Source organism: Mizuhopecten yessoensis, unplaced genomic scaffold (assembly GCF_002113885.1).
Source record: "Mizuhopecten yessoensis strain PY_sf001 unplaced genomic scaffold, ASM211388v2 scaffold2329, whole genome shotgun sequence".
NCBI classification, from domain to species: domain Eukaryota; kingdom Metazoa; phylum Mollusca; class Bivalvia; order Pectinida; family Pectinidae; genus Mizuhopecten; species Mizuhopecten yessoensis.
In genome coordinates, this window is record NW_018404492.1 from 1,309,407 (window position 1) to 1,381,495 (window position 72,089).

At 36.2% G+C, this 72,089-nt stretch overlaps 3 protein-coding genes across 4 annotated transcripts; 2 read left to right on the plus strand and 1 right to left on the minus strand.

Moving 5' to 3' along the window:
- The first annotated feature begins 1,061 nt into the window (after positions 1 to 1,061).
- LOC110445716 lies at positions 1,062 to 23,787 on the plus strand. Its single transcript, XM_021490495.1, has 17 exons — positions 1,062 to 1,293; positions 5,148 to 5,242; positions 5,903 to 6,110; positions 6,657 to 6,830; positions 7,098 to 7,205; positions 7,880 to 7,968; positions 8,533 to 8,749; positions 9,034 to 9,135; positions 14,497 to 14,574; positions 15,586 to 15,747; positions 16,078 to 16,163; positions 17,260 to 17,461; positions 18,681 to 18,797; positions 19,576 to 20,298; positions 21,975 to 22,063; positions 22,653 to 22,869; positions 23,218 to 23,787. The coding sequence occupies exons 1-17, from the start codon at positions 1,270 to 1,272 to the stop codon at positions 23,332 to 23,334; spliced, it is 2,808 nt and encodes a 935-aa protein (XP_021346170.1). The 5' UTR covers positions 1,062 to 1,269; the 3' UTR covers positions 23,335 to 23,787.
- Positions 23,788 to 23,820: 33 nt separating this feature from the next.
- Positions 23,821 to 44,115, minus strand: LOC110445587 (ATP-dependent Clp protease ATP-binding subunit ClpX-like). Of its 2 annotated transcripts, none has more exons than XM_021490264.1 (10): positions 43,960 to 44,115; positions 39,119 to 39,280; positions 38,210 to 38,322; positions 36,572 to 36,764; positions 35,317 to 35,451; positions 34,897 to 35,061; positions 31,520 to 31,761; positions 30,416 to 30,691; positions 29,585 to 29,677; positions 23,821 to 28,331 (listed from the first exon to the last, which is right to left on the minus strand). In XM_021490264.1, the coding sequence occupies exons 1-10, from the start codon at positions 44,033 to 44,035 to the stop codon at positions 28,179 to 28,181; spliced, it is 1,608 nt and encodes a 535-aa protein (XP_021345939.1). In that variant the 5' UTR covers positions 44,036 to 44,115; the 3' UTR covers positions 23,821 to 28,178. The 2 variants fall into 2 exon arrangements, with proteins under 2 accessions (XP_021345939.1, XP_021345938.1); XM_021490263.1 differs by having other exon boundaries at positions 35,317 to 35,472.
- A 3,855-nt stretch (positions 44,116 to 47,970) lies between these two features.
- Positions 47,971 to 53,606, plus strand: LOC110445588 (armadillo repeat-containing protein 6-like). Its single transcript, XM_021490265.1, has 6 exons — positions 47,971 to 48,116; positions 49,591 to 49,707; positions 49,943 to 50,600; positions 51,176 to 51,321; positions 51,719 to 51,988; positions 52,557 to 53,606. The coding sequence occupies exons 2-6, from the start codon at positions 49,591 to 49,593 to the stop codon at positions 52,770 to 52,772; spliced, it is 1,407 nt and encodes a 468-aa protein (XP_021345940.1). The 5' UTR covers positions 47,971 to 48,116; the 3' UTR covers positions 52,773 to 53,606.
- The last annotated feature ends 18,483 nt before the right edge of the window (positions 53,607 to 72,089 follow it).

The following is a 72,089-nucleotide window of genomic DNA, read 5'->3' on the forward strand; positions in this document are numbered from 1 at the left end:
ATCCATCTTATGATGTGTATATACAATTATTTATCTTATAAGGAAAGGGCGTTAATAATGTTCATGTAACTTGTGCCCAATCCTCTTGCATTTTTTGGCAATAAAATATGTTTAAACAAATAATATCGGTAAGATTGATTATATTCATGATAAAAGGCATGACCGATATAATGCAGGATACACCACAGAGACCTGCGAATTTGATACAGCTATATTTGGACCTAAACTAAGGTGTTCAGAGTTATTTTACATGTTTTAGGGGTTTAGATATAACCGAGATCATTGGGGGTGTCATTTTTACTAAAAAAAACAACTCGTAAAACGTGTAAAAGTACTCCGAACACCTTAGTTTAGGTCCAACTATAGCTGTAACAAATTATCAGATCCCTGTGTGATACACATGCAAACTACCTATTCAAACTGGGATGGATACGGAAACCTCAAGTGACCCACAGGGTCACGCTCCGTGAGTGACCCACAGGGTCACGCTCCGTGAGTGACCCACAGGGTCACGCTCCGTGAGTGACCCACAGGCATAACCTACACTTTAGTTACAATCTGAACCCTAGTTTTGCTGACATTAGATGTCCGTGGAGGTCTAAAACGCTGGCTATCTAAAGCGTTTATCACTTGTGTAAACAAACAAGGTCTGGACAGGTATGGCAGTGCAGCGTCAGCATGTGGTGACAACACCTGAGTAAGGGATATGATGCGCAGGCAAAATTTTACACCGAGCACGAAGCTGTCTCCTCTACAATGTAACTTTAACGTTTAGATTCTCGTCTTCATATGACTAGCTGTTCCGAGGTTATTATTAGGTTATCATACATACACCCAACACACTATTCTATACTATCTGAATAGCTAACCCAACCTGTTATATAACTCTACAATAGTAAGTGAAAGATGACCAAGTATGAATTCTGAGTAATTGTAAATGAAACGTCAAATCGTACTCAACGTTCCAATGGCCCCTAATATTTCCTTCTTCCTAAGTAGAATCGATTCATAATAAATCGACAGAAATAAACTGGATTTTCCTTTTTTTTCTTCCCTCATATGACAAATATATAATGATAACACACAGTTTTAATCCCAGACACTTAACCATCGGTTTCATATACAAGCCGTAATTCTCGTTTGTCAATATCGTATACGTCAGTCGCGTGACTATTTATCAGTGGATCACGCGACGTCGGATCAGTGGGCGGATTTCTCACCTAAATAACGACAGTGAGGAGAGAAGAAGAGGAGACACATTTCCACAGGATGGCTGGTACAGTATACAACCCTGTAAGTTCTATTGTTAAGTCTCTAAGAGACGTTGGGCATGCCATTTCCGACGCTATACATTCACGGGATTCTCATATTGTTAACCCTGTAAGTTCAACTATATATATACTAACCACTGCCTGTATATACATACATGTGTACACTGTTGGAATTACTTCTTTGCCCCATATACATGTGTACCATATATATATATACCTGTATACCACTGCCTATATATATAAAAACATGTATACCACTGCCTATATATATTACATACATATATACTACTGCCTATACATATACATGTATACCACTGCCTATATATATATATACATGTATACCACTGTCTATATATATATATACATGTATACCTGTTTATTTATTATCTACCATGTATACATGTATATAAATACCACTGCCGCCGCATACCTTTATATCAACAAAATGAAAAATTGTAATTTAGCACATTGTAAAATATTATTCCGATTTTCATCCCAATTAAGCATTCAACCTGAGCATGCTCCACAAGCTGTTTCTTTATTTCAATGTTTGATATACATTGTTTACCATTGATTTTGTATTATATATAGTGACACGTATGCAAGTCGTTAATCGACGACAGACCGGTATGAAAAAAGTTGATAAAACGTCAGAATTATTCGGACTAAATAAGAGAATGTATTTTAATGTATCCTATTCTTGAATTCTATAACATTTGATCCTTAGTGTATTGTTATCACAAAGGAATGACTTCTACTCTAGTATTTACATATTTCAATATTAACATATTTTAAGTTGTCGTTTTAGGAGGCTATTGAGGAATACTTCCTCGTACGTCTTGAACTTTGTATTTTTTTATGTTTTTACTTGCTCTAGTCTTACTTGTCCCACGAGCGATCTATATGAATCACGTAATTGTAAACTAACGCTACACATATACAGTAAAGCCTTGTTACTCAAGTCGTGTATTATTGTCCGGCCAGTGTTTAGGTGTCAGATTGACACTATCCCATTCAAACTTCCAGTACAAACGGTAACTGGATTACCGAGTCTCCCCTATAGATGGAGTCCGTGAGCTTCCGCATGCACGTTCTGTCTGTGATATTTATGTGCTAAGACAAACTTCCTTCTGGTGAAACATGTAGTTTCATAACAATCCATCGATTTTACAATCCCCTATACAAAGGCGGTCGCTAGGTACCTCGATATTAAGTCAGTCGCTGGGTACCTCGATATTAAGTCAGTCGCTGGGTACCTCGATATTAAGTCAGTCGCTGGGTACCTCGATATTAAGTCAGTCGCTATGTACCTCGATATTAAGTCAGTCGCTAGGTACCTCGATATTAAGTCAGTCGCTATGTACCTCGATATCAAGGCGGTGGCTAGGTACCTCGATATTAACTCAGTCGCTAAGTACCCCGATAGTAAGACGGTGGCTGGGGAACCTCGATATTAAGTCAGTCGCTAGGTACCCGATAGTCAGGTGATGGCTAGGTACCTCGATATTAAGTCAGTTGTTAGGTACCTCGATAGTAAGGCGGTCGCTAGGTACCTCGATAGTAAGGCGGTGGCTGGGTACCTCGATATTAAGTCAGTTGTTAGGTACCCCGATAGTAAGGCTGTTGTTAGGTACCTCGGTATTAAGTCAGTTGTTAGGTACCTCGATGGTAAGGCGGTGACTAGGTACATCGATAATAAGGCGGTGGCTAGGTTCCTCGATATTAAGTAAGTCTTTAGGTGCCTCGATGGTAAGACGGTGGCTAGGTACCTCGATATTAAGTCAGTTGTTAGATACCTAGATGGTAAGGCGGTGGCTAGGTACCTCGATAGTAAGGCGGTCGCTAGGTACCTCGATAGTAAGGCGGTGGCTGGGTACCTCGATATTAAGTCAGTTGTTAGGTACCCCGATAGTAAGGCTGCTGTTAGGTACCTCGATATTTAGTCAGTTGTTATGTACCTCGATGGTAAGGCGGTGGCTAGGTACCTCGATGATAAGGCGGTGGCTAGGTACCTCGATATTAAGTAAGTCTTTAGGTGCCTCGATGGTAAGGCAGTGGCTAGGTACCTCGATAGTAAGGCGTTGGCTAGGTACCTCGATAGGAAGGCGGTCGCTAGGTACCCCGATGTTAAGTCAGTTGTTAGGTACCTCGATAGTAAGGCGGTGGCTAGGTACTTCGATATTAAGGTGGTTGCTAGATACCCCGATAGTAAGGCAGTTGCTACATTCTTGTAGCTACCTCGATATTAAGGTGGTCGCTAGGTACCCATATATCAATACGGTCGCGAGGTACCTCGATAGTAAGGCGGTCGCTAGGTACCCAGATAGTAAGGCTGTTGGTAGGTACCCCGATAGTAAGGCGGTCGCTAGGTACCTCGATATTAAGGCGGTCGCAAGGTACCTCGATAGTAAGGCGGTCGCTAGGAACATCGATATTAAGGCGGTCGCTAGGTACTCCGATAGTAAGGTGGTCGCTAGGTAACCATAATTCAATACGGTCGCGAGGTACCTCGATAGTAAGGCGGTCGCTAGGTACCCAGATAGTAAGGCTGTTGGAAGGTACCCCGATAGTAAGGCGGTCGCTAGGTACCTCGATATTAAGGAGGTCGCTAGGAACATCGATATTAAGGCGGTCGCTATGTACTCCGATAGTAAGGTGGTCGCTAGCTTCCCCAATAACTCGCATAACATTCCTATTATTTTCGAGCGCGCCCTTGAATTCCTGTCGAAGATATATAATATAAACGGTCTCGAATACACATCTAATTGATGTTCTTGTTCACTTCATAACGATTTCACGGTATCAAATTTTACATGGTTTAATTCTTGTACATAGATATTAAATAATCTGGTTATTAACCATTGGTAATTAGTGTTTCGGCCAGGTTCGCGCTGATAACTACAATAATTGTATAAAAGGAAGTTTGCCGTCCTTCGATAAGATGCCGAAACACGTTTTGACCGTAAGTTGTGGTTAAAGCAAAATGCTGTTGGGATTGGTTTGGTTTTATTTTGTTTAACGTCCTATTAACATCGATGTGCCTCCATGTGTTTTGTGTAAGAGTGCAAGCGTATAATATTATGTATGCTGGAGACAGGGTATAGCGCGGATCTGATGCCGACTTATTATAATGCTATCTCACTGAAGCACCATGCCGAAGGCATCCAGTACAGTATTCCGCCCGGTCACATTATAATGACAACGGGTGAACCATTTGTTTAGTAGGAAATAACAACTACCATTTTTAAGGACTTTGGTATGTCCCGACATAGGGCCAGAGCCCATTGCCTACCTCACCTGGGCGAACGCTCAACATGAAAGCCGGACTTGGGATATTGCCAAGCTTAGGAAATAAAAGGTAGTTAGAAGTAGAAAGAAAGATAAAGATCAGGTAATTGAGACACCCCTTACCTCATCGGTGACTAACAACAATGTAAAAATAGACAAATTTGGAAGCTAGAGGCGAGAAAATGATTTGATTAATAGGTTAGACACCATATTTTATACATGAATGAGTCGGGTTACGTATGTGGTGATTTCCAGACCAGAAGCTACGTCACAGTCATACTGAGAGACCTATGAAGTATCTCTAGGAGGGAAGACAAAGGATCATCAATAAACTCAACTACCTACCTGCGTATATGTTTGAGGAGGGTTGGAATAATTTTATGTTCGAAAATTTCGTAAACAAAAAGATATTCAAAATAATGTATAGACATTTTGATCATTTTGGAATAAATCGAATATTTATACCGGCTACAGTCTTGTTTTCATATATATATATATATAACTATACTTAAATAACATATGACAAGCTTACACAACACATTTACATGTAGTTCCATGTATGTTATAGCATGATATTTCTGTTAACAGCAAGTGCCGTACATCGGCGGGATACCAGGGGGAGTCCATGATGGCACTCAGATCAATATCCAAGGCACACCATCTCATCACCACCATCAGAACATGTACGTTGGATAATGTCAACGAAAGTTAAGGAAAAGAGGAAATATTTAATGCACCAATGTTATGTAATAAAGGACCCTATTTAAGCTTATATATATATATATATAGATGTTGCCAGCGAAAACACTACACATTACTAATAGTACATTGAATTATAAAATATGAACATTGTATAATGTTACCTTACTGCATACATTGTTTAGAGTTATACATTCTTATTAATTCAAAGTAATTTTGTTATATTCTAGTTTTCTAAGAGGAAGTTTAAGAAACGCACTCATTGTAGTATCAGGAGTGCATTTCATTGTTTGTCTATAAGTGAGTAGTCAAAGGCTTTGTCAGACAAAGGTAAATAAAAAGAATTGGAAAGGTTGGAAAAAGCATTACATCAAATCTTTGTTACATGTATGCTTACTTTCCGATACATATTTCGAATGTTCACTTATTACTGTATAACACGAAATATTCGTGGGTACTTTCCTTCGTGGTTTGAAGCCTTTTAGATCGTTTCGTGGATATCCTATATTAACAAACGGTAGACACGTATATCATTCAAATTTGTTGTATTTATTTTCGTGGTTCAATAGCAACCACGAAAACCACGAATGTTTACACACAACGAACATTTCATGTGATACAGTATATATTTTATTTTCTGTCAGGTTTACTATTAACTTAAAGTGTGGAGCAAGCCTTGATCCTACTGTGAACACTGCCCTGCATTTCAACGTTCGTTTCAACGAGGGTTGCGTTGTACGAAACACCTGCCAACATGGGTCTTGGGGCGCCGAGGAAAAGCACGGCGGGAACCCCTTCCAGCATGGCGTCCCATTCGACATATCACTTCACATTAAGCACAACCATATCAAGGTTATCAGCGTGTTAATTCAGGACATCTGTATCAAACATTTATTATCAAAATTCAAACAAGACAGACACCGTTGTTTAAGATTATGATATCTACAACAAACTTTATACTATACGAAGGCGGTCATCGATGTAGTATCATTTGATAAATAGTTTAACCCTTTAACCCCTATGTAACTTTAGTAGACTCTACCATGCGTTGATCTGGATGCGTCCATTAGGGACTACTGTGGTGAAAGGGTTAAAACGTATGACTGCAGGTCTTAAATGTTAAATAATAAATTGCATGGTGCTGTCTTTTATTAAAGTAGTTATATATGTGGTAAATCAAAAGATAGACTTGCTACAAGCCCGTAAGTTTGGTAAAAAATTGTCCAGTTGTATATTTCTAGCTTATCTCTCCCTAGTTTGAAACATGGAATTAGAAATCCAAGTGATCAAAATGATCAGAGGCTATTGTTTCCTGAACAATTCAGTATCGTAGAGACGGCCGGAGGCCTTATTAATCAGGTGTATACGAGTATACTTGAGTGTTACCTCTTTCTTCAGATATCTGTGAACGGACGCCATTTTTGTGACTTTAACCACCGGATCCAGATGCGCCATATCAACACGCTCCACCTTGACGGGGGTGTGGGAATATCGTCCATCAGTTTCGGGGGTCATGGAGGTCATGGGGGTCATGGGGGTCACGGGGGTCACGGCCAGCACCATGGACACGGGGTAAGTATATCCACTGCACTTAATTATTTGTGTTAGGGCGAGTAAACAAATTTTCACTCAATCTTATTGTGTATAATGAATGTGATGAACTACCTTTATAAATATCTTGTATACTATATCAATATTCGACAACGCGAGTATGAGCTAATAAAATGAACTTGTTTGTTTTGAAACCGGGCTTTGGGATGTTTAGTAATTATCAAAACGTCCTACCAGTCATGTATTATCAAAAGATGAGTACATTTTCTTAATATCTTTATCATCCAGGGTGGTTTCCCGCAGCCGGGTTTCCCGCAGCCGGGCTACCCGCCAGCAGGCGCCTCTTTCGCCCCTCAAGGCAGTGTAGTTGCCCCAGGACAACCCCTGTATAATCCAGTAAGCTACTTCATGTTGACCATTTTAAAACCTTTCCGGTTGTGTTCACATAGACCTGAGAATTTGTTACAGCTATACAGTATATTTGAACCTAAACTGAGGTGTTCAGAGTAATTTTATAATTTTAAGGGTTGAGAGTAATTTGCTGTAAAAATGACATTTTCAATGACACCCCAATGATGGTATATACCAACACTTGGTGTCATTGAAGTGACATTTTTGTACCGAAAATTGATTTTTGTTTTGTTTTGGTAGGTTGGAACAGGTTATTATTTTGCACACATATAAAGACATTGCGATTTAACATGTTCTTGTCATAATTATGTTATCAATAATAGGATGCAGATAGTTTTTCCCCCATTTTCTCACCCATTTACACGTGTCACACACCGTACTTGCATGCTATTTTGCGTGTGAGTTGACTGATTGTAAGCATGTCACTCACAAGTAGATATTGAATCATTGCAAACCATATTATTTAAGAGATTGCCGTTTTGAGCTTGAAACGTATGTATTTATTTAGGTAAAGATTTGTTTTCTCTCATTTCTCTCTATCCTATATATATTCATGAGTCGAACCTGGTAAATTTGATGTCATCAAGAAAGTAAAATGATCGTGATAAAGAAATTGCATGAACTATCGATAAATCCTAGATGGACCATTTCTTTTGCAGCCTGTCCCCTTGACGACATCGATTCCTGGTGGAATGAAACCTGGACACATGGTGTGCATCAGTGGTATCCCACATAGTGTCTGTCAGAGGTAAACAACTCGTAATAAACAGACAGAACTAGTAAATAATGTTGTTATACATGTGATGTTTTATTGGACACATGTCAGTGCCGGGTCCAGAGACGAATTCGAGGATTAATAAATGGAGAGATGATATGTTTTTTAAAGAAAAGTCCCACACGTGTTTTTTTTCCTGATTACTACTCTAGATCGGCCATTGAGTTGTATCTTTACGCAAAGTCACTACTAATTGGCTAACTGTTGATCCGATGAAAGTATATATACTGTAAACGATATGTACCTATTTTAGCGCATTAACAAATTTTAACAGAATAGCGCATTGATGAATTGGCGCAACAATAATATATTCAATAGAGAACAAGTTACATTTAAGTTCAATTGGCGCATGCATTTTTAGCCCAATTTCCAAAGCGTGCAAAGCGTTAAGATAAGAATACTGCTAAAAAATGTAAGTTTACAATATCTGCTGAAATAAATGATTTCATCATACAAAAATATGGCGTTTTGAATATTTTCTTTTCTGCCCCTAAAAATTTAATCCTTCACCCGTCCCTGAATTTCTTGCGTTCCCAGATTCACCATCAACCTCCAGTGCGGCCCAATGACTGGCGAGGACATTGCCCTTCACTTTGACGTTAGGATGCAGCTTCCAGGAAATACCAACCAGATCGTCCGGAACTCGTGCATCAATGGAGGATGGGGTGGGGAGGAGCGACAAGTTCCATACTTTCCTTTCCAGCCTAATGCAAACTTCGACGTCATGATACTCTCCGAGCAGGGCAAGTTCAAGGTAGGTTGTAAATAGTTTTATTACATACATGTACCTAGTGAATCTTACAAATGTATGTCCTTAAATGACCTTAGCTGTAAACCAAACCTTACAGATACAAGGTCCTGTATTTTACAATAATTTGCGCTAATGTTTTACTGCGCTAATGCTAGTATGTTTACAACAATATAGCTTTATATAGTCGTAATGCAAAATATATATGCAATATATTAAGTTCACAGCTTAATACTAACAATATTTTTTTTGTTAATGAATATACGTCATTTTCTTTCCATTTGTTATAGGTTGCCGTAAATAATCAACACCTCGCGGAGTTCCACCATCGCCTGCGACCATTGAACCGTGTCAATACCCTCAACATTTCCGGTGACGTCAGACTCACCCAAGTGCGCTTCCAGTAAACCATGTGATAAAGGACTCACGCCATTGGTTGATCCACCACATGTGGCAGCACGGTTACTCTTTAGTGATTTGAACTGAGTGGTGGCATAATTAAACAGTACACCAAATGAAAACTGTTATTTTCATTTATTATATGAAACGATTCTATTCATAATGCATGCAATTTGTAAATTAAAATTTTTGCACAATTATTTTTTATGTTTTTTAATTATGTTTTGTCGGTTGAAGTACCAATAAAATTGCTATACGTGTCGTAGTATGCCTCTTCTACTTCATCTGAATGGGCCTTGCTCACAAATTTATTGATTTAGCAACTTATACTGGCAATGACTGAGCTTATCTACTAAAGTATGGTGTGGCAAATGATGCAATATTTGAACATCTTGTGATTTTTATTCGAAATCTTGTGATTTTTGTTCTAAATCTTGTGATTTTTATTCGAAATCTTGTGATTTTTGTTCTAAATCTTGTGACTTATGTTGTAAAACTTGTGATTGATATTCCAAATCATACTGTTGTTATACTTAATCTTATATTTATATTAAAATGAATACATGTATCAGAAAACTCGTAATACACACTGCAATGTGTATCAGGGTAATCTTACGTAATTTGTCACCTTAGTATGTGTAGTATAAATGGAGATAGAATCGATGTTGCATTACACATTGAGTCGGAAAAGATGTTGTGCATTATCGAAAAGTTATATATCACAACCAGTAATTGTTTATGTGTGACGTTTTGATGACTATTGCGGTACGTACCCTGAGCAGTCTATAGACATTCCTATGGGAACAAATAGTTTCCCTCCTCTGGCCGACCTGTTCCTATCCTATCTAAGGCCTCGATTTCACATTAACAGAGATCGACAATACACTGTCATAACAATCATAACAAGCAATGTATTAACCATTGTAATTACCCCCCCCCCCCCCCCCCCTGAACTTTAAATCAAGGAAACCACAGACTGCCCTACATCAGCCGCTTTCCTCCATCTTTATTTACATCATGTTCGACTTTCCTATCGTGATTTGTCCTTTTCTTGTCATAACACCCCTGCTTCTCCAACCTACGGTGGTTACATGTCGCAGTCAATTTGTTACGAACAAGTTTCAGGATCTCATAGGGAAATGTCTTATGTCTTGTGTGTGATATAAAGGTCGATGGCTTTGATTATGTTTCTTGATGTGTCTTGCTGTTTTGATGTCACTACAAAGTTTTCGGTACCTGGATTAGACCTACATTTACATGACAGATGTCTCCGTTGACAAAATACGCTTATGCTTCCGGACCACTTCGTCTCATTATTTTTTCAATCTGTCCCTTGTTTTGGAGTAATTGCCCTTTGTTGAAAAATAATTGTCCAAACAACTCCTCCAGGATTATGCGTCCAATTTCAACGAAAGTTTTCAGATATCATAACTACCCACTGATGTTGTGCATCCAGGTACCTGTATTTTTTTCAACCCTTTATTTTGGAGTTATGACCCTTTGTTGAAAAATTCTTGTCCTGACAAGTTCTCGTAATCTACTGGACCAATTTCAAAGACAGTTTATAGGTATGGTAACTGCCCCCTGACGTTGTGCATCCAAGTAGTAGTTTTTCATTCCAACCATTTTAAAAGGAGTTATGGCCCTTTGTTGAATAAATCTTTGTCTGCTTCATAAACTACTGGGCCGATTTCGATGAAAGTTTACAGATATGGTAATTACCCCCTGATGTCGTGCATCAGGCTAGTATTTTTTTCATTTCGAGCCTTTTTAAGGAGTTATGTCTCTTTGATAAAAATCTTTGTCCTGACATCTTTTCCTTAACTAATAGGACAATTTCAGCAAAATTGGTTCATCTCAGCTAATAACATTTGGTATGTAATTATGTTTGGCATGAGGAGGGAGAACAGGAAGTATGCCAGTGACCTGTATACTTAAATAGATGTACAGCTCAGTCAATAAAGAAATCATTACTGGTGGGAGACTATGGATTGCTTTGCAATGCTTTGCCCTAGTTAGCCTTCAGCTTACAGTTCTAGTGTATATAGGAGCGGGGGTATAAGTTAGCCTCCGGCTTCAATTCAATTCAATTTATTACCAAATGCACATTGCATATAGGCGTACAGAAATATACATATAGATAAACACTTTACAAACATCTTATACAATGGCGGAGAACATATGCAATAGATTCAATTCCATACATAATATTTACAAATTATGAAATTGGCATAAGTTTGGGAAAACTTTAAGGTTTTCCTAAGGTAACTTAGCGGACTCTTATGAAGCATAATTTAGTTGCATAATTTAGTCGTTTAGGAAATAATACAAATAAAGCCTTAATCTAACCAAATTTTCTAGGAAATAACAAAACTTCAAAGTCAATCATACAACCTCAACATGAAGGTAGAACGAGTACTATATATTATATAATGAAATGAGATTATAATTTATTGTGAAATAAAAGACATAGATCTCAATCGCATTATACAGTAACAAAACTTTTATAGCAAGAATTTGATACAGCTTATATTTCATAATATACGACTTCTCTTAACAGTTGCCTGAATCAAGTACTTACTTAAATTTCTAATAAGTTTAAAAATTTTGCTAGACAGTAGCTCTATAAATTTAAACACAGAAGGACGAATACGATAATATGGCTTGATATACGATACTCTTAATTCTAAAAACACAGGACACATAAGAATGAAATGAAACTCATCCTCGACATCTCCAAGATCACATAAAGTACACAATCTCTGGTTTCGAGGCACTGCATTATATCTACCTCTCTCTATATTAAGGTTATGTGCTTGCAATCTATATTTCGCAAGAATACATTTATTTTTTCTAAATAGCGGTTTTGTAAAATACCATTGTAGATCAAAACGGTCAACAATGTGTTTATACAACAAACATTTTGAAGATGTCTCGAATATGTTTCTCATTTCCTGAATAAAAGTATCCTTTATGCGTTGTATATATAATAATAAAAAAGATTTCTCATTTGGTACACATTGTGCCAACCACACATCTCCAAAACCCAACGTACACAAATCACGTCTCAGATGATAAACCCAATTTGCTTTACAATTTGGTTTCCTGTTATAAAGCTCTAAAAGTTCATCGTAACAGGCCCTCAAAATACAGTTATTAGTCTTTAATATTTGCAGCCAGTACTTTACAATAGCAATCCTACGCTGTATATGCAAAGGGTAACGACCAAGTTCAAAATACACCATGGCATTATTTACTGTTTTCCTGACACCCAATACGGTTTTCAAAAATAATAAATGTATATTTTCAATCTGCGGTGCAGGACTATAACCCCATACTTCACACCCGTAATTTACAATACATGATATATAAGTATCAAATAAAGATAACTTGGTCTTTTCATTCAACAAAAATCTTTTCGCTTTCCGATTAAGAAGAAAATAAGCTTTCCTTCCTTGTACAGCAATTTTATTCAATGCAATGGTAAATTTACCATTATAATTAAAAACCAAACCTAAATAGCAAAATTGATCTACCACTTCTATAGCTTTACCATCAAAAATCCACTGCTCGTTTGGATACAATCGTTTACTTTTCCTAAAAACAACTATTTTTGTTTTGTCTACATTTACAGATAAATTCCAACGTCGAGAATAAGTGATTAAAAAATCCAACATATTTTGTAGGTCAACTACATCCTCAGAAAAAAATACCGTGTCATCGGCATACATAATTAAAAACAAATTAAGTAATTGCAAGTGATAACTTTGGCAATTTGACTTAATCAATTCGGATTCCATGTCGTTGACAAATAAAGAAAACATTATTGGAGATAAAGATTCTCCTTGTAATAATCCGACCTGTAAGTCGTACATAGGAGATAATTTACCATGAAGCTTTACAAATGACTTAACACTCTCGTATATAGATTTGATAACATTAAGCATCCGTCCTCTTACACCCGATTTCCACAATTTACACCACAATTTATCATGTGATACACTATCAAACGCTTTTCTATAGTCTACGAAAACACAATAAAGCCTTTTATTACTCTGTAAAGTTTTAGTAATCAAGGTATGAAGTACAAAGATTGCATCTCTGGTACCACTCCCGGGCTTAAAACCAAACTGAGCATCTGTTATTACATTCTCGCTTTCGCTCCACTTTAACATTCGTTTATTCAAGAGTGAGGTAAATAACTTGGCCATATGACTTACTAACGTGATTCCCCTATAGTTATTTACGTCGTTTTTATCACCTTTTTATGCAAAGGTATAACAACTCCTTCTGACCAAGCTTTGGGAAAGTATCCTACCTGTAACATAGTATTAGACAATTTCTGGAAAACTGGTGCAAAAACATCAATGTACTCAATGAAATATTCATTAATGACATTGTCTAAACCGGCGGATTTACCTTTGGATGACCCTTTCATTGAAACTAACAATTTATCAAGACTGAACTCGTCATCAAGCTCAGGGTAAATACATTCGTTATCAACTTCAACTTGCTCAACATTGACGGGAGAAAAGTCAACTGAATTGTTGGCAATATCTTTAAAATATTGGTAAAAATCATTTAAAACCAGATTTCCGGAATCACAAGTCTTACGTCTAGAAAAATAACTATAAAAAACTTTTGGATCATTTTTTCTCAAAATGTCTAACATATCGCCTTCATTCCAAAGATAAGATCTCTTCACCCTCGCCTCGTAGGTCTTGTATTTCTTCTTTTCACGAACTAAGTTTTCTCTATTGCTAACAGTTCTACATATATTAAAATATCTGAAAGCGTTTCTATATATTCTACGTAAACGTTTACATTCGTTATCAAACCATGGTTTGTCATGTTCCTTAACATTACGTCTAGACTTCTGATGACAAGAACAATTACAAGTTCTAGTTTATATAGGAGCGGGGGTATAAGTAAGCCTCTGGCTTACAGTTCTAGTTCTCTTTGTAATATTTCAGAATTTCTTTAGTTCATATATTACTTTAATTTGATCGATTTTGAGCTTGAATTACGGTTTTGTTGACGCTTCGATATTTTCTTGGTTTTAGCAAATAAAACAAGCATTTTGACAACAAATATTCACATGTTTTATACATAAATTCGAGCGACACCACATTTACCCGGAATCTGTCAAAAAATCCTTTTTAGATCTTGTTTTCTTCGACGTGATTTAAGAAAACATTTCTTCTACTTTTAGCATAGTTTCATAGTTTAATTTAGGGCAAAAAAAATGGTTACATTCAAAACAAAAAGGTATCATACGGGAAAATGACTTCAGACAGAATCTTCCATGACTAGAGATATGAATTATCTATGTTATCTTTTATTTTATTTTAAAGTTACAAGTAAGCAGTATCAACATACGAAGACAGCAATTCACAAGACAAAAACAGAAACCTGTCATACTTCAAGACAAGGTAAAAGAATACATGGGCCGAAATTGAGCGTTCAAGAAAGAAAGTTTTCAATATCACGCAGCACCGCTCATACTATTTCCTATCAATTTAACTCTGTCAGTAAGGAACCGTTTTATTTCAAATCGCTAATACGACATAAAAGGTCTATCAAATGCGTACTAGTATGCGACTAGGCATGCCTTGTTCATAAGTAAGTTTATCAACTCGGCTTGAAATATCTCAATAGTAAGGGTTGTCATATTCATATCGTGTTATAAGGAAGTTAAAATGTGTAACAGAATAATCAAGATGTAGGATGTTTACACTGTGTGTTATAGACGTATCATATTACAGGGTTGTTAAGGATCCCTGTCGCACTGCAGGCAACACACCAGAGAGCTCCACTCTGATCATATGCAGTACATCACAATCATGTCGAATTTGATATAACTGTAGTACAATAGAGCCAGGGAACTGCTGTTGGTGGTAGCTCAATTAGTAATAACGACAGCCTAATAATCGGAGGTCTAGGGTTCAAATCATGGTTAAGTCGCGCTGTATTAGTATACTCGGAACACTGTTATTATTGTTTGTTTTTTGCTTATTTCATCTTTATTGTTTTTTTCATAAAAATCCCACAAAGAATAGTTTTGTTTTTAGAAAAGATTTATTAAAGCTATTGGCATGCCGAAAAAATCAGTCTGCAATATTTAGTAACAGGTTTTATAATAAAAAGTGTGTTATTACAGACTATCGCTAACATTTGCAATAATCACTTGAAATGCGAAGTAAGGAAGGATCTTTTTGAAACTTGACACTATGACAAAGATGCACCTGGTGGACATTGACATCTAAAAGGAAACGGAAACCTTAAATTTGTACACTTACAAAGGATATCTTCCGTGTATCCAATTAGTCTGTTTATAAAATGAGTGACTCTTAACTCGAAAGTATGCGGAAATATATTGAGTATCTATAAACGAAAAGAATATTTCCGCGTCAAGGGATTACAAATAACCTTCGCTAATCTGGTATTACTGCAGTCAAGTTCTGATTATCAGACTCGCAACCATGCATTTCAGTGTGGACGGGTTCTCTTTTGATTCAGTTTTGAAAAGTGTTTCTAAGGTAACAGATAAAATCGTTAAATCTGCAACCAATGCCTCTGGATCATTCTGTCACGTGACTAATCCTGTGAGTTATTCTAACATATTGTGTAATTCAACGTATATCTAGACTCAACAATTTTGCTTAGGAATAAGATAATATATGTATATCAATGATTTTTAAATAACAATAACATATCAATGCAATTAACGAAACTGGTTTTGTTTCCATTGCTTTCATTCTCAGAACACGAGCATTATACCAATATATTATACATATAATACATTGTATACTATTTCAGTTTTCACTGTAATCAACTCTCTTATAACTGATATTGACATATTTCAACAGTAATGTGTTTACATGTCTAATCAATCAATAGGTCATTATCTGTTCCAAATGTATTTATTTTCTCAGAAACTCCCGTACGTCGGCGCCCTGCCAAACAAATCGTGCTCAGGTACATGTATTGTGGTGCGAGGTATGACCAAGATAAATGGAGAGTAAGTTTCTTCATATGTTAATATTGTCGCGTTCATGTCTAACCAAGTATCATTACAGATATAACGGCTTAAATGCAACACTGGGCGAAGGTGATTACTAAAGGGTCATCCCCTGTACGGATACTTTTCATTAGCGTCAGCCCCAGCTTAGAGTGTAAACATATAAAGCTAGCATGGCTATAAGAGTTTTTGTTATCAAATATTCTTGGAGTTTGAAAACCCAATGCATGACAAATCGGACAGCATCGCCAATAAACTGTCAGTGTTAAAAATGAACTTACTTCATGAAATGACAGGTCATTATGCTGTTTCCATAGTGAAAAGTAAATTCCAGCCATTATTTTGTTACAAGATATGACTTTCTTTATGGCATATATAGTTTTATTGAAGTGTTAATTCGATAAAAATGATAAAATTTCTATGAAAATGAGAGAATTCTCATTAAGAGCAGGTTACTCTACACAGTTTTAAAGACTGTCTGTTTTCCAGGCTTCCTTAAACGTTGGCACCCAACAGAATCTTAAACCGTGGTTGATCATCATGTCTATCTAATCTAACTCGAGTTAGTATTTAATTTCCATTTTTTTTTTTTTTAACAATTTGAAAATTACCTAATGAGAGTTAGATAAACATGAATATCAGCTAGAACGAGCTTTCAGCCTCTTTTTTTTTTATCCCATAACGATCATAGCATATCTAGAAAGGCATATGTTTCCCTTGGAAGTGCACTAATACAGTGAATCATGACGTCATAAAATTTAAGCGCAAATCGTTGTTACATGACGTCATAGTTCAAAGATTGACCAGTGAAATTAAGTCCAGTAGTGGGTAACCAGAAATGTTTACCTGCAGGTTTTTCCAACGAGCTGGCCACGAGGAAGTCTAAAATGGTAGGGGGAGAAAGGAAATACATATGGCTTTCTTTTAAGCAATATATGTTCGTTGGTAATACTAATTATCTAAAGCGCTCGGAATTAAAATGTATGAATAATAATAAATTCTTAACATATCAGAACACATTAATGATAATGTGTACAGTAAAACTATCGTATTAATTTGTTTTTTCAGTAATTAAATATTTCCTATTTCCAACCAGTTTTTCAATAAATCTTCAATGTGGATCAGCTGGTACGGATGACATTGCATTTCATTTCAACGTGCGATCCAGTCAAAAAAGTGTTGTTCGGAATAGCCGGCTGAGCAGAGACTGGGGAAATGAAGAAAGACAGGGCGGATACCCGTTTAAAGCAAATGACATGTTTGAATTGGATTTCATTATCAGCAGGACACATATTAAGGTAACTATTATTGTTATTGAGGGAATTATAATTGGTAATCAATATAAATGTATGTTATTGGTATTCGTTATCAATAGGAGTCAAAAAAAAAATCAATGATACTTTATGTGATTACTATTCATTAAACTAAACAGAAACAGGATGGTAGATATAATTGGTACCGTACATACGACGAAAGGGTAAACATCAGGATAACAAATTAGTATTTATTATCTATAATAAAAATCAGAGTCAAACATCACTTTAACTATAAATTGTAATATTAAAACTACATCACATACTAATATTCTTATCATATTATTCAGTATCAATGTTAGAATATAATACATTAGTCACTTTGTATACATTATTTAAGGATTAACTTGAATATATTTTTCATGTTATGGAGATATAACACAAAAAAACGGAGTGAACTCTAAATAAACCGCGAAGCGGTTTATGATGAAAGTACACTCCGGTTTTTTGTGTAATAGCTCCATAACATGAAAAATATATTCAAGTTAATCCTTATAATTTAATCTACTATACACAATCCCTGTGGAAATCCACTTGTATTGATGGACTCTTGTCTCTTAGAAATTATTGCGCTGCTGTATCAGCCAATCAAAAGCGACGTTACAAATGGTGACGTCATTTTTTATGTTATGGGCTGATTACATAAATTTTTAAGACAATGAAAATACTTGTTACAAGCAAGATTAAATCATAACGGGATAATATATAATATGTCATGAATACATTTTCTCCCACCCTTCACAGGTATGTCTCCCGTTTTAGCCGGGAAAGATCAGCTTGTCACCCCCTAGGGGGAGATAGCCTCGTGCCGATTAGCACGTGTTCAATTGTGACGTCATGAAAATGCGTCATCGGTAATTGTGACGTCTTCAAAAGTGAATGACGATATTCATACCCCACATGTGTTTTTGTTTACAAACTTGGTAGATTATTGTTGATGGAGTTTTGACTGAAATAATAGGATGGGAGAATATTCATACCCTACCTTGAGGTGATTTTTGTTGGTTGTCTATCCCTCGACAGAGCCTCGGGTTAGACAATCAAAAAAATCACCCCTCGGTTAGGAGATTTCTCTGTTACACCCTCAAGGTAGAGGAGGATTCTATTAATCAATGTAACAATTACACGTGGTACAGTTGTATTGGATTACTGCACTAAGTAACATTTCCTGTTGAATGTTCTACATTGACTTTATACGTGTCAGGTAAAACTAGACCAGTCCAGTTTCTGTGACTTCATACACCGTATTGACCTGGAGAAGATCACCACATTGGCGATCACAGGAGAGGTGGCTATCCATTATGTCGGATTTCACCATAGAGTAAGTAAACAATGTCAGGCAAAGTATATACGGAAACCCTTATGAAACTTCCTTATTTGCGAGTAGAGTAGGTGTCGTTATTGATAAGGATATGTAATGGTTTCTTCATGGACCTGGTTTAAGAGCATAACGAACACACTTGATTATTCATCAGGTACTGTGTTTAATGTAAAGGCGGTGTCACTTCTCATTGGATGGGGAAGTTAAGAAAAACTTCCTTATAAGGTGATAAAGCAACCCGTCTGAAGGAAATCATAGATCTGCGTCACATACACCGATCTACACATTTTCGTCAAAATAAAGCAAGTTATAGCGTATTTTTGTTTAAAACTAGAGGGGTTTTCCTTAAATTGCTTAAAAAAGACAATGGTATAATTATGCGAGTTTCTAAATAACCGTTAGTGTATGAGCCAAAATAGCAAAACTAATTTTATCGTAACGTTTCACATTTTGCTTAAAGCATCATGGAGAATGTAGTTTTAAGGGAAAGCATTAAACAGAATACCTAGGATTGAGAATATACTTCTCAACAAGAGATGCCTCTACCAAAATAAAACAAAAGGAAGGACAAATTATAACGTTTCTGTTTGTCATCCGCATATTAGCACTTCAAATATAAAATCAGATCTTAATAATAAAAAAAAAAAGGCCATGCAGATACAAAGATCATCTTCGCTAGCCAAGTGTTCGCTTCGCATACACTCCAAGTGGTGTGTATACGAAGCGAACACTTGGCTAGCGAAGATGATGCAAAATAAGTTCGACTGTTGTCTTTCAGCCTACGTTTGATGGCAGTAACTCCGACCACGATATAGAAGTGTCGGACTCCAACTTCATGAAATCAGAGCCATCGATTGCTGGAGAACTGTCGTGTCAACAGCAACCAAAGGGAGGCTATCCACAACCAGTCGGAAGCCAACAGCAACCAAAGGGAGGCTATCCACAACCAGTCGGAAGCCAACAGCAACAAAAGGGAGGCTATCCACAATCAGTCGGAAGCCAACAGCAATCTCCAGGTGGCTTTCCTCAACCAACAGGAAGTCAACCATTTCCTGAAGGTGCCTATCCACAATCCGCCGGAAGTCCCCCACATCCAGCAGGTGGTTATCCACAAGCCATATATCCTGCTGGTGCTTATTCTCAACCCATTGGAAATCCTCAACAGCCTGCTGGTGGTTATCCACAAGCGCTCGGAAATCAACCATATCCGGCAGGTGTTTATCCTCAACCCGCCGGCAATCCTCAACAGCCTGCCGGTGCTTATCCTCAACCCATTGGCAATCCTCAACAGCCTGCCGGTGCTTATCCTCAACCCATTGACAATCCTCAACAGCCTGCCGGTGCTTATCCTCAACCTATTGGCAATCCCCAACAGTCTGCTGGTGGTTTTCCACCAGCAGCCGGAAGTCAGCGATACCCGGCAGGTGGTTATCCGCAACCAGTTGGCGGTCATGATCAGCAACGAACAGGTCCGAGTCCTCAAAGTGGGAATCAACAGCTGGTAAGAAATCTTACAATTATCATACAGTAAGTCATATCAGCATTGGACTTGAGTGTATGTCGAAAGCTAAATGAACAAGAGGCCCAATGGGCCTGCATCGCTCACCTGGTATAAATCTCACACTTGTAACCTTAAAAGTGATCTAAAATAAAGCTACAGGCAAAATATCAGTATTTATGATTAAAATTCATTCAAAAGAACCTGTTATTTTTTTTTAAAACATTTCATCCCTGTGATTGAAAGTCGAACAAAGTCATTATGTTGAACAAATGTTATAGCCTTTCATCCCAGGATGCAACTTGCAATGTATCAACATCCTGGGACCAATGGTTATTCAGAAGAGGTCGTTTAAAGATTAAAAACAATTTTGACCCATGTGACCTTGAATATGAGTCAAAGTCATTCACTTTAAGAAACATAGTAGTCTTTGATCCCAGCATGCTACTGACTAAATATCAACATCCTGAGCCTTTTGGTTATTCAGAACAAGTTGTTTAAATATTTTTAACATATTTGACCCCTGTGACCTTGAATATGGGTGAAGGTCATTCATTTGAACAAACTTTGTAGCCCTTCATCTCAGCATGCTACTGGTCAAATACCATCACCCTGTGCATTTTGGTTATTCAGAAGAAGTTGTTTAATGTTTTTAACATATTTGCCCCCTGTGACCTTGAATATAGGTGAATGTCATTCATTTTAACAAACTTGATAGCCCTTTACCCCAGCATGCTACTGGCCAAATATCATCACCCTGGCCATTTTGGTTATTGATAAGAAGTTGTTTAAAGGTTTTTTAAGACAATTGACCCCTGTGACCTTGAATATAATTGAAGGTCATTCATTTGAACAAACTTTGCAGCCCTTCACCCAAGCATGCTACTGGCCAAATAACATCTCCCTGGACAGTTTGGTAATCGAGTAGAAGATGTTAAAAAAGTTTTTAACATATTTGACCGCAGTGACCTTGAAAATGGGTGAAGGTCATTAATTTTAACAAACTTTGTAGCCCTTCATCCCAGTTTGCTTCTGGTCAAATATCATCACCCTAGGCCTTTCTGTTATTAAGAAGAAGTCGTTTAAAGTAAAATATTGACGCCGGACAACGGACGGACGACAGATGCCGAGCCACGGCATAAGCTCACTTGGCACTTCGTGCCAGGTGAGCTAAAAACCTTCTGTAAAAGTAATATTAGAAATCCACCTTTTCTTTCCTTCTCATGTAATAAAGGAGGAAATAAATTCACTGGAAAACACATCCTAGTCTACACGTTTTCTCTTTTTCTTTTTCGAAATCTATATTCTTTGTAATTTTGACAAAATTTGGTCTCGTGACAAAGTCGAAGGCTTGCAATTAACTATTTTATTGGTTACAGATCAGACAAAAATACAGAATACATGTATCAAAGTGCGATGTCAAAAACAGTAAATTTTACCGCTACGAAGCCGCACAATTCACTTTAATCTTTTATCAAATCATCACAGGTATGCAGTTTTCCGTTACTGATTATTCTGGGCCACGTGTGGTTAAACAAACGTTGACCATTCTGGAACACATTTTACCTCCGGGCCTTTTCGAAGTTCTATCATGTCTTTATATGGTTTTGACGAATCTTCGGTTGTTGTTGTCTATATATCAACTTTGAGTATTTAGTCTGAGTATTCTTTACCTTAAGCCAAATCCGTTGAATATGCCCATCCCTGGGGATATGACTGCAGGAAGGATAGTGACCATCAGCGGGACCCCTCGTACGGGATGTAAGAGGTAATACACTGCAACTAATTATCTTAGCGTTATGGTAATCCCGTCAATTCAACATAACAGTGAAACATTTGGACAAATAATACGTTTTATTATGTAACTGATTTTTAAACAGATTCTGATTGGCCGAGAGCCTTCCACAAACCCGCTCGATAAAAAAAAATGATATTCACCGGTTTTCGTGAAATCGGCTCGGTCACTATTTATTCGTTGGTAAATATCAAAGCATGTTCACCAAGTATTAAGTCCATAATCGTATAACTGATATTAGTATACCGATAAAGACTCTTCATGAATCCAAATAAGCACGAATATTACACAGAAATCAAAGCTCTATCTATTACAATAAACATGATACTAGAAACATGTTAACACCACATAACACTGAAACCACGGCCGTGCACTTTACATCAAACATTTAACACGGTAAGTCAGCCTTAGGTGTTGAAAATAACAGTAGATGTACTGTATTCATTCTTTTGTCATTTCATGTCAGTGATCTTTTGAACGACTACATAGTATAAAGTCTCTTCAGTTTTGACCCCCTAAAGATAAATCATTGATCCGCCCCCGGTTTTCACTTTGTTCTCAGATTCACCATAAACTTAGAGTGTGTCAAAACGGCAATAAAGGACATCGCTTTCCACATAGATGTCAGGATGCAGCGCCTGGGACACTCCCATCAGGTGATTCGGAACTCCTGCATTAGAGGAAGATGGGGTGATGAGGAGAAACATGTTCCTTACTTCCCTTTCCAAGCTAATGCAAGCTTCGACATCACGATTTTGTCTGAACACGACATGTTCAAGGTATGGTAATAAGTTACAGTGGGAATTTGAAATGAAAGTACTACGTTTAACTGTTAATATGTTCGGTTTTGCTGTCCTTGAGAAAATCGGTATGTACATGGATGTACAATGCAATTACCACATTTCTAATGAGAGAATATGAACTAAAATATAAGTTTGTATTCCCACTTTATATAATTCATACATGTTACCTTTTGACGCCGTGTTGTAGGTTGTCGTCAAATCGGTATGTACATGGATGTACAAGGCAATTACCACATTTCTAATGAGAGAATATGAACTAAAATATAAGTTTGTATTCCCACTTTATATAATTCATACATGTAACCTTTTGATGCCGTGTTGTAGGTTGCCGTCAATAACCAGCATTTCACGGAATTCTACCATCGAATGCTGAAATTGGACCGTATCAATGTAATCAACATTTCCGGTGACGTGCAGCTCACTAAAATTAGCTTCCAGTGAGTGGAGGACAATGGCAGATTGTTTCTACTATGTAATGATGGATCGAGAGGCCGCATTTTCAGGAAGTGTGCTTTGAGACGGACGTGTAACAAGCCCATTTTAAAAGCCAAAGTATGCACTCCATTCATACTTGGAGAATCTTCCTGTATCTCTTTTTCCCAACCTACCTCGGCAGTTGTCAAGCACGCTAGATTGAATTGTATCCCATGCATATCTGGTGCAACATACGAGTATGAAATTCTGTCCATAACTAATATATAGTAATATGAAAAATCCCAAGCATATGCCTCCGTTTTGTAAGTATATATTACTATCATTATTGATTATTGACAAGACTCCATTGAGTGCACAGTCTCGTGTCGTCCTAGCGTTCAGGTCTCTATTTGATGAGCATGGTACACAATATATTACGCACTTTATTGAAATTGGTTTCCTGCTTTATTATTTTTCTAATTGATATTAAAAACAAAACTTGAACAATTTGTCTCCAATGAATGTTATAAAATGTGCTCATTTTATTTACAAAACAGCCTAGTATAACGTATACAGCAGTCACTGCAAGTACGAGAACAATACACTTGTACCTAACACTCAATATTCCCCGACCATACCATTCATACACAGACTTCTAGATGATTCATTCTTTCAGTCTCGCAAAAAATATACTCTATTCACTATAAAGAGTTAAAATATAAAACCCTACACAACAACAGCAATAGTATATATAACGTAGTGAGCTAACACAAGTGCATTGATGCATTGACCGATAATCACCTACTAAGATATAAAATAAAACCAATGGAAAGAATTTGTTATCCATTACAAGAAGTCTGCATAAATATAATATCCGTATTTATAACTCAAAAAACTTTCCGAGCTAAAATGAAAGCGAAATAAATAAAACAAATATAATACAGGAGTAGGAGAGAGGGAAAAGCAATGACGAAAATTTGATACTGAATACATATTGTTATACATACAACCTTTGTCACCAGCTAGCCCTAATTCTTAAATCAGAACCACAGTCAACCATGGTGAAGAATTCTGATTTAGCTTTTGCATGTATGACGCTGGAACATACTGTAATTTAAAAGGATTATTAAGAAACATAAAGCTATTTAAATATGAAAATGATTCTACAAAATATAAATTCATTTTTTTCCTTACCGTTTTGTCCATTGTACAAAATTATCATAATCGTATACAAAACAAAACCTGCAGATACATCGTATGAATTGTTACCTAGTTGTCCTGGAATATTTTGGCAGCATTCTGCACTCCATGATCAACATCAAAAAACTGCTCACGCCGATATAACATCAACAGAAACATACTCCCTTAAAGATCAACAATATACAATTAAATATGGCATTAATGTATCGGTATACAAATTTTGATGATTATCTGATTGTCAAATAGTTCCAAGATGATGAAAATGCAGATGTTCAACAAGTTTGCCATGCTTCTTTCCAAATGTTTAAATTTGTGCTTTAAATAAACAGAAACTATGCACATAATTACACTAATGGAAAACATTTACAAAAAATAAATTAATTCCAATACACCTTAGTAATAAAGGCACAGGAAACCCTTCTGTTCCACATCCACTGCCCACATCGTCCAATGCTCAACAGATACTCCACTTCCGAAAGTTTCAACCAATGAAACAGCTATCTTGAAAGGAATAACGAATTAAATGGAAGTATCCAAACCAAAATAAATTCAAATATGTGGATTTAATTTTTTTCTATAGGGTGGTGCATATGTTTCAGATACAAAATCAGAAACCGGTTGGCATGCCCATAAAAGCAAACCAAATTGTGGCTTAAAATAAAGAAAACATCTTAAACTAGGGGCTGGGAATTGTCTAGATGACGGGACTAACAACCTTGTTTCTTCAACATATTTACATTTTTGGTTCATTCTGCCTCAATGAACTTGAGCATTGTACATTACACCAAGAGCAGGAAAAAAAAGCTGTAAATTGTAAACCATAAGTCTCACTAAGTGAAGGTAATCAATATCTGTATTGATCCAGTTAAACAAACAAGTCTGCATATTCAATATTCTAACAATGCCACTATTCATCACTTTTAAAAATGTGTCTACCTGAATTAATGCCTCCGTGTCAAAGAAACATTATCTATCAGTCTTTATTTCAATGTTTGTGCTAAAGTAGATATACAAATCATTAGTCAATCCATTATTCTTTTCTATCACACTCTCAAACTATATCTTACAAAAACAAATACACCCAGAAATATTTTGAAATGGTATAATACACTGTTAAAAAGGTGCTTGAAGTGTAACTATTTATAAAATTATGTGATAATTGCTCATTTTTATTTTATTTTTTATTTTTTACATTTTATGTAAACTTAGAACTGTAAATATTACAAGAATCTTTCGTATCCATGGGTTGTGAGTAGGAAGTTTATGCCCATATTCAAATATCATAGGTGTGATTAATGTATCACCCCTTGGGGAAGAAATAGGAGATTCCAACCCAAGGGGAAGATATTTAAGTTGTCAAACATAAGGCTTGCCGAGTGTTTAATATCCAAATCTCACATCCAAGGGGGAATTAAATTATTCATTTTCTACTCTCTGTTTGCCTGGTCATATACGACACTGGTGTAATGTAAAAGCACAGTTGATGTGATGTCATAAAATTGTTATAAACGGGAAGTCACCTTCTCTCAACCCTACATCACAAAGGGATAAGAGTGGATACCCCTGTTTATGGTAAAAGAATTTAAATCTTAACCTACGCCTGTGGGCATGAAATAGTAATTTTCTCTCGTTCCAATCGTCATTACTAGTTCAGAAATTATAAAAGGTGTTTAAAAAGGCTAAAAATTTGTCACTGATGTTGATTTATCTTGCCAAATTTCACAAAATAAGTTTGCTGAAAAAAAGACACATATTTCTGACTTGTATATGGTTAATAATGGTAAATCATTTAAGTTTTCACTTTCATCACATAGGCAGTTTCTTCATCACCATATCCAATTTTTCCTGATTTTGGGATCACACATCAATCATTGTTGCCTCATTGTGGCACCAGGCATTTGATATGGGGTGCAAGATGGAAATTTCTTGCACCCTTCTTTTTACCCTGGACCTGTATTCGTGAAATCGTTCTCCTACTCAAACACAGATTTTGTGCTGAATACCATTTTCATTGTCCAGATTAACTTCTTGACCATGTCACATGATTTTTGCAAGTTACACAAATGATCGTTTGTGCACAGAATCTTTCCTTGAGCCTGGACAGCTCAATCATACATGCTCAGGAATGAGAGAAAAACGACTTTTGAAATTCTCAGCTTTAAAAGTAATACAATATTTGACAATACAGGTAAACTAGATTTTTTGTAACATAACAATGATATCAGCTATACATTCATAAACCATGTACCACTTTATATCATACAACAGTTCAGTCAGAGCAGACTTACAACAATCAAAACACACTCATCTTCCAAATCTTACACAACATACCACCATTATGAAATATTCTTAAATTGCAACAAATATCACATTTTAAAATAAGAAAAACAAATATAACTATGACATTTTCAGATTCTTCATCACTAAAAATCAAAGTGTATAATAACAGGATGCTTGCTCATGTTTTTGTGAACCACTGCAATAGGGAATATTCCATTAATTTTATATGTAATATGAGCTTAAGCCAAAGCAATCACTTTGCTTTTTTATATCCTGATGAACAAATAATATATACAATTTGGTGCTCAAAGAAATATTCATAAAAACTTCTTAACAATCTTCAACTTTGTAATCTCAACCTTTGACCTTCAGCCTCAGTAGCCCTAGCAATCTTTGACCTTCAGCCTCAGTAGCCCTAGCAATATGTAAACAACTGTTGGAAGGTTGATAACATTTAGCTGAATGATGTTGAGATTTCAAAAAGTTATCAGTATGATGGATTGACAAATAGAAAGACAAATGCTTATTATAATGTCAAATACATATATCAAAGGACTATGTTACTACAGTCAGTATAGGGAAATCTTCAGTTGTTACTGTTGAAAAGTGAAAATTCTCGTGTGTGGAAATGTAACTTTTTGAACGGATTGTGATGTGGAAATGTTCACATTGGCAATCTTACTGAAATCTATTTCTTCTATATACTTTATACAGAGTATATATTTACAATATTTATATAAATATTTGTGTGTCGATATTTTCACGCTTACTTGATCCAAAAAATCTTGAGCATTTCCAAACCACAAAAAAATACTTTTACAGTATCTAACACAAAAAAAGCATGTCTTGACTGAGCACCATATATATAGCCTCAACATAGCATCATGGAACTGTTTTGCATTTAAGTAGACAGTACTCGATTACATCAATTTGCAATATATATGATAGAAATGAAGCTACCTGAAGTTTTCATTGCCATTCTGAGTTGTTTGGACTGTACTTTGTTATAAACCTTTAATTATGTATTACAGGAGTATATATAACACATTACAGTTACTGGATGAATAATAACTTTGGGCGTGCTAGAACATTTTATCTCAAGTGATGCTTTCATGGTATTTCGAAAAATTCTAAACTTTCAATAGACTTTCCTCAACTAATTTTGCACATTCTTTATCTATTTAGATAACCAGCATGTTACAAGCCTTGGATTTTAGAGTCTGCTGTGATGTTATCAAAATTGATATCTTTATCTGTTATTAAAACTACAGTAGCTGAATTTCAGACTTATATGAGCAAAACGTTGGTAGTTATCATACAGTTCCGTGAGAAAACCAGTCTACCAGCTTTGTGTAGACTGCCTTAAGATATGACCGGATGGTTAACCAACACTAGGCAGTTGTGTTGACCCGTTCATACTCCTCCTCCTCATCTGCTAAGGTATACATAACAGGAGTGCCCTTTTTAACAGAGTCCTCTGTTAACGTCACCTTCACTATCTTGGACCCTGGTACTTCATACATAGCTTCATTTAGTACGTTCTCCTGAAATAGTTAAAAGTGACAATGAAGTAAAACGGACATGAAACAAGGTTACCATGAAGCAGTACAAATATTTCATTTGTGAGTCATTGATATCAGAGAAGAAATAATTCAACATACCTTGTAGATCAATGAGTGCAATAAATATAAAACATCATGGAATTCATGAAGCATTGATTTATGAAACCAAGGGGAACAAGTCATTTAATTATGGTCAGATAATTGTATTACACTCACTCCACTGGTTAAGGGGACATAACTCCATAAACTAAGGTTGGATAATGGTGGTTATCCAATATTGATAAAGAAAATTCAAATTAGGAAGCACTATAAATGAACACAATGTACCATACTAAAATATAGAAGAAAAGAAACAAGAGGCCTAAGAGACCCTCAGCTCTCAATGGGACAGATATTAGTTGCTCCTTCTTCATACTTATTGCAAACAAGATCAGCTCAACTTCTGAACTATTTTTGTGACCTGTAAGTTGGATGTGGATCAAGTTTGTTTTTTATGCCAACACAACAACAGATGTTACTCTCAGCAGCAAAATATCAAAAGGGACTTGAAACATCTAGATTTTAAAAAGCTGCTGATTCTTTTAACATGTTTGACCCCTAGCTGTGACAGTGAAAGTAGGTAAAGTCAATTTATCTTGGGAAATGTTTTAGTATTTCATTCTAGTTAAATGTAGCTACTGACCATATATCATGACCCTAGGCGTTCTCCATATGGAACAAAAGATTTAAAAGCTGTGTAATCTAACAACTATTGTCCACATTTGACTCCAGTCAGATCTTAAGATGACTTTGGACCTCAACAAAATACATAGAAAAAAAAAGTATGCGCCCAGTTTTCATCACATAATAACTAATTCCCTTTACTCTCTTTCCAACTGTTACCCAATAAGCTAATTTAAGAACTATGCAATAGTTCGGTTATTCAAGTTTCATCAAGATTAATACATCTTAGAACATGTTACTTTTCGTAAACCTTAAATAAATCAGAGCACACTAAGTTGGTCATGTGAACATTTTGCTCCAGTTTGAGCTCAGCCTTAGTCTTTGATATCGATTGTACTTATCATGCTGACCAACCTTCACAAAAATTATAAAAAAAAAATCAGGTTAGTAAGTTATAATGCAGAAACAAGAAGTGGCTGTCATCGACTATATGCTCCTCCCCTAAAATTGTAATGGAGCGGAGCAGAACAGGCAGTAAATATACAACAAAGCAACACAATCTGTTAACTTACGAGTACTGTCCTCAGACCACGAGCACCTGTTTTCTTCTTCATTGCAATATCCGCTATAGCATTAAGAGCTCCGTCTTCATATTCAAACTCAGACTGAAAAGAAGGTGGAACATTTTTTTCGTTTTAGTAATGAAATCTAATTTTAATATTGTCTACAATTCCAACAAACCGATAACCCAAAGGCTAATTAACAAACTCCACTCCCATATCATAAAAGAAGAACAGTATCTGTAAAAATAGTTCAAAAAGAAATTGTAATCTTCTAACTACCTAAATCTGGTAACAGTCGTATGATCAACTTTCATAAAAATCAACCATGAAGTGTTTTTGTTCCGATAAGCATCACATTTCTTGACAAACTTCTGACCACTGACCACTGACAAGATATATATACTGTAGTACATAAATATCAACACCTTGTCCAGACACCCTTTTATGAATATGCATCTAAAAAATCCAAACGTTTTGCTCTGAATACAAATCTACACCCTTGGAAAATGAACGCATGTGGTAAGCTATTCCATTGGTTTCAGGTATTATAAAAAAACTGACTTTTTGCTAGGCGTATATCTGTCCTTTGAAGATTAAATAGGAATAACTACAAACTTCAAAGCTGATCAATTTTACTGTTATGCTAATTCAAGATTATTTTGATGTACATCAAAGGATCAAACTAGTCTACTTGTGTTATCCTAATGGTAGTGCAAACAGGGAGCATTGAATTTTATCATGACATGTTCTGAGGGTGTCTATTCATAGATTTAAGTAATGAAAACAGAAAAGCATCGCAATACAATTGATAACATCATAGCAGGTCGGAGGTCTACTTACATCACTTTCAGAAAATATTTTTTTGTACTGTCGTATTGGGGCGTCCACTGGCTCAGTAAGAATTTTAACAAGACTGTTAACACCTAAAGAGTGCAGTGTTACCAGTACGGGAATACGGCCACATAGTTCTGGAATCATTCCAAATTTCATCAAGTCTACAGCTTCTACTTTTTCTAAGATGGCGTCAAGTTTAGCACTATCCTCATCTAATCCTTCGGTGCTGCTAGTTTCGCTTATTTCCTCTTTCTGATTGAAGCAAGCTCCAAATCCGAAGTCCTGTTAAGATGTAACACAGATTAACTACTGTAGCTATAATAGCTGTAGCTACAGAAATTATATTAAGTTACTTTGCTATTCAATTATTTTAAGATAACATACATGATAGATTTTGGTTGAAAATAATGTTTTCACTACCTTAAAGCATGAATTATGTAAAATATATCTTTTTAGCCAGAGTTAAGCCCAATGACATTTGGCCTATAAAAATGGCAAAAGTGTGGATTGACTTCACTTACTCATTTCAGAATCTGAACCTGTATTTTGAAATGATTTTTTTAGTTTTTACGTCTAAAGCACACATATAAAATCTGCTCGCAAGGGGGAAGAGTTCACTATCCATCTGATCACCAGCAAATACAGCATGTTTAATATTTATTGTCAGGAAATACAGTATATTCATCACCAGGAAATATGGATCATTCAATTGATAATTACTACTTATTGGCAGTAAAATACATAATATTTAACATGTATCACAAGGAAATACATCACAATTTATACTATTCATCATCTGACAGTATAGTTCACCAGGAAATACACTGTTTACTATTGTATAACCGGTAATATACATCAGATATACTGTATGTTATACTGTCATCAATGAAAAACATAAATTCACCATTTATCATCAGCAATCATAACGTACTATTTTATCACCATTAAAACACAGTGCATTTACCATTACCATAAGAAAACTTGAAAATGATAATTAGCAGATCAAAAGTATAGACACATAAGAATCCAAATTCTATTGTCTTAATTGGATGAATAATATTCTAATGCGGATCAAGAATTACAGAAATATAGAATAAAATTTTACATTACCTTTTCTGATATCCGAGCCTGAATTATTTTGTCTAAACCTATAAATGCTCCAGATGCAATAAAGAGAATGTTTTTGGTGTTGATTTGTATGAGTTCATTCTTCTTGTTCTTCAGTGATACAGTAGTTGTAGTTCCCTCCAGAGTCTTGAGAAAGGCCTGCTGTACCCCTTCCCCACCTACGTCTCGTCCAACGTTGTGTCTAGGCACCTTGATCTTGTCTATCTCATCCAGAAATATGATACCTGAAATTTGATTCGAAGTAATGATACACATTACATGTTCCATGTAACAGAAGAAGTCAGCATGTTTTGAATGGCGACATATACAAGACCTAATCATCGTAAACCGGGAAACTTAACTCATGGAAAAAAATGTTCTCGCTCAATGGGGTGTGAAAATGTCTCGTGTTACACACTATACAGTATGAGAAATAGTCTAAATGTGTGAGCTCCTTGCATGAACATCACCCTGGTATCGGCATTGAAACGACGCATCACCGATCGACTGTCTTATCAGAGATCAGCACAAGTCTTTCCTATTTTTTATTCCATAATATTGAGCACCATTGAACCAAATCGCATGTATGTGTGAACATGTCATGTATGCACCATGGAGGAAAACTGCTACTCAACTGCGAAGTTGTGCGCACCGTGTGCACCGTGTTTTGGTGCAATGTGGAACCACATAACTGTGATTGTAGCAGAGATTGTTACACAACTAAAACAAACAAGAGGCCCAATGGGCCTGCATCGCTCACCTGGTATTAATCTCACATGTGGACTAAAATACAGTTACAGGCAAAATATCAGTGTTTCATTCATAAGAACCTATTGAAAGATTGAAACATATGACACCTGTGACCTTGAATGTCGAACAAGGACATTATAATATTAGGTTGAACAGAGTTTATAGTCTTCCAACCCAGCATGCTTCTGGAAAAATATCATTACCCAGGACCTTTTGGTTATACAGAACAAAACATTACAAGATTTAAACATATATTGACCACTGTGACCTTGAATATAGGCGAAGGTCATTCACTTGGTAGTCCTTCATCCCAGCATGTTAATGGCCAAATATCATCACCCTTGGCCTTTTGCTTATTAAGAAGAAGTCATTCAATGGTTTTAAACATATTTGACCCCTGTGACCTTAAAATATATATGTCAAGGTCATTCATTTGAACTTGGTAGTCCTTCATCTCAGCATGTTACTGGCATTATCCTAGGCCTCTTGGTTATTCAGAAGAAGTTGTTTAAAGGTTAAGAACATATTTGACCCTGTGACCTTGAAAAAGATGAAGGTCATTCATTTGAACAAACTTTATAGCCCTTCATCCCAGCATGCAATTAGCCGAATATCATCACCCTAGGCCTCTCGGTTAATCAGAAAAAGTTGTTTAAATGTTTTTAACCTATTTGACCCCTGTAACATTGAAAGTGGGTCAAGGTCATTTATTTGAACAAACTTGGTAGCCCTTCATCCCAGCATGTTACTGGCCAACTATCATCACCCTAGGCCTCTTGGTTTTTAACATATTTGACTTCTGTGACCTTGAATATAAGTCAAGGTCATTTATTTGAAAAATCCTGGCAGCCCTTCATCCCAGCATTATACTGGTCAAATATTATCACCCTAGGCCTTTTGGTTTTTCAGAAGAAGTTGTTTAAATGTTTTTAACCTATTTGACCCCTGTGACCTTGGATATAAGTCAAGGTCATTTATTTGAACAACTTGGTAGCCCTTCATCCCAGCATGCAATTAGCCAAATATCATCACACTAGGCCTCTCAGTTAATCAGAAAAAGTTGTTTAAAGGTTTTAAACATATTTAACCCCTGTAACATTGAAAGTGGGTCAAGGTCATTTATTTGAACACAGTTAATCAGAAAAAGTTGTTTAAAGGTTTTAAACATATTTGACCCCTGTAACATTGAAAGTGGGTCAAGGTCATTTATTTGAACAAACTTGGTAGCCCTTCATCCCAGCATGTTACTGGCCAACTATCATCACCCTAGGACTCTTGGTTTTTAACATATTTGACCTCTGTGACCTTGAATATAAGTCAAGGTCATTTATTTGAACAAACTTGGTAGCCCTTAATCCCAGCATGCAATTAGCCGAATATCATCACCCTAGGCCTCTTCGTTATTCAGAAGAAGTTGTTTAAAGATTTTAACATATTTGCCCCTTGTGACCTTGGAAATTGATGAAGTTCATTGATTTGAACAAACTTGGTAGCCCTTCAGCCCAGCATGTTACTGGCCACCTATCATCACCCTAGGACTCTTGGTTTTTAACATATTTGACCCTTGTGCCCTTGGAAATTGATGAAGGGGATTTATTTGAACAAACTTCGTAGCCCTTCATCCCAGCATTATACTGGTCAAATATTATCACCCTAGGCCTTTTGGTTACTGAGAAGAAGTTGTTTAAAGTAAAAAGTTGACGCCGGACGGACGCGGGACGGACGCCTCACCATGCGATAAGCTCACTTGGCCCTTCGGGCCAGGTGAGCTAATAAATTATTAGTACTTTAACCAGTTTGACAAAATGAAAAATTCAAATTACAAATAATGGCATATCAGGCAATCAGAGTTCACTTTGGCTATCTTGTTTCATTGACTCAAAAACTCTATGTTAAGTTACAGCAGGGTCATGAGAAACCATATCTATTTGCAGTCTGATTTTGGCAGTTGTTAGCCAATCAGGAGTTACTACAGTATTTGCCATCATATGTACCCCTCTCCAGCCCCTCACACTCTACAGCAAATATGTCAACAGGAATCCTCATTTTTTACACAGTATCGTTAACTGTTGTTTCACATCAGATAACCAAACTTCTTCATGTTTAGGATAGCCTCTTACTGAGAATTACTACTCCATGATATAGCACATGTCACAGATAATGAGGAAAATGCTGGCGGATAACGTGATCTTACAGATTAAGCTTTACAAAGTTTGACTATCGATCTTCAATATACGATTCACCAGTTTGGATATATGTAGTGTACCAGGTAATTTCAAAGTTTTACATAATACACAAACAATGTACGTCTTAAACATGTCACGACGTTTCAAGACTGACTGGTCTCTTTGTCAAGGTATGACGGAGTCACTCAGTCATAGCCTGACAAAGGGACCAGTGGGTTTTGAAACATTGCTACATTGTGTATATGTATTAAGTAAAGCTTTGATCTATTGTGACTTTCTTATTAAAACTGTGTCCTCACACTATGATTTTGTATGCATGCACATTGCCTTGGCTGAGGAGAGCAACCTTTTTTTAGTGCTGAGTTCATGAATGCATTACACTGATGAAATGATCTACAACTTGTACCTTTAATACAAATTGATAATCAATTAATCCTAAAGTACCTGTTTCACACTTTTCCACATCGTTGTTGGCGTTCAGTAGAAGCCTTGATAAGACACCTTCCACATCCTCCCCCACATAGCCAGCAGAAGTCAGAGTTGTACAGTCGGCTACAGCAAACGGCACTCCTAGACACTCGGCAAGCTTGGAGCTCAATAAGGTCTTCCCTGAGCAACAAAGAAAACGCTTATAATATTAACAACTTGGAATCAAAAGCTGTATAATCAATATTACACACAATTCAAATATTGATCCTCAAACCACAATTTTACAATAATAAAAAATAAGAAATATCATAATACACTCACAAACTCCTGTAAATTAGAACAATGCTACTAAATATCAATTACAACTTTCTGCCATAATCAACAGAGATAATAATTCTATTAGATATGCTGGTGTAATGGTATTAGTCGACTCACCAACCCCTGTTGGTCCAAGCAGAAGAATGTTGCTCTTGTCCAGCTGTACTTCTTTGTCCCCGACTTCTGTGAGTTGTATTGGTGTCATTGCCTTGGCAGGAGGGAGAGGGGACTGCCTGTTCAGCATGGGTGAGCCTGATACAGCCAACAGGGCATCTATATACAGTCATATCAAAAATAAACAACAGGGCATCTATACAGTCATATCAAAAATAAACAACAGGGCATCTATACAGTCATATCATAAATAAACATCAGGGCATCTATACAGTCATATCAAAAATAAACAACAGGGCATCTATACAGTCATATCAAAAATAAGCAACAGGGCATCTATACAGTCATATCAAAAATACAAATGCAACAAGGCATTGATAAAAATCTCATTTGATACAGGTTTACAACCGTCTTAAACATACACTTTACCATACATCATGTTAGCAGTACCTAGCATAGGTTATGTATCACTCTACCAACTGCATTCTCTGATAATGAATTTATCGCATCTGTACAGTATAATTCTAAAACAACATTTAAGTTAAAGAGTACCATTGCATCAATTATAATCGCAAAGGAGAGTTCTATACAGAGCTAAAAAGTTTTTTCTGGCTTAGAGTTACTCCCCTGTAAAGTAGTTGATGCTTTGCAGCCCATAAATTGGAAATTATTTTGATGCTGTGCTTGTACAATTCCTGTATGACAACTTTTGCAAATTGTAGACTATGCAATGTTAAGATCCCAAGTTAAATCCCTGCAGTTTCTTTACCATCATTATAATTATTATTTCTATTTTCAAACGTTCGAATTTCAAAAAATACAATTCTGTAAAATGTATGGCATTATGTGACTTTGCAGACTATTTCTATCGAAACAAGACAAACAAATATTTCACAAGTGACGATGGTAACTAATTAGTTTAACTTGTTGATGCTCTTTATACCTTAAACATATATCTTGTTGAAAAATATTTTCTATAAATAGTTACAGCAATCTTGACTTTTGGATCCTGAAATGTGTTTTTTTAAACTATTTCATGAAGTTTTAATCCATATCTACATGTATTTACAAATGAAGTCATTAAAGTTATGAAAAATGCTTCTATAAATAGTACTGATGACTTATTTAAATCTTATATATTTTTTTTTTTATTTCCCATTCAATCAGATCCTGATCAAATCTTCAAACAAATAACCAAAAGAATGCTAATTGTCGATGATTGTTAACACTGGATTGTCAAGAGCTATATAATACACACCAGGTCGACTCAATTTGCCCAAAGGGCTTTGCGTGTCCATGTTATAACAATCCATGTACGGCTGCACTGGGCTAGCCTTGGCTATCTGGGACTGGTGGTGTCGGACCCTCATGTAGTGGTTAAATGTTTGAGTAGCCAGCACTTTCTTGGCCCTGTGTTGTCCAGTCACATATCGGTTTAAGTATTCATGGATCTGTAAAATAAAACATAAATTGATTACAGAATGAAATAGATGCAATGAAACATGTGTTTATCATATAAACACATAAGCATGTGAAGTTACAGGTCTAAAGCTGCAGTACTTAGTCATGACTTACCAAAATGCAAAACCTTCTCCAAGCTTAAGGTCGTAGAGGTAAAGTTCAAGGATGCATGTCAATTTTTTAAACGATATTGTACTTATCAAGGCACATAAGCATGTGAAGTTACAGGTCTAAAGCTGCAGTACTTAGTCATGACTTACCAAAATGCAAAACCTTCTCCAAGCTTAAGGTCGTAGAGGTAAAGTTCAAGGATGCATGTCAATTTTTTAAACGATATTGTACTTATCAAGGCACATAAGCATGTGAAGTTACAGGTCTAAAGCTGCAGTACTTAGTCATGACTTACCAAAATGCAAAACCTTCTCCAAGCTTAAGGTCGTAGAGGTAAAGTTCAAGGATGCATGTCAATTTTTTAAACGATATTGTACTTATCAAGGCACATAAGCATGTGAAGTTACAGGTCTAAAGCTGCAGTACTTAGTCATGACTTACCAAAATGCAAAACCTTCTCCAAGCTTAAGGTCGTAGAGGTAAAGTTCAAGGATGCATGTCAATTTTTTAAACGATATTGTACTTATCAAGGCACATAAGCATGTGAAGTTACAGGTCTAAAGCTGCAGTACTTAGTCATGACTTACCAAAATGCAAAACCTTCTCCAAGCTTAAGGTCGTAGAGGTAAAGTTCAAGGATGCATGTCAATTTTTTAAACGATATTGAACTTATCAAGGCACATAAGCATGTGAAGTTACAAGTCTAAAGCTGCAGTACTTAGTCATGGCTTACCAAAATGCAAAACCTTCTCCAAGCTTAAGGTCGTAGAGGTAAAGTTCAAGGATGCATGTCAATTTTTTAAACGATATTGTACTTATCAAGGCACATAAGCATGTGAAGTTACAGGTTCAAAGCTGCAGTACTTAGTCATGACTTGCCAAAATGCAAAACCTTCTCCAAGCTTAAGGTCGTAGAGGTGAAGTTCAAGGATGCATGTCAATTTTTTAAACGATATTGTACTTATCAAGGCACACAAGCATGTGAAGTTACAGGTCTAAAGCTGCAGTACTTAGTCATGACTTACCAAGATGCAAAACCTTCTCCAAGCTTAAGGTCGTAGAGGTGAAGTTCAAGGATGCATGTCAATTTTTTAAACGATATTGTACTTATCAAGGCACATAAGCATGTGAAGTTAAATGATCATGACCATACAGCTACACTGCTATTCCTGAATCCATTACTGACCTAAACACAAAACTTACCAGCTCATTTTTGTGTTTGCCTTTCCTGGGTGGGGAATATGTCTGATTGGAATGTAAAAAGCCTTCTCTGAGGCCTTCTTTTACTGTAATGCCTGTACATACATGTACATGTATAACCTACCATTTTTGGTGTGAGAGGCTTTGTTTCTTCTTGTACATGTTCATGTAGTTCAGGCCCATCTATGAACATGCTCTTACAAGTCATTGACACACACCGTACAAACGTTCTATCAACTGAAACACATTAGGAATCAAAATAACTTAATAGCTGTGTAGTATTTTGTGTCATCTTACATTCAGGGAATCTATCTTGAAACCTATATACATTAAATTTAGGATAAAAAGTTGAAGCACATGATCTATTGTACTTAACTAATCTTTTCCAAATATTGTAATGATCCTAAAATGATAATGTGTGAATGTTTCCTACAAACACGGCAGTCTTTCAATTCATGTTTTTTTTCAATAACATTTCCGTTTCAAAGTATAACAATAATGAGTAAATAAAATATGATAACATTCCAATATTTCCATAAGTTTTACACTGTTAACTTGTATTTCATCTCCAATCCATATATATCTTTAGGTTGGATAAAAGAGAGGAATGAATGGAACACATTTTAGTATGAAGGGTAAGCTACCAGTTGTAGTACTTTAATTTGCATCTGTGTTTGTCACTGCTTACACAAGATGTATAGTTCATATACACAGCCACTCATAATAAGAGCACAATGCCAGGGTGCATGATATAGTACCTGTCAGCAGCCATGATAGGGTAGATAAAGTGGTGTACCTATTAGTCAGGTGTATATGAAGATGTTACAACACCGCTACATTAATAATCCTGAAGACCACCAAACTACACCAGTTTGAACTTTGACCTTGATAAAGCAGAATACATATATGACACGTACAGGTAATCGTAATCATTCATCAATACAATATTATACAATGTAATATTTATCCTGTAAAACTTATGTAAATGTAAGACTGTTTCTAAGTAAGTAAAATAATTTATCTGTGTTATTACCTGCATCTAAATACTCCAGACTTGATCCACACTTTGGACAATTAAGAAAACTTCCATCTCGAGCCCTCCCACTTCTCATATCACCTTTGTATTTAAGATTGTCTGTAGTAATGCTTCGCTTTGGTACATCTTGGATAATTTTTATGGCAACTAGATTGTTACCTGCAACAGAACATCATGAGTCAACAAACATCAAAACATTAACACATACATGTAATTTTGTTTGCTAATACATGTAGATATATAGGACTTATATGAGTTTCCATTTCATATGAAATTTATGAAACAAGTCTAAGAATTTTAGAGGTGCTCCCTAAAATAAAATTTGACATTCGAACGCTTCCAATTCAAAGATTGGTACTGTTCATTGTAAAATATCTGGGGTGAATAGTGAAATATAAGAAAAAAATGTTTACACAGTGAACTGTTGATTTATGGAACACTCTTCCGTCTAATGTTGTGAATTCAAGCACAGCTAAACAATTTGAATGTGTCGCCTGTCCCGCTTTGTCAATATAAAAAGCATTTGACATAGTACATATGGAAACGGACCTAAATGCAAAATCATAACATTGATTTTTTTAAAGTCCAGAAATTTCATGTTTTTATCCGAAAAAGTGCAGAAATCCATGAAATGTTTTAGAGTAGTAGGCTCTACTACCCATGATGCATGTATGATTGAGGTTTGATTGGTGTAGCTCTTATTCTTTGTCAGAAAGAGCCTAATATGCAAGAGCTAAACGCAAAACCTTAACGTTGAGTTTTTTCCTAAGTCCAGAAATTTGAGGTTTTTAGCCAAACAATACAGAAATCGTTGAAATGCTAGTAAAGAGTGTAATGCATTCAGCTATTCATCCCATGATACACCTATGACCCAAGTGTGGTTGCTCTAGCATTTATACTTTGTCAGAAACAGCCTAATATGTAAAAGCTAAACGCAAAATCTTAACGTTGAGTTTTTTTCTAAGTCCAGAAATTTGAGGTTTTTACCAAAAAAATGAAGAAATCATTGAAATGTTTTTAGTGCAGTAGGCTCCACTACCCATGCTACATCTATGATCGAGGTTTTGTTGGTGTAGCTGTGTCAGAAACAGCTTAACGCAAAACCTTAACATTGTTGACGCCGCCGTCGCCGTCGGAAAAGCAACGCCTATGTGTGTCTTTCCGACATCCGTCGTAGGTGACACAAAAATGGATGAACAACTAGCAAAACCTAGTGCAAGAAAGAGGGCGCGTCTTAATACCAATGCAATATGTATACTACCCCATACTACCCAGTAATGTACCCAGTACTACTTTAATACTGTGAAATATCACATTTGTAGAAGTTCTTTACTTCTATCTGTCATATTTTATAGGAAAATATGCGATTTGGTGCTGAAGACAGCTCCTAGTGACTGATCCAATACTACCCCATACGACCCAATACTACCCCATACAACCCAATACTACCCCATACGACCCAATACTACCCCATACAACCCAATACTACCCCATATGCATACTACCCAGTTATGTATACAATACTAATTTAATACTGTAAGATATCATCTTTGTCATTTTAATTAGATTGGTTTCTGCCTGTCGTACTTCTTCAAAGATTATGTGATTTATGCAGAATAATTGACCAATATGCTAGGTAATTTTCTTTTATCTGCCGTATTTTTTAAGCAAAAATATGCCACTTCGTGCAGAATACCTGACCTACCCAACAGCAGAGACGTATATATATTACAATATATACGACTCTGCCAATATAGTCTTCTATCCAATATGACGACCCAATAATACAAATATTTAACATTTATATAATGCCCTATATAATTTGTAAAATTACCCTAAAGCAACATATGTGTAATAGTATTTACAAAAAAGGCAAAATGATAATCATCTTTATGTGCACAATGTCATAAATGAATAAACAAAGGTAGGTATGTACATGACGTTTGTGAAAAGAACCTAAAATGCAGACGTGAAGTGGTGAGTTTTTATGTCCTTCTTAAATTTGGTCATGATATATATATTTCACTTTCTAAAAGTAGATGGTAAGCTATTCCACAACGTGGCCGAAAGCCTCGCCGGTTACTACCTAATACTACTTTGATTCTGTGAAACATCTTCTAAAAGAAGTTATTAACTTCTGTCTGTCGTATTTCCTCAGAGAATATGCACTCGGATGCAAAATACTTTAAACCATGTAATTAGAAAATGCTACTTAAGTCTGTATTTAAACAATATATATAATAGGTCTCTGATTAATCATATATTTGTTTCGTCCCCAGATACCCGATATTTATAAGATCTAGAATATTTTGTACTTGTACTGCTACACAAATTAAATTAAAGATTAGTATCAGTTTATTCATGAATGTAACATATATACGCCATCACGGGATTAGATTAGTCCGTGATAACACTTACGTAAAAAAAAAATGTAGTAAGAATTATTTCTTGACTAATCATTTTGTTTTAAGCCTAATTTAATTACTTACAGTAGAAAATGTTACCTTTGCAGTAATGAATTAAGAAGAAATATCAAACACAACTGTTTTAAGTAATTCAACAGAATTTTGTTCTCTACATTTACTACAGTGACATGTACATATGTCAATGCAGAGACGTCACAACACCCCCTCCAAGTTAATTTAATAATTGATAATTTTGAATTTCATATGATTACATCTAACTTTTATTTGCAAATGATTGTGATGAAAAACGCAGTAATGAGTCTCAGCATTGGACTTTTTCGGACGATTATCGTGTGAAGATAAGAATGGACATACATATTTCCAATCAGATGACTGAAGAATGTTAGGATACTTTTTTTTAATTCTTTACGTTACCGTTACCGATCTCCTGAACCACAGACTTAGATGGCCAATCTAATTCCCTGACTGAACCAAGCTCTGCCTATCATGAGATAGACTTAACAAGACACAAGGACGTTATCCAAACAAATTGTAGACGAAATTGATGCACATTAATTTTTATGTTTCAAACCTCCCAAAGAAAATTGTCCGATGAGATTAAATGAATGCTCAGATATGTCCCTGGCCCGATAATTGACTGATGAAAATTTCGTAATCCATTCTCGACGTTTGTGACCTCAGAGACGTGCTGATGATTTAAGTCTCCAAGTTTCATTGGCAAGATAAACATTTACTTGAAATTTACTTGTAGTCACTTACCCAATCTAATTGTCAACCCAGACATGCGTCCCCAATTGCAATCATTCAATAACCATCCAAATAACAGTATACTTGTGTGTTCACCAGGGGAGGGTGAAGTCACCGATAAGGTGTGGCTTTTACTATCAGCGGTAATTGGCTCGTTTATCTGGTGATTGATGGCTTTAGAAAATTGCAGACGGGGTCATCTATGTACGATTCAAGACTATGAACAAGGAGTCAAGGAGAAGAATTTTAGAATAGTCCCGGGTTACAGAATTTAAGCTTTGATTACCCGAAAGTTGAAATTCAAATCGGGTTGTTCTTATTGATAATAACATAGGGACGTATAATTACATGTATACGCCTCTGTTGCTTTTATCACAGATTTACATAATCTAATCCGGTACTTAATCTTCTCCTTGAAATGTTTTGAAATATGCCGAAGTGCTTCAAAGTGACTTTCACCGAAGATTTATTGTAATATTTCATTGCAAAAACAAAACCCTCCAAAAAAATAAATATTTGCCAAATCTCAGATTATTACGACAAGGAAGAGCTAATTCGGACGGATATATTTAAAACTTTGCAGAAGACTAATTCGTCTATGCGATAAGTCTTGTAATGGAAGAAGGTGAAAGCAGTATACAATATCTTGAGGGGAAAAAACACCTAGAAGTTTAGACAGATATCATCATTAAAATCTATCAGAAAATTATAACAATGAACATGTTAAAAAGTAATCCGTTCTACAGACAGAAACAAAATTGGATCACGTCTCTGTGAATAATGACAGTGTAATAGTAGTAGAAAAGAATAGATATTTTTGTTAAGGTTGTATATATAGATTTAAGTAAAGGTAATTAGGCAGTTCTAGGTCGTATTTTAGGACTGGGTCATATTTGATAGTATTGTGTAATACTTTTATGTGACAGTTTTGGGTTATATATCGAGCAAATATCAATCATTCTACATCGAATCGCAAGTGTTCCAATAAAAAAACGACGGACAGAAAGTAATATTTCTGTTTACGTTATATATAGCACTGTATCAAAGCATATTGGGTGCATAACTGGGTTGTATGGGGTAGTATTGGGTCAGTCACAGCATTTCTATGATGTCTTCTGCACCAAATCGCATATTTTCCGACAAAATATGGCAGATAGAAGTAAATAACTTCTACAAAGATGATATTTCACAGTAGTACTGGTTACATAAGTTGGTTGTGGCCTATGGGGTAGTATTGGGTATTTAGACACGCCGTGCGGAAATAGAGTTTTAAAGAAAAATCGAAATAAATATCACAATTTTTGAAATACGTTTTTATTTGATGATTTTTCTATTTCAAAGCTGACTATCAAAGGATTGTAACATCCTAATTTTGTCAGGATAACATTTGTATTATCTATTTATTGTCGAGTTGAGGCTCCTGTCTGTGGATTGGGCCTTACATAACATGCCCTGATGCATGTTCACAAACCAGTTGAAAGTGAAAAGTGGTAAAACACCTTAACAATCGACTTAGTACTATTCTATCAGACTGGAACGAGTACCTGTGATCGTTTCCAGTATGAAACAGCTGCCTGACGTCATATTTACCCAAAACACAACCCAGACCCCTGTGTCAATAATCTGCGTTTCGATTACGTTTTTCGTATCTTATCTAGTATTTACCCAAATATCCAAGTCGACTAATGGCTAGATTCTTTAACGGATGGATACATCGACGACACAGTCCAATACCTGCCATCACAACGTCATGGACGGCAGCTGTTCTTCAAGGAAATGTCTAAAAGATTTTGGTCACTTTCTGTTGTTGGATCAGGTCAAGGTCATACATGAGACTTCATTTTTCATTCTTAAAATAGATATCGACTAAACTTGCAACAAAAACTAAATCAAATTACATTACAAAGAATTAAACCTTTTATGTAAATGTTCGAGTATTTATTTGTTTGAATATGGCTGGAAAATATATTTTTCACAAATACTTAAATAGTGCATGTATGCAAGCATTACTCCCTACAGCTAGGTATTGCATCCGGTATGGGGCTACACTAAAAATGGTAACGTACTGTATCTCATTCTAAATATTTACGGAATAAGGCTTGTACTATCATTATCCCCCGAAATACTTTTAAAAATAGTAAAACATGTATGCAAGCATTACTCCCTTCAGCTAGGTTATGGGGCTACACAAAAAATGGTGTAACACATTTTTATTCAAATTTACCAGAATTTAATAAAAGGAAATTATCTTACCCATTTGATGAAATTGTACGTAATGAGCAAACCGTAGAAAAACTGTTGTCAAATCTCAATGAAGATAAATTAAATCACAAGGACCAGATATTATGCATCCCAAAGTTTTGAAAGATTTTTGAAAGAAATATACATACACCCCTATCAGAAATATTCAATAAATCATTGTCAGAAGGAAAGTTACCTAAAGCGTGGAAAGAAGCAACTTTCGCAGCCATTTTTAAGAAAGGTTCCAAATCCGAAGCGGGAAATTATAGACCAATCAGCTTAACGAGTATAATGGGAAAGACCATGGAATAACTTATAAGAGACAGCATTGTCAACCACACGGATAAAAATAACCTGCTCAGCAACAGGCAATTTGTGTTATCTCTGGTAGGTCTACACAACTACAACTGTTGATGGTTTTGGAAGAATGGACAAAAATTATAGGCAATTGTGGTCAGCTGGATGTAGAATACATGGACTTCATGAAAGCCTTTGACAAATTACGGCATCGGCGATCATTACAAAAACTAGAAGGATATGGAGTCAGTAACCAGGTGACAAGTTGGATACACGATTTTCTTAATAACAGATGTTAAAGGGAAATAGTAAATGGCAAACCGTCACAAACCTATCCAGTATTAAGCGGAATCCCCTAGGGAAGTGTACTTGGACCCATTCTGTTTGTCGTTTTTATTAATGATTCACCAGAAATTCAAGAGTCGCCTTCTCCATTATTTGCCGATGATACACAATTATACAGGGGAATCAAAAGTAGCGATGATGTACAAATTTTAAGAAATGACTTGAATAAACTTCAGCAGTGGCCAGCAAGATGGCTACTGAAATTCCATCCAAATATTCTCTATCAAATCGAAAGAAAAAAGGAAATATTTTTTTATGTCAGGAACAGCAGGCGAATAAGTAGAATTGGTGAATATAGCATCTGAAAAAGATATCGGTGTAACTGTGGATGAAAAAATATATTTTAGATTCCATATCCACCTCAGTGTGAATAACGCAAATAGTATCGTGCATGTATATGACTCGTCAGAAGAACATTTACTTTCCTTGATAAAACAAATTTAAATTACTATTTAAGACACTTGTTAGATCCCACCCTGGAATATGCCTCAAGTGTATGGAGCCCTTACAAAGTGAAAGATACTGTACTTATCGAGAATGTCCAGAGGAGAGCAACAAAACTCATACCTGGTTTTAAAAACTTGACATACACCGAACGCTTACAAAGATTGAACCTCCCATTCCCTTGAAGCACCGTCGGACCAGAAGGGACCTAACTAACATTTTCAAAATTTTAAATAACATTTACGATGGAAGAGTCACTTCAAACATGTTCCAGATGGATACCAACAGGACAAGGAGACACTCACAAAACTTTTTGAACAAAACACTGTCGCCTAGACAGTAGAAAAAAATGTCAGGGTTCTGTATATGACAGAAAAGGGAGATAGGCATAGATCGATAGTCTTACATGTCTATTTTCCAATAAAAGAGCGCAGTTTAGAATCTGATTAGCTTCACCTGTGCAACAGAAAAGGATTCTAATAACTTATGAATTAGGAAGGGAATTGTTTTCCGAGCCGGTTATTTAAAGTTATGTTCTAACGTAACGTCAGTATAACTTAATGTATATATATATACATCATTTGGGCACTTCTTAAAAGTTTTCAGTTTTCACTTTTTTTTTTCAGTTGGTAGCTATAGGTAGGTAAATTTTTTAGATTAAGCAGATTTCGTCATAAAAAACGTTAACTTTCAGCTATGTTTCAGTCCATTTTCTCTTCAATGTTTTTTTTTTTTAGTAGATTCCATTTTTAGTGGATCGGTCAGGAAGTTGTTCCTTCATTGGAACAAATCAAATAATATTAAGCTGTCACCTTCGACAAATAGAACTTTACAAATACATCGTGATATAGTCCGGAATTCTCGTTAATATTCTGATTTTCACCTTTTATCACGAAAATGTATTTCTATATTGCAGTTCTAGTTCAAGAGAGACCATTTATGATAGCATTTTATTTACTACTTTAACGTCAGAAGTATTAGCTGCTTTCTTCATTTCGTAAATTGATGTTTGTAATTTACCAGACCACAACACAACTAGATTGGAAGTGGGCCTAATAGACGAACATGGATTCTGGGAAGGATGTTATAGTATTATACTTAATTAGTAAATGATTAAATACAATTATGTTATTATCTTGATTGCATGATGTCATTTTTTGTTATTGTTCAATTGTCAATGTTTAGACATTTGGTATACCACGGAATTAGATTAGATGTTATCTAAGTCCGTGGGTATCAGGTACGGGGGCATGCCCTACCGGAATTTTTTTTAGATCTAGAAGCTTAATCAGATTTTTTGCTGTTGTGTCCACCAAACCCTTTTTATATCATTAACATTTCTCAGAACATAAGATGACGGTAGCTCCTATATCGATGTTTAGATATATCAGAGACGTATAAAGCCATATATGTTATATACGTCTCTGGATATATGTATAGATCTACATATATATCCAGGAGCCCTACTGAAGATAGACCTAGGACTACTCTTAAAAACATACTTTATAAGTTCATGACGGGGGAAAAATGAATGTATCTTACTACGTGTATCTATGATGTGAAATTATCAATAGACCTATATAATGTCACAGATTAGCAAAAGCTAGGGGGTCTTACCCCTTCCCATCGATGTGGGTTGTGGGGGTCTCCCCCAGGAGATTTTTTTGTTTTCTAGAACGCCTGAGACGCGTTCTCCCGTGTTCTGGCGTCAGTTTCAATGACCATTTTAAAGCAAGAAAATATGATTTTCCCCTATTATTTTACAAATATTTTGCTTTTTAATATTTTGTATCATATTGTCTTTGTCGCCTTTTTATTATTAAAATGATGTGTAAGCCCGGGCTTTTTTGCTAAACAGGTTGTTACGCGCCTGGGTATACACAGATTTTTTATGTGAAAGCCAGGCTTTTTTTCTGTGGTCGATATATATACTAGCGCCCCTGAATTATTTTATTTAAATACCAATCATTTATTTGCAATGCACGTACACGTAAAAATGTGCGGGGATCGGAAGCGTATGCATATGCTACAGCCCCTCAGTACATAGTCAGCTTACTCCAGAACTCGTCGATAGCCGGAAGCATAATCATATTTTATATTCCAAATACGAGGACGATCAGCTTGATTGGATCCGGATTCAATGTTACGGTATGTTTTGTTACTGGAATATCCGTTACTATTTAATAAATTCCTGCGCGCATATTTTATTATTGTAGGTGTGTCTTTTGAAACAAGAATGTAGTTAAGATTACTTTATTTACACATGGAGATAAATAATGCTACAGTAGTTGTCGATTTGAGTTGATCAACTAGTACGAATGAATTACAGATTTATAGAACTTTATTATGGTGTTTAAATTTCCGGTAGGATGTTGTTTGGCTACACACACATGGAAACATGTTCCGACCAATGCTCCATTTCTAGAATAATCTGGATTATTTTAAAAGATCAGTCTTGAATAACTTATTTTAATCGAAGGCGTCTAGGAAGAAAGGTTTGCATTTTTCATGACCGATTATTTGTTATAGTAATTTTACGTTTGATTCACTACAGACTCAGTACACAGTAATTCTTTCTCTTTTTTTGGCAATGAGTGAATGACAATTTTAAGTCTTCATTATTGAAGTTTTAATGTCATCCGATGCAGTGGCGGATCCAGAGGGGTTTTTTGGGCTTCAGGAAACCCCCCCCACCCTGAGAATTTTCTTTAAAAATCATGTATTTTCACCATTTTCCTCAATTTTTCCCCACATGGAAACCCCCCCCAGGAACTTTGGAAACCCCCCCAGATAGGTCTCTGGATCCGCCACTGCGATGGTTAAACTGTATTAAATTTACATGATTTAAAAGTTTACAGTTAAGTTTGGAGAGTGTTAACTGGGATGGAGCACAAACAAGCTCGTTTCGATCAATAGATAATAATAGGTAAACAAAAGTTTTATGATATCGTTTCATGACAACAACCTAGATTTTTTACCGAATATTATCTGTTGAGCGAAACGAGCTCATATGACTGGATATCTGGAGTTTCCTCTGGCCCTGACACCAGACTTGGACGTTTTGACAGATAGATGTCTTGTGTCGTATACGTAACTAAGACATTTTAGCAGATAAATGTCTGGTGTTGAGACCCTGCACCAGACACCTATCTGTAAAAATGTCTAAGTCTGGTGTCAGGGCCAGAGGAAACTCTGGCTAGTGGCTGGGCTGGATCGATCGCCGGCGAATAGGTGTACCTCATTTGGTTAGAGCATTCGTTTTAAGTTCAGAGATTCTTTGTTGGAATCCTGGTCTTGCAAGCATTTTCCCCTCATGATCACCAGTAACACACATATATGTATGGCTTTTGATTGTTTAAGAATTGTTGAATACCTGTTTCGCACAAACGCTTGCATTTTTCGGTACACAAGCTCACTACTCTGGTCAGCAGTTTGTAACATAACGGAACCATGTTGCTGCGACTTGTTGTCAGTATTTAAACACTTTGATTTCATACTTTTTTTTCAGGAAAAATGTATTATTATTAATGACTGAAAAATGCAGGTCATGACAATAAAATTGCCTAGCCAATATGGGGCTAACACAACTGAACTTCATGTAGAGCGACAAGATTATCAGACTATCAGACTACCATAACTTTCGAATACTGAGTTCATAATTTTATAGATAAATTAAGCTACCATGTTGTGAAAAGGTAGAGAGGGCTGGGTTTGAGATACTTTGAAAGATTCTATATACATTACTTTCTTGTTCAAAGTTCAAAACATTACCAAAACGATTTTTTCTATATATATATAAGTTGAGATGGACAACATTACAGTGACACAAAGACAACGGCAGACATTCTTAATATTAAAATCATGCATCTTTATACCCAATTTTAAGAGGTATTTCTCATAGTTATATATATCCAATAATATACCATGATAGATCTACAAATATAAGTTCTATTACAAATCTTTTTACAGATGGCTAAGGTGATAACACAGCAGACCTTTGATGATGTGGTGAGGGAGAATATGGAGGAGTTTGGAATGGATGCCGATGAAGCAATAGATGATGCAGTAAAGCAGTTTGAGTCACAGGTACCTAGATAGGCTTTTAGCAAAAAATTTTTTATCAAAAAGTTCAGTATTTTAGTAGTATTTTGAGCCTTATATCTTACAATAGCTATTAACTTTTTTGTTGTTGATACTATGATTTACTAACTGTTGTAAGTCTTTTCCCCTCAGCTATCACTATCTCAAATTTGATAAAGATTAATGATAGATTTGTTTATGCAATAGATAATAGTTTTAACAATTTCTTTTTTCATAATAGAGTGTGAACCTCAGTAATATTGTGAAAGACTCGAGGCTGTTTTCTGGACAGGGAGATGCCACTGAACACCCAGTTATAACAGCTATCAAAAACCTGAAGATTTCTCTGGACAGTGAAGGATCTTCAAATGCAGAGATAACAGACTGTATTGTGATGATACGAGCTGAGTGTGATGTTGATCTGTCGAGGCGATGTCTAGCTGGCAATAACCAAGCTTACCCAGCCCTGATACAGGCTGTAGAAAAGTTTCTTACAGATGATAAAATGCTTCAAAAGACTTTATTGTCCTTGCTGTCTCTCACCGATGGTCAACCCGATTTGTTAGACGATCATGGCTGTACGTTACTGATGGATATGTTGGACACTTTTAGGAACAATGAGGATTTGTTGTATCTCACAGTTGGAGTTATTACGAACACATGTACAAAGCATGAGGGAAACCGTCAGATGTTTGTAAAGAAAGGTCTTATTTCGAAATTATCGGAGGTGTTAAACTGGCACAAAAGTAGTGAAAAGGTGGTGATAGAGACCTGTGGGGCCCTCCGAGTGCTCACCTTAGATGACGATATTCGAGTGCCATTTGGACAGGCACATGAGAATGCTAAATCCATTGTGACAGAAGGAAATGCTTTAGAAACACTTCTGAATTTGTGTAAAGGTAAACTTATTGCAAACATTTGACTTCTACTGACAAGAGTATAGCTACTTTGATTTTATCAATGCATCAAATTAATATAACATAAAAACAATGGCCCAAATGAATATTACATAATGTCCTGAAAAAATTCCTCAGCCAGATCAATGTCACAGGATGTCCTGATGAATCCCTGCCCAAAACAAATGTCAGATCAGACACAATATTCCAATAAATCCCTTTATAACTCCTTGATTAACCTCTAGCCCAAATTCATGTCACCTGATGTTCTGGTAAGGCCTTACCCCAGGTTATAGTCATTTACATTTATGGCATTCCAAACAGTTGAACCAGAGTTATTTTTTTTTGGAAAAAGTCCAGTCCTGGTGATCTGATGTTTATACTTTCTGGTTAACCTTGGCAAAGACTTTCCCTGATATATGCTTCATTCATAAAATATTTTAGTACATGATATGCCAAAGAATAATGCTGTATGACATACTATTACTCTCCTGATAAAGAACAAGGCCACATCACGTGACATGATCTTTGCCCCAGATGATGTAATGTCACATTATGTTCTGATTTGTATGTTGCAGATTACACTGCCAACCCAAGTGTTCTAAAAGAGCTGTTCTCAACACTAACCAAGCTGTTGGTGAGATCTGAGTTTTGTAAGGCTGTGAGTGACATGGAAGGATTAGAATTTATCCTGCGGGCGTTACAAAACAGTGTCAAAGATAAGGTGAGGTATTTATTCTGGAATTTAAATGTTAACACTACATTCTCTATGGAAAAGGCTTAAATTTTGCAATACTGTGCAAAAACCTGGTGATATATCTGTTGAATTAATGTCTATTGAGATAACTTAACCTTTCTAATAGTTATCAGCCCTGGGTGACCATGCTGTCTATATTACATTGTTTGAATGCTAGTTTTCTGGTCGAGATCTGTTTGAATCATGGCATCAGAGGCAACTTCTGGCAGACTCTGAACAGGGTCCTAAAATATCTCAGTATAGATATGGCTTATTTTATGTACCGGTAGGTATAATTGGCCTTTGGGAGACAAACCCTTGGTACATGTAGTAGGTTTGTACTTGCACAATACTTAACTCATCTCTGTAAAATGTTTTCTTTTAGGGAGTTGTGAGGCAAGCTCTTGGTCTCATAAAAGCTTTGGCAGGAAATGATGAAGTAAAAGTAGAAGCTGTAAAGAGCAATGCAATGGAGATAATCTTAGTGGCCATGATTAAACACCAGGCCAACTCGGCAGTGGCTGAACTGTGTTGTGCTTCGATAGCCTCTCTGATCCTGCGTAATCCAAATCACTGTACTACAGTCATGAATCTCTGTGGCCACCAGTCCATCATCCAGGCCATGAAAATACATCCCAAGGTAGCCGGTTTACAGGTACTGTACATGATAAATTGGTTAATATTTTCAGACAAGAAGTCAATTTCTACAACGTCAAATATTTCTAGTTATTGAATCTATAAATAAACTTGTAAGACTGCATGATCGTAAGAGGCTACTTATGTGGGCCCCCCTGCTGAATCGGGGTTGGTTTCTTCCATGTTTATCTGTTTAGGGGACATCGAAGAAACTAAGAATGGACCTGCTTTATCCCGTTGCATGTGTATTGTAAAAGGTGACGAATGTGGGACCCCCTGCAGAATCGGGGGTTTTCTTCTGTGTTTCTACTGAGAGGACATTAAAGAGACTAAAATTCATCTGCTACCCCATTGCAACACTCTGAATCTTTTTCGTTTCCTATTTTTCCTGTCTTCCTTTTCTATCTACTTTCTGTTTCAGGCGTTGTCTCCCTAGGCACCTGTCCTCAAATGACCCTGGCTGTTGCGAGGACGTTTTAACCCAAACAAACAAATAAACATTGTATTATTATAATATCAGACAAAACCAAAGTTAAGTATCGAGTAGAATGACGTGCATTTGATACAGACTTCTATAAATGTTTCAGAAACAAGCTTGCAATGTGCTGAGGAATCTTGTGGCCAGAACAAGGGAACACTGTGAACCTATTTTGGAATTAGGAGCTGAGGCCCTGATTAACGAAGCCCTTAAAAACCACCCAATTTGTGAGGATGATGCCAAAGCTGCCCTTCGGGATCTAGGGTGCCATGTGGAACTGAAGGAACGCTGGAAGGGAGTAAAGGGAAGCTTAGTTTATGATTAATTGTAGTACTTCAATGTTAATTTTAGTTTTTAAGTCGCCTTACTCATTTGACATCATTGCAACATATATGTTGAAATGAAACCAAGGAATGTTACAATCTGTTAGATGCGAGATAGAATTACCCATTATTGTGGTAAGTACATATACCAATGTTGTGTTTTATGTTTTACACCTTCTAATTCTGAAATAATGCTGTTTTGTTATGGAAAAAAGTCTCTGTGTCTCCATTCTCCCCAGCTATCAATTTCTTGTTTTTTTCTCATTTTTTTATTCTTCATAGATGACATTTAATTATCAGTGTCTAGCATGTTTATCATGACATGGAAATCAAAGGAACACATGACATGCACACTTCAAAAAAATGGTGTCGCACAGGGCACTTATAGGAATGTTGGAATTCACTTCTGAATATAGAATAATGAATCTTAAAAGTATTTTTCATCAAAAACTGTTAAATATGTACATAAGATACCTTTACCAATTTTCACAGGACTTATTTAAACGACAAAAGTAAATGATTTTGCTTTAAACTGTATATTTTACTGGTGCAATGATGGGTGTGTCGATAATCCCGTTCTAACTCCAGTAACTTGTATGAAAATTACAAAATATTTGCATAATTATCACCATGATCAAAAGGCTGGTGAATTATTGTTTCATCAAATTGATGAGTGTGGCTTTTTTCCTCCCGAGAGGAAAAACCAAAAAATGACATTAAGGGTACATGTACTTTGATGTTAATTTCTATGCTGTGTTTCTTTAAAGCACTGTAAAATGTTTTTGTCTATTTATTTCATATTTAACTTATTATGCCTAATGAATAAATTTGTGACATTTACATTACAATTTGTTGTTGATTTTTATTCTAATTCTGTTTTACTTGAGGGTGTTACTTTGTACAAATGTATGGGAGGTTTTCCTGTCATCTAATTTCCAATATTGCCCTATCAAACTCATGATTATATACAATGTACATATATGGACAATTACATCACAATACATCACATGGCTATTTTAATTATTGAGTTACAAAAATAAAGAACCTGGAAAATTCGATGAAAAAATAGATGAGAATGCCATAGTTGAATTAAGAATCAATAAAACTGGGACAAGATACACTGTATTTACAAAAATATAACTTAGCAAGAAAACCATTAAAATGAACAAGAAAACGACCTGGGTCCAGTATGGTTGGCTTTGCGACAATTTAACACAGAATTTTAAACTTGTACATTAAAGATATTGAAATTCAATTTATTTTCTTAACTCGAGCACCTAACTTGACCTTATTTTTGTTGAGTTTATGTTGTCTTTCGTTAAGTGTTGGTGGCTCCTCAGTTCCTGTTGACGTATTTTCCTATGGACGTTTAGTTTGGACTTTGTACTTGTGTGCTGACGCTATGGACATATACTTGGTCATTGTACCTTGTCTAAGATATGTTCACTTAACTGCTGCAGGAAATGAATATATATTTACACCTTTCGGCTGTACGAAAATATGACTTAGACTTATACATAGACAGCACGCAGAAAGTAGCAATAGAATAATCCAACTAGTGACTTTTGGAATACCTCGGTTCTATTCTGGATGTTTTTGTGGCGATTGGTGTCTTTTAACTGTCTCATTGGTAGCTGCAATGACTCAGATAATTTCCTTTTATTATGAGAAGGGTTTTTTACACAACCAATAAGATTTTCTATGCGACGTTTCGATGACTAGTACGATATGTACACTGTCAGACAAATGACCAGTGAAGCGTATGCACACAAAGGTGTAAAATGTGTACGAGTTGTCCACCAAATCAAGTCGATTCGGCTACGCTGTAAGCGTATGTACAATAGTTGTTATATATACTAGTCACATTTTACTAAGGATCACTTTTATGTTTGGGCATATGTGAAAATAAATATTTTATTTGGTTTATACTGAGATTATTTTTGAAAAATTGATCGTTGTTTTAATTCATCAGCATGCAAAAAGTCCAAAAATCGTAATTACAGTCGGAAAATGAGCCACAGGAAAAGGGTTACCCTTAAAATTGGTAACAACGAGGTATTCACTAAAAAACTTAAATTGAACAAAACTCATTCCAAATAAACAGAAATTGTTTTAGTATCAAGTGTGACGCCAATGAGCATCAATTACAGCTTTACAACGTCTGCGCATGCCCCGAATGGGATCGCGTATTCGGTTTTGTGGGATAGCGTTCCACTCAGCTACCAGAGCTGTTCCCAGCTGCTGGAGCATTCCTGGCTGAACCTTTCTGACAGAGAGAGCTGTCTGCATCATGTCCCACACATGCTCGATGGGATTTAGATCCAGCGAGCGGGCTGGCCAATCCATTCGTTGAATAGTCTATTGCTATAGATACTGCTCAGTCACCCTTGCTCTATGTGGCCTATCACTATCGTCCATAAGGATGAAATCAGGGCCGATAGCGCCAGCGAAGGGTCTGACATAGGCATCAAGAATTTCATTGGAGGAAAATCGGTCTTGACGCTGCGTTGTATAACGACCTCCAGCATGAGGAAACGATTCCACATTCTTGCCACCACACTTTGAGACACCCCAAGGTCTGCTACAACCTGACATTGAGACATGCTAGCCTGCAGCATTCCGATGCCCCTATTCATTTCACCGTCTTTTAATCGTTGTCTGGTTCGTCTTTGTGCCATATTAAAACAAAAACACGCAAAAAATATTCATCAAATTGATTTCCTTAACAATTTGAACAACGCCTTAATGAGCCTAGCTTAGCTTTTGAAAGGGGTGTACACGTGGAAAAGCGTGCACGCGCTTTTATGGTTGACTGAACATACCCACACAGGACGATTTAGAAGGCTAACATATTAGCCCAAAACAGTACGGAAGGAAAATAAAATATCCTTTCTAACATTTTGATTTTTTTCTCTCAAAATATAGGTGATCCTTAGCAAAATGTGAGTAGTATATATATGTGCCGAAATGACTCTATTCGGCTACGCTTTGTTTAATACTTGTGCGAGAGTCTTTGAACCCCCTCATCTCGATTTAGAACTGGCCCACTGCGGCGTATCCAGATGGCTTCCTTTATCTGCCGCTTGAACAGATTGCTCTCTCTGTCCAAAACTTTGGAGTTATCCCAGTCAATCACATGATTTTTCTGTGTGGCATGGTCTGTGATCGGCGAATTATTTATCTGGGACTCAGACTACTTCCTTTCTGATCTGGTGAATTTCCTACCTTCTTCGGTGTCCGTATCTTTTCGTTGTTCACCAAGGCGGATCCAAAATATACTATGCGTCGCAGTTTTTGCGACGTTTTCTTTAGGTGTTTTATCCTTAGGGTGAACTAGGATATTGGGAAGCGTCTTGCGGGGCTTCATGGCTGTTGCTATGCCATGACCGCGATATATCCTCTTGATGGTTTCGGATATACCCTTTATGTACGGGATGACGACTTGAACTTTGGTTTTGTTCTTATCCTTGATTGGCCTTTTCTTGTTCTTCTCCTTACTTTGGCACTGTTTTTGTACCCGTTTTAGGGCCCATTCCGGATATGCACATGTTCTCATTGCCCTAGCGATGGGATTCTGCTCTTGTGTTTTGTCCTGTTGTTCTGTGACTATTGTATCATATCTGTTGAGCAATGTGCGTACGACGCCTAAATGCTGATGCAAAGGATGGTGAAATTTGAAGTTCAGGTATTGGTCCGTATGGGTCTTTTTTCTATAGACCAATACCTTCACGGTTCCTTCTTCTTTCTTTACCAGTAGAGTATATAGGAAGGGCATTGTGCCGTTTGTTTCTTTCTCACATGTACATTTGATGTTGTTAGTTGCATCTATGTTGTTGATATGTGTGGTGAAATCCTTCTGTGACCCCTCTTGATTATCTCAAGTATGTCGTCAACATAACGTTTCCCTAAGCTAGGCTTGCATTCTATGGGGGCAGTGGCTATTGCGCCTTACTCCAGATGTTCCATGAACAAATTGGCCACAATGGGAGACACTGGTCTACCCATAGCAGTGCCGAAGCGTTGTTCATAGATGTTGTTTCGGAAAAAACAAAATCCATGATGTCCTGAATCTGGAGGTTTTTGTTTTTGCGCCAGGATCTGTCAAAATCTAAGCTTTTCCGAATGATTGTGCATCGTCAATCGGTGTGTTGGTAAAGAGAGAGACAACATCATGTGAAATGAATTCTTCGTCTTCCTGAATCATGATGGTAGACATAGCTTCCGCGAGATGTTTTGAATTCTTTGCATGGTGTTCCAATTTACCCACTGGCGGTCCAAGAATGTCTGCTAATGATCTGGAAACATTGTAACCAATGGATCCAGTGTAGTCCACAATAGGTATCAGTGGGTTTCCCTGCTTGTGGAACTTGGGTGAACAGTACATTCTAGGAATGTTCTCTGCTGTGGGATACAGATATCTGTATTGGCTTTCGGTAATCTTGCTCTCTTGTTTTAATTTTGACAGGAGGGTTATGAGACGCCTTTTAAACTTTTGAGTTGGATCAGTCTGCAGCTGTTCATATGCCTTGTTGTCCTGTAGCATTGTAATGACCTTGGCCTCATAATCGTCGGTTACATAGCGCATACCCTTTCTCGCTACTGGTAAGCTCCTTATTAGAGATGTTGACTATCCATTGTTTTAGTATAGAATCATTAAGGGCTGCATTCGTGTTGGTGTTGTGTTGTGTTGATTTTTCTACAGGACAGTTTAATCTAGTCTAGTGGCGTTGTCTAGTTGTGGCGAACGCTCGTTCACCTGAACGGTTCATGTGTTTGTTCATATCCCCTACAGTGTCACTTTATAACAACTATTGTACATAAGCAGAATCGACTTGACTTGGTGGACAACTCGTACACATTTTACCCCTTTGTGTACATACACTTCACTGGTCATTTGTCGTACTTTCATAGACGATAGTTCACATGGTAGTTGACTCTACTCTATGTATATTTACTGATAGCGATACAATCACGTGCTTTAGAAGATTTCCCCGGCCCTGTTCTTTTGTTCGTTCCTACATATAACTTGTTTGAAGAACAAGACCCTCCCTCTATCCCCCTAAAACATATTTTCCAACACATTCTGCGTCTTTAAAATTAAGTAATCGATAAAGTGTGCCAAACAGGAAATACACTGCTTCATACAGCTGTTTTGTCCTTCTAGGACTCATCAGCGATGTCAGGAGTTAAATGTTGGAAATCCATGGAGATCTAACAAACTGTTGACCAGAAGGGAAGGTGGGGCGTATGAAAACCCTTAATGTATGAATTGTTTACTCGAACTTATATTCCTGACGTTGTGAAAAAAGTGGTAAAATCTAATTTAAATATATTGTAATTACTGATTTGAATATGACGTGGGATTTGGACATAGTGGGGTTTAAAATGTTTCGTTCTGCCACTTGTTTTAGCCCACCGTTTTGCCTCTAACACACATTCCTATAAAGATATTTTGGAAATCGGACACCTTGGTGTAGACTCATTTGCATATCTCGTGCTTTGCGTCAAATAAAATTCCGTGCATTAACCAATTGAAAGGATTCAAATATATTATTAAGTTTAAGAAATCAAAGCTCTATTTTAGTAAATAACCTGACAATTCTTTAGAATTTTAAATTAATTATGTTTTGATGAAACATTTTCCTTACATCCGTCAGGTGAACGTAAGTGTTATCTCCCCTACGCAATTGTATTCTTTGTCAAATAAAATTCCGTGCATTAGTCAAATGTCTATGCATATTCGATTTAACCAATTACTTTTGTATAGAGTAAATAAAGTAGAGGTGTAATAAATAAAACTATCTCTCCACTGTGTATCGGTATAATAAAACGGTTAAAGTATGGGGTTGAGGTATATAGCAAGTTTTTGGTGTCCCTTGACCATGCATATTTCCCTCGGCTTCGCCTCGGGAAATAGACCTGGTCTCGGGACAGCAGAAACTTGCTATATCCCTCAACCCCATACTTTAACTGTATACTAAGGCATATTGAACAAAGCATGTTGATGTATTAATTGTTTTGACAAAAACATCAGTGATATTAAAATATCGCTTTTCCATGTTAAATGATAATAAAAAAAAAACTCAAAATGTGATATCTCGTAGTCGTCAATGACATATTTATTATATACTTTACAATTACCATTGTTTTAATAAAGGTATATATTTTGTATACAAACTCGAGTTGCCTCTCATATCTAATATGATTGATGAAGTTATTTTTCAGTATTATGCATTGTTACTGTTATATTAGGCTTATATCTGATGGTGTAATCTAAACGCCATTGGATTAGGTGTGAAAGAAAACATAGCGGTAAAGTTGCTTTATTATACAGTGTGTTGAAAAACAGGTAACTGTTTATCTGATTTTTCCGCACTATATTATTATTTTTCATTCTTATGTAAATAGCTTTAGGACACTTTTGATATGTATTGCAATTGCTGACATGCTCAAGAATCTGCAATACCTGTGTACTGGAATAGTGTTGTGTTTTGAATGCTTCTATGCATTCTATGATTGTGTAAGATCGATATATGCATGTCTGCACGCATTAATGATAAAGTCAGTGTAGTCAAGTAAAACCTTCGTTATAATATTTAATTGTTTGATATTTACAGTGTTAAAAGCAAATGCATTCAAGGTAAAACAAACGTCATTTTGTAGTTTATATAGTCAAGTGTTTATCACCATTTAGATTATTACTAACTCCGATTCATTATAACATTTATTTAAGTATGACTATGATTGCCTCACCTAGTTTCATCAGAAGTCACGCTAACTTAATACAATTAGAGATCACACTGCTTTTAATCAAAGCTGTCCGTTGGTATAACAATTGGCGAATTACATTCATGTGAATTTATGTCCTTAAATAACAAGACATTTCTCAAGCTTTATATCATCAATAATCCAGAATATAATGATTGAAACCGAAAACATGACTTTCCTTAAATTACTGGTTACTATTATATAATGTAAAATGTACCAGAACAATGTACATATTCTACAAAAGCTTTCCAAAAAAGATTACATGAAATTAAATAGAATATATCATGAGGCTTCTGGAGTGAGATAAAGTGGGCCAAATGCAGAGATGCTGTAGCACATCACGACAGTCAAAGATGGATTGACCTAGAAACGGGCCTAGGCCCTTCACTGACACAAAACATTCTTAAATGGAAGAGTGACGTAGATGATATTTAACCTAGAAGTCGTTGTTTGAACCTGACCTTGTGAACATTTACCCTGACCACACATGTACATGTTTGCTATTAGATAAGGGGAGATCGTATTGATAAGGGCAATGCTTCATTCGACCTTGATTAACTATACATAATATTCCGTTCACCAGATGCCAATATTTATCCAGTGAATCTATATTGAAAGCTAACTAGTAGTCTGACAAGTGTCTCGCTGTTTTCTGCTTTTGTATATTACATATACATAGAGCTCGCATGTCAAATATGTCTGGCATTTTCACTCGTACTTCTGTTTTAAGGTATCAGAAAACGATTTAACTTGTTACAATAACATTTCCTCTTTATATCGAAATAAATATAAACACATTATCCAAAAGAACAGGCATGTTCTTATAATGTTAACATTATGTGATGGTATTGTGATATATGATGTTAACATTGTGATGGTATTGTGATTAATGATGTTAACAATTGAAATGGTATTGTGATTAATGATGTTAACATTGTAATGGGATTGTGATTAATGATGTTAACATTGTAATGGGATTGTGATTAATGATGTTAACATTGTAATGGTATTGTGATTAATGATATAAACATTGTGATGGTATTGTGATTAATGAGGTTAACATTGCGCTGGTATTGTGATTAATGATGTTAACATTGTAATGGTATTGTGATTAATGATGTAAACATTGTGATGGTATTGTGATTAATGAGGTTAACATTGCGATGGTATTGTGATTAATGATGTTAACATTGTGATGGTATTGTGATTAATGATGTAAACATTGCGATGGTATTGTGATTAATGATGTTAACAATTGTGATGGTTTTGTGATTAATGATGTTAACATTTGGATGGTATTGTGATTAATGAGGTTAACATTTGTGATGGTATTGTGATTAATGCTGTTAATATTGTGATGGTATTGTGATTAATGATGTCAACAATTGTGATGGTATTGTGATTAATGATGTTAACATTGATTGTGATGGTATTGTGATTAATGATGTTAACATTTGGATGGTATTGTGATTAATGATGTTAACAATTGTGATGGTATTGTGATTAATGAGGCTAACATTTCTGATGGTATTGTGATTAATGATGTTAATATTGTGATGGTATTGTGATTAATGATGTTAACAATTGTGATGGTATTGTGATTAATGATGTTAACATTGATTGTGATGGTATTGTGATTAATGATGTTAACATTTGGATGGTATTGTGATTAATGATGTTAACAATTGTGATGGTATTGTGATTAATGAGGCTAACATTTCTGATGGTATTGTGGTTAATGATGTTAATATTGTGATGGTATTGTGATTAATGATGTTAACATTGATTGTGATGGGATTGTGATTAATGATGTTAACAATTGTGATGGTATTGTGATTAATGATGTTAACATTTGGATGGTATTGTGATTAATGATGTTAACATTGTGATGGTATTGTGATTAATGATGTTAACATTATGATGGTATTGTGATTAATGAGGTTAACATTTAAATGGTATGGTGATTAATGATGTTAACATTGTGATGGTATTGTGATTAATGATGTTAACACTTGTAATGGTATTGTGATTAATGATGTTAACATTGTGATGGTATTGTGATTAATGATGTTAACAATTGTAATGATATTGTGATTAATGATGTTTGCATTGTGATGGTATTGTGATTAATGATGTTAACATTGCGATGGTATTGTGATTAATGATGTTAACAATTGTGATGGTATTGTGATTGAAGATGTAAACATTGTGATGGTATTGTTACTGTTCACGAATTGTTAAACATTTTGGATGATATTGTAATTTTATGTAAGATATTATTGTGATGGTACTATGATTGTTACAATATATCACATGTTTTTCATGTATTAATGAATCTCCGCCAGTGTGTCATTGGAATTGCTAATATTGAGTATAATGACACCATCTAGATAAAGTGTTTCTCTTTTTGACGTCACAAGTAACAATGATAAGATGCCAAGTTGTATTGTTATCAATTTTTATTTTATTTAACTTATTACGTAATCATATTATAAAAATCATTCTCAAACTCACCGAGTCTCGTTTCATAAATAACGACATATACATACATGGACAGCTCGTTTGAAATTCTCTTTTTGTAATTATGGCATGAAAAGCATTATGTTATAATATAATATCTGACACATTTACTAGGTCACTAACCCAGTTACGTTTTGGTTCGAGTCACGTGTGTCGATATCATCCAGTAGATGTTGAAAAACATGCATTCATTTCTTTGTTCACTGATGAATAATTATTTTTCATCTAACTTCTTTTGGGCATTTTCTTCACTGTCAAACAGCGCCAGAGGCTTGCAAAAAATCAAAAAAAATCCAAACACATCATAAAAATAATATGCTAGGAATTTCATGACAGATCCTCTATATAACACATGTATTGTAAAATGTTAGTTAAATTAAATATAGTAAATCATAGATAATATAGTGAACCACGTAAAAAAAATACAGTGCACTACGTATTGATGGCTAAAGCCTAGTATATGTTCGTATTGGGATATTGGCATTCTACATAATGTACTCGAGGATGCAGATGTAAATTTAGAACCGAGATTTGACTATTATATTATCCTAATTCAAGATTAATTCTACATTTATTACATATATTGACGGTATTATATTGTACTAAACTTAAAGTTGGTTAAATACATTATATCACACCTGCCCCTGTAAATCAACTCATATGCTATTGTATCAGTTAAACGACAGAGGCTGGGGTCCATCGACTTCGAGATCCTCCATTACAAGCATTCGTCCGCGAGGTACAATTATACAATATGTACGTAGTACTTTAACACCGGACCAATATTGTTGAAGCTGTACCATAGTTTTGGGATTTTTGCAAAAATATATCAATTAGCTAACGTATTACAATTAACACCCCAAACCAATTCCTACACGGCATTACTCGTAACTAAAACAACGAGGTCTTTCTTTCAACAATGGCACGTGGCAGTAAGAAGTCACTCAAATGATGCTTTTTTCTCTATCTAGTTCAGTTCAAAACTTTGAAAACACTTTCCATTATAAAATGTAAGAATTAATTGGCTCGATCTAGACGAGTATGATAAACAACAGACACTCATTGTAGAGCCTCTATATGTCCGTTTGTTTGTCAAATTTAAGAAATTGAATCTGTGATTAAACCAATCTTTAAAGAGTTTTCTTTTTTACCTCTGTATAGAATTGAAGTCAGGAATATACAAACGGATTGTTTCTTTGAAACAGATATATACCTTTCGTTCTGACATATCTTAAGAACAAAAAATATCCAGATTACGTTTTAACGGTATTTCATAACATTTCAATAGCACTAATGCTACAGATTAACCCCTGCCATAGTCGGACCAAAAAACACCTTTAACTAATATTAGCATTAGCTGTTCAATATGAAGACAAAGTCTTGAAATATTATTTGAACTGGAGAGAAATCGGAATTGAAAAGGCCTCCAGAAATAAATCGGCAAAAGGTCAATCCTACATGTATCTTCAAGGAACTGTAAATTACGGATGCATCGACTTAATGATGAAGATGGGGCTTTTCTCTAAGCAGAAACGAACTTATGATTTTGTAGCAATATGAATACCAAACAATATTTTTGGATTTAAAATAATGACTTGTTTGCTTTCTTTGAACTTAATTCGTTATCATTTACAATCGTTGATACGGTGATAATTGTTCCTTCTGTCATCGTCCGCTCTTCATAGTACATTGTCTCCAGCCGCTGAACCACCACTCCTAGTATAGAGAGATCCACGCGGAAGAATCCACTGAAAGGCGAATCAAGGTCAGACACGACGTAACACAGCATGCTGATAGAGAACACAGTGATGATACACATGGTCAGCTCCAGGCGGTAGGACAGCGCCCGTAACAGCAGAATGCCAATAAAAGAGAAAAATCCAAGCGTCTCCAGGAAAGCCCACCTGTTAATAAAGCATTCCAAAGACCATTAATTATTGAAACATATCAAATAATATTATATGGATGTCACATTATCAAATACTGTCTAGTCATATTTACAAGCCAATTTGATAAATACAATTACATGGAATATAATCAAGGTTTAGGACGCCTTTCATTTTGATCCAGCAAGTAGCGTTGGAATAGATGATGGATTCTCATTCTCAACGTTTTTAACATAGCTACAACCTTAGTCTAACGTATTCCATGATGCGTGATGATGAGGAATACGTCTGTGGGAATATACGTTGCATTACATGAAAAATGCTCGGAATGTTAAGGCCAATCGATATACACATATTCAAATCTTTATGACACTTTAAAGTACATCTGAGGGATATTCTCTTGTTTCAATCACGAAACATATTGCGGCAGTACAGTGCATATATCAAATGGTGGAACAGCATGTTTGAAGAGAAAATTCGGTCGTTTTTTCAATCGCTACCGTTTCCTGTAATCACCGAAACGACATACTTTGGACTTGACAAAACTGTATAAATGGTACCCAAACCTTCGGGGACGTTGGGAACCACTCATGTGGTTTTGTAAAGTCTGAAGTAGCACCCAGAGGTCGTGTTGAGTATTCCGATTGAGTAGTTCTACTAGGTTAATGGTAACATAAAACAAACTATATCTAAATGACATAATTTCTTAAGAAAGAAAACTGAATAACATGTTTTCCTTACATTGTCATATATTCATAATTAACGTGATATTGATATTTCGAAACGCTTTCTTCGGGATTTTATGGGTTTGTAGAAAGGGTCAGATATCACAACCAGTTAAATGTTAATGTGTGGTGTTCCGATTACCGGTATGTACTCTGTTCCCTTTATCAGACTGGTTGTGCTACTTAAACCTTCTATAATCGAAATATCATGAAGCATTTGTACATTTTGATGACATTGGGCCTTTGTTGAATATATGTTCATATCACAATGTGTATACAAGAGTGCAATTATAATCTATTGAGATTAAGATATTTATTTTTAGAGTCATACTCATTACAACATAAAAGTCTTTACAATAAAGACTTCAAGATGGTGAAGTCCAAGATTTGTCAAACGTCTTTGAAGAAATAGAGCATAATGTGACATTGAAACTTAATTTCCTGATGACATCAATGTTATTGATATCAAATTCATAAATGTTATCCTGCCATTTGGTTTTAAAACAACACAACCTCTAAATTCTTTTCTTCTATTTTATGAGATGTAGAAAAAAAATTGTACCGTTTAGCGACGTTCAGATAATTGATGGATGAAGAAGAACCGGAAGCATAATCAATGACCTCGATTATTGTGATAGTTCACCACGTATGGACTAATTTACATGGGACTATCGAGATATAACAGATGTAGGATAAACACGCATACTCCGACCAGCTCGTATTACAGGCCAGGCATATTTACTTCAAACCATCAAACATTTTCCTCAAAATTTTCACAGCTTTGATTGATTTCATTGTTTGTTGACCGCCGGCCAGTAAGGTCAATCGTATTAGACGTATTTACACTATAAAGGTTAAGTGTTTAATAGAAACCCTATACCGCTCCTGATCTTTTTTAGTCGAAGTTGACTTTCTTTGATATTCAAGGCTTTGAAACAATCTATACTTAATAATGGGCCGTCACTGACAACAAAAGCAAAATACAAAACAAACGTATGTATTGGTTTAAATATATAACATACTACAGGAATATCATTTAAATACTAAAATAGTATAATATTTCGATTGTTATTTTGAAAAGCTCAACATGATGATTAGACTTTTCAAGATTTGAACACATTTGCATATGTTGTAAATTTTGTTAAGGTCACTTAAGTGATTTCATAGTAGGTGCTAAATGTGCTATATTTTAAAAACATGTTGTAATAAATTGTACGTGACTGATTCGAATCTTTATACATTATTCGAAAAAATTGTATTCGTATGGCGTATTGAGCAGGTAATAGTTGTATTATGTCTTGGTAAATCAAAACACCACGTCTATCTGCAAATAAGTTAATCAAAAAGAGCACGATACAAACCATATACTTGGTATTATACAGTATACAACAAATATGTGTGACGTGAACACATTCTCGAATCGTTGCCCAGCTGATTTTACATATATATTTATATTTATTATTTATAAAATATAATGTTTAAAATATTTCTTTTTAAAATAATATCCTTGGTATTTTACTAAAAATATGTATGATGTTAGAGGGCAGATGCTCGATTCGTTTTCCAACTTACTTTACGGGATGTAGCTTGGTGTGCAGTATACTTACTTTACGGGATGTATCTTGGTGTGCAGTAAACTTACTTTACGGGATGTATCTTGGTGTGCAGTATACTTACTTTACGGGATGTATCTTGGTGTGCAGTATACTTACTTTACGGGATGTATCTTGGTGTGCAGTATACCTATCCGGTCAGAACAGATACTGTTGAGCTTTATGATGTGGGACATGATTTTGTCACACATGGTCTTGTTGACAATGTTGTTGTCACTGGCGTCCACCTCTCGTAGTAGGTCGACGATTGACCAGATTTTCACTGCAAAACACCAACACAGACTTTCTTTAGTCGGAAGATAACTTACTAACAAAAAGCTGTAATTAATTTATCACGTTATGGTAGGCTTACAGTAAGACGTGATATTAAAGTATACTAGCGTTTGTTTGAGGTCGTGACATTGATTTTGATTTGAACTACAAGTGGCGTCGATGAAGTGGAAGACATAATTTAAATTACCTGGTCCTATTCTCCTCGTACTCTTCAATGATTATGAAAAGTTTCCTGTTCACTCTTTACCTTAGTTTATACTTATACTTTTTTTCATGTAATATACTTTCAATTTCAAATTACTTATATTTAACCTATTAATTAATCATTTCGAATATCGCATTTTTCACAAACTCATTTTAAAATATGTTTTGGTTTTGGAACGGCAAACTGCTAATTCATTTCGAACTTAATTCTCGAGTTATGTATACGATTGCCGTTTGCAGAGATACCATATTAAGTGAATCATGCAAATAAAAAACAAAATATTTTAGAGTGAAGTAATATGTTCTGACATCATAAAGATACGAGGAATTGTATATGATTGTAAAGGTGAATCATCAAATAATGGTCATGAAGAATTCTGCAAGATACACCCTTATTATATCATCCTTATGATAACAGGACACAATGAGCTTAAATTTTGTCCGTAAAAATACAATTAAACTTTTATTAAACAGATAGGAACCATAAAAACATTTTAAAAAGCAAAATTTCAAGAAACAAATTCCAAAAACTGTGAGCCGTATTTGATAAGCCTTACCTGAGTCTACAAAAATGTAGCATGCAAATTAACTAGATTACACAAAACCTGGAGGAATCGCGGTAACAAGTTCTAAGCGATCATGTGAGTCTTTATTTTTTTTTATATAATTCACCGAAAAACCAGACATCACTAGTTGTGAATTATTACTGGGGCATCATCAAAAGTTAAACACCTATTTATCAATTCTACATCAGTGAGTCAACTAAACCGAACATATGGTATGCATTGACTACAAGCTCTGCCCACCACTCAATTCAAATATAAGAAATCAAACACTATTCCATACGTACTTATAATCATAAACGGATTACTAACCTATAATACCTGTTAACCATCAAACGTACACACACAAACACATACATAATAATCTGCTGTACCAGACGAAATCCACTGTTCCTAGCCCATTAACAGTATGCATACCTTTGACATCCTCGGTCGGTTTGTACTGGTAAGAGGTTTGTTCTCTGTTTAGAATCTGAAGAACCATGAACACTGCTTCACATTTAACGGCGTTGTATATTTCCCGCCGTATATTGCCGTTCACGAGTTTAAGTTTACTGGAAAACGTAGCAATTTGATCAATCATACTGATCTCTGTCGTTAACTTCTCTAGAATGTCCCTCTGTTTCGTCAGTGCTTGTTGGAAAGCAAAACCGAACGACGTGGCGTATACAAGGCCTGCTGGCGCCAAAAAGCACGCAATGGCGTCATTGATATCTGGCGGTGTGTCGTAGTCGTCTTTGGACCATAAAAATGTTGTGAAGGGTTCATACAAGTACAGGGTAAAAGGGCACAGACCTAAAGACAACAGAGCTGGAAAAGATATTTTCAACAGTTCAGATGGTCTGTTGTATGACGAATGAAGACTTTCTAGCACTTCAAGGTCAAATTTGGACAGGAATTCTCCATGAGAGGATTCTATGCCTGTAGACCCAGATGTTACACTAATGTTATCATAGATGATCTCGGTTACTTCATGGTTTTCATTTTTTTTCCATTTCTTTTCTCTCATAGCCATCAGTGATGTTTTACATCGACTGGAGATCAACAGCGACAAAAGTCCTACAACACAGATAAAATTATAGATACAGCTTTTACTAAGTAAATCCATTTAATTATCAGTTAGTTTAGTTGCAAATTTTCAATAACCAAATAACATAACTTACTTACCAATAATAACAAAGATCATCAGTGAAACTGGTGGTATTATTATTTCCACTGCCGATGGTCTAATTTCAGGCTCCACGGCTGTTTCTGATTCTGGCTCGGATGCTGATTCTGATTCTGGTTCTGATGTTGCCTCTGCTTCCGGTTCTGATGTTGCCTCTGCTTCCGGTTCTGACGTTGCCTCAGCTTCTGGTTCTGATGTTGCCTCTGCTTCCGGTTCTGATGTTGCCTCTTCTTCCGGTTCTGACGTTGCTTCTGGTTCTGGTTCTGATGTTGCCTCTGCTTCTGGTTCTGACGTTGCTTCTGCTTCTGGTTCTGATGTTGCCTCTGCTTCGGGGTCTGATGTTGCCTCTGCTTCCGGTTCTGACGTTGCTTCTGCTTCTGGTTCTGATGTTGCCTCTGCCTCCAGTTCTGATGTTGCCTCTGCTTCCGGTTCTGATGTTGCCTCTGCTTCCGTTTCTGACGTTGCCTCAGCTTCTGGTTCTGATGTTGCCTCTGCTTGCGGTTCTGATGTTGCCTCTGCTTCCGGTTCTGACGTTGCTTCTGCTTGTGGTTCTGTTGTTGCTTCTGCTTGTGGTTCTGATGTTGCCTCTGCTTCCGGTTCTGATGTTGCCTTTGCTTCTGGTTCTGACGTTGCTTCTGCTTCTGGTTCTGATGTTGCCTCTGCCTCCGCTTCTGATATTGCCTCTGCTTCCGGTTCTGACGTTGCCTCAGCTTCTGGTTCTGATGTTGCCTCTGCCTCCGGTTCTGATTTTGCAACTGCTTCCGGTTCTGACGTTGCCTCAGCTTCTGGTTCGGGTTCTGATGTTGCCTCTGCTTCGGGTTCTGATGTTGCCTCTGCTTCCGGTTCTGACGTTGCCTCAGCTTCTGGTTCTGATGTTGCCTCTGCTTCCGGTTCTGATGTTGCCACTGCTTCCGGTTCTGACGTTGCTTCTGCTTTTGGTTCTGTTGTTGCTTCTGCAAGTGGTTTTGATGTTGCCTCTGCTTCCGGTTTTGATGTTGCCTCTGCCTCCGGTTCTGACGTTGCCTCTGCTTCTGGTTCTGACGTTGCTTCTGCTTCCGGTTCTGACGTTGCCTCTGCTTCCGGTTCTGACGTTGCCTCAGCTTCTGGTTCTGATGTTGTCTCTGCTTGCGGTTCTGATGTTGCCTCTGCCTCCGGTTCTGACGTTGCCTCAGCTTCTGGTTCTGATGTTGCCTCTGCCTCCGGTTCTGATTTTGCAACTGCTTCCGGTTCTGACGTTGCCTCAGCTTCTGGTTCGGGTTCTGATGTTGCCTCTGCTTCGGGTTCTGATGTTGCCTCTGCTTCTGTTTCTGATGTTGCCTCTGCTTCCGGTTCTGATGTTGCCACTGCTTCCGGTTCTGACGTTGCTTCTGCTTGTGGTTCTGTTATTGCTTCTGCTTGTGGTTCTGATGTTGCCCCTGCTTCCGGTTCCGATGTTGCTTCTGCTTCCGGTTCTGATGTTGCTTCTGCTTTTGGTTCTGACGTTGCTTCTGCTTGTGGTTCTGTTGTTGCTTCTGCTTGTGGTTCTGATGTTGCCTCTGCTTCCGGTTCCGATGTTGCTTCTGCTTCCGGTTCTGATGTTGCCTCTGCTTCTGGTTCTGACGTTGCTTCTGCTTGTGGTTCTGTTGTTGCTTTTGCTTGTGGTTCTGATGTTGCCTCTTCTTCCGGTTCCGATGTTGCTTCTGCTTCCGATTCTGATGTTGCCTCTGCTTCTGGTTCTGCAGTTGCTTCTGCTTCCGGTTCTGACGTTGCCTCTGCTTCTGGTTCAGATGTTCCTCTTGCTTCTGGTTCTGTTGTTGCTTTTGCTTGTGGTGCTGATGTTGCCTCTTCTTCCGGTTCTGATGTTGCCTCTGCTTCCGGTTCTGATGTTGCCTCTAATTCTGGTTCAGATGTTGCCTCTGCTTCTGGTTCTGATGTTGCTTCTCCTTCTGGTTCTGACGTTGCCTCTGCTTCTGGTTCCGACGTTGCTTCTGCTCCTGGTTCTGATGTCGCTTCTGCCTGTGGTTCTGATGTTGCCTCTGCTTTTGATTCTGATGTTGCTTCCGCTTCTGGTTCTGATGTTTCTTCCGGGGTTGACGTTGAATCTGCCTCTGATACCGACGTTACTTCCACTTCTGGTTCTGATGTCACTAAGGCTTCACTTTTTATCTTAGTGATATGCGGTTCTGTCGTCGTCGAACCACACAACAATGGTCCTGTAATGATAAACAAAATGTCATCCTTTACCGGAATAGTTTGTTCTTATATGCAACCAATTTAATGGCATTATATGATTGTACACTTATGGAAATCCGCTAAATATTGAGACAGAGAAGAGGGGCTCATAAACTCTCCTATAACTATGACCAGGTATTAAACAAAGCGTAGCCGAATCGAATTGTCGATATGATTTGTCACTTTGTCCATGTATAACAACAAAGTGTATATACGTGTAAAGCGTATCCGAATCGACTTAGATTACATATTGCCAACTCGTACATATTTTACACCTTTGTGTTACACGCTACACTGGTCATTTGTCGGATGAAAGAGGCAAGGAACGCATCATACTAGTCACTGAAACGTCATTCATAAACGCTGAATGGTTGTGATACATAACTTTTCTACATTATTAATGTTATTTAACGTTTCACTTTATAAACACAATGTACGTATCAAACGTTTCAAGACCAACTGGTCCCTCTGTCAAGCTATGACGTGAAACATATTTCCATACTGATAAAATTCATTGAAGATAACATTTTAATGGAAATATTGTTCCGGTATACAAGTAGCAACCACCAAACAGTAAACATTACATAATCGAATTCGTGTTTGATTGGGTTTTTTCATGTACGTACATAAACATATAATGGTAATTTGCACCCGTTTTTAAAAGAATCTTTGTTTATATCCTTATAAAAGTTTTGTCCCATGTTGCATTATTTTTGTGAACACTAGATCATTGATTTTAAATTAACAAATCAACGTACAGAAGGAAAATGAACTCAATGCCATTAACCGCTATGTATACCGCTATGCACTAACAAAGTTTGTATATTCCTCGTGCGTTCCACTAACATTTTCGAAAAAGCCGTTTTTCAAATACTTCAAAAAAAATGAAAGGTGAAATGACATGTGAACCATTCATGTATATTTGTTGATCGATTGATTATACCATATCAAAAATGTTTAAGTAAAAGCAATATCGGAGACCTTAATAATTTGAATTTCGATAACTTTGACTGTGGTATGCTTACTTTGTGTGAACACCAGGGCCGGGTTGTTAATGCCTGGTTATCTTAGCGATAACGTTTGTAATCTCTTAAACATTGTATGATGTCAAAAATAACATGTTGTGTAAACGACTAGTGAAACAAACATTGTTTAGAGCCACCAAACTAACATTGTTTAGAGCCACCAAACTAACATTGGTTAGAGCCACCAAACTAACATTGGTTAGATCCACCAAACTAACAAGGTTTAGAGCCACCAAACTAACATTGGTTAGGGCCACCAAACTAACATTGGTTAGAGCAACCAAACTAACATTGGTTAGAGCCACCAAACCAACATAGGTTAAAGCCACCAAACCAACATTGGTTAGAGCCACCAAACCAACA

What these genes read in the sequence shown, in the direction of transcription:
- LOC110445716 (XM_021490495.1), top strand. Translation starts at nt 1,270, where the DNA reads ATGGCTGGTACAGTATACAACCCT. An exon ending in TTAAGCACAACCATATCAAG is followed by an intron (nt 6,111 to 6,656) that starts GTTATCAGCGTG and finishes CTCTTTCTTCAG; the next exon opens with ATATCTGTGAACGGACGCCA. An exon ending in CTGTCATACTTCAAGACAAG is followed by an intron (nt 14,575 to 15,585) that starts GTAAAAGAATAC and finishes TCGCTAATCTGG; the next exon opens with TATTACTGCAGTCAAGTTCT.
- LOC110445587 (XM_021490263.1), bottom strand. Translation starts at nt 44,035, where the DNA reads ATGGCAGGTATTGGACTGTGTCGTCGATGTATCCATCCGTTAAAGAAT. An exon ending in AGCCTCTCACACCAAAAATG is followed by an intron (nt 36,765 to 38,209) that starts GTAGGTTATACA and finishes TTTATTTTACAG; the next exon opens with ATCCATGAATACTTAAACCG. An exon ending in GGGCAAATTGAGTCGACCTG is followed by an intron (nt 35,473 to 36,571) that starts GTGTGTATTATA and finishes GACTGTATATAG; the next exon opens with ATGCCCTGTTGGCTGTATCA.
- LOC110445588 (XM_021490265.1), top strand. Translation starts at nt 49,591, where the DNA reads ATGGCTAAGGTGATAACACAGCAGACCTTTGATGATGTGGTGAGGGAG. An exon ending in TAAAGCAGTTTGAGTCACAG is followed by an intron (nt 49,708 to 49,942) that starts GTACCTAGATAG and finishes TTTTCATAATAG; the next exon opens with AGTGTGAACCTCAGTAATAT. An exon ending in AAAACAGTGTCAAAGATAAG is followed by an intron (nt 51,322 to 51,718) that starts GTGAGGTATTTA and finishes GTTTTCTTTTAG; the next exon opens with GGAGTTGTGAGGCAAGCTCT.